The sequence below is a fragment of the Dryobates pubescens genome, chromosome 4, assembly GCF_014839835.1.
Source record: "Dryobates pubescens isolate bDryPub1 chromosome 4, bDryPub1.pri, whole genome shotgun sequence".
NCBI lineage: Eukaryota > Metazoa > Chordata > Aves > Piciformes > Picidae > Dryobates > Dryobates pubescens.
Genome location: NC_071615.1, coordinates 41,340,886 through 41,412,974, shown reverse-complemented (window position 1 = coordinate 41,412,974; position 72,089 = coordinate 41,340,886). Strand labels below are relative to the sequence as shown.

General features: G+C 41.5%; 1 protein-coding gene across 1 annotated transcript; it reads right to left on the bottom strand.

Moving 5' to 3' along the window:
• Nucleotides 1-27,667: 27,667 nt before the first annotated feature.
• Nucleotides 27,668-53,150, bottom strand: SP4 (Sp4 transcription factor). The gene is made up of 6 exons (XM_054161173.1): nucleotides 52,644-53,150; nucleotides 51,872-51,972; nucleotides 49,823-51,380; nucleotides 30,674-30,902; nucleotides 30,077-30,276; nucleotides 27,668-29,030 (listed from the first exon to the last, which is right to left on the bottom strand). The coding sequence occupies exons 1-6, from the start codon at nucleotides 52,648-52,650 to the stop codon at nucleotides 28,786-28,788; spliced, it is 2,340 nt and encodes a 779-aa protein (XP_054017148.1). The 5' UTR covers nucleotides 52,651-53,150; the 3' UTR covers nucleotides 27,668-28,785.
• Between the last annotated feature and the right edge of the window lie 18,939 nt (nucleotides 53,151-72,089).

Here is a 72,089-nt window from a genome sequence, read left to right as displayed (position 1 = left end):
TCACAGAGTGCTAAAGGTTGGAAGGGACCTCTAGAGATCATTCAGTCCAAGCCCCCTGCCAAAGCAGGATCACCTAGGGCATAGGAACACATGCAGATGGGTTTTGAAAGAAGAGAGTCTCCTCCAGAGAAGGAGACTCCACAATCTCTCTGGGTAGCCTGTTCCAATGCTCTATCACCCTCACCATAAAGAAGTGTCTGCTCATGTTGAAGTGGAACCTCCTGTGTTCTAGCTTGTACCTGTTGTTCCTTGTACTATCACTGTGCACTGCTGACAAGAGACTGGCACCTTCATCTTGATATCCACTTCTCAGGTATTTATCAGTGTGGATAACATCCCCTCTCAGCTTTCTCTTCTCAAAAGAAAACAGCCCCTGCTCACAGTCTTTCTTTGTAAGAGATGTGTTCAAGTCCCACAAATCTTACATTAATATAAATAAACACTCTTATCCCAAACTTTCTTGAGCAATCCTACTTCCTTTTGACATTGTTTGATTTGCTTGTAGTCTGGAACAGCCAATTCAAGTAGTTTTTCTGATTCCTGCTTTAGTACCATTTATTTTTTTCCAGCCTCTCAAGCTCTTATTTACCTTGAAGAGGAAAAGAGCACTCCAAGTACATTTATGGAGCATGCTGAGCTTACCTAAACCTGGCAGTAGAAAAGCCACATAGAAATGAGTTAATTTCTACTCTTGTAATAAATCTTTTAACATATTAAATCACTTCTCATATTTGTATAAATGTTTACAAAGTCCCCTCAGGATGTTTTTGAAAGATCCATTAAATAGTCCACTGTAGACTACTGTATTCAAAGCACATAATGCTAAACTTTCAGAAAGAACATCAATAAGCAATATGAGCAAGTGTTCTGACTTTGGTGTTCTAAGCAGTGAGCACATGCAACATTGAGAGATGATAATTCAAACATTGGTGTTTGAATTATTTCTTGGGGGGGGGGTGGGGGAGGGAAGCACACCAACAACCAAACCAAGCCAAAACCACACCAAAACCAAGCAAACCACAAACCCAAAATAAAACAAAGAAGAAACACCACCACAAAAAAACCCCAAAAGAAAACACTAAAACCCCCGAAATAATTAAAAACAACCCAACTCAAAAATCCCCCAAAACTCCCAACCCACAAGTTACAAATATTTTAATAGGTACTTTGGAATATCATTCAGCTTAGTGCCTGGTTAACAATCTAGGTTATTTTTTTAAAGGAACAGTGTGAGATCTTGCATTGGTACACATGCTTACAGATCAATACACATCCATAGCAGTGACACAGATATCCAAGGAAAGAAACTTACTGCAGCATTTTGCTGGGGAAGCTTGGTAAGAGGGACAGCCATCTCTGCCAATTACTATTACTTCTCACTTTTATGTTGTTTCATCCTGGTAACCTTCCTATTAAAGAACATCTCAACAAGTTTTTGCAAGCACAAATTATCTCTGCATGTTTTCATTAAGTAGGATATTATGAGCATCAAGCCAGCTGCTCAAATACTTGAAGTCAACTCACTAAGTAAACTATCTTTTGGCTCCCGTTGTTACATTTAATTAGATTATCTTGAGGATCTGCAACTACCACATGTATAAGGCAACAGAAAACCCTTCATTTGCTGTAGTACAGCTGTGTTTTTTTTAATACTCAAGGTAATAAGCTATGTTCACAGAGGAGGACTTCTAGAAAGATAATACTAGAGCAGGAAATACAGATGCACATTAACGTATGTTCGTGCTGGCCCTAAAGGGAGAGCTCCAGCACCTTCTTAAGAGCAGTGTGGCCAGCAGGAGCAGGGAGGTCATTCTGCCCCTGTATGCTGCACTGGTTAGGCCGCACCTCGAGTACTGTGTCCAGTTCTGGGCTCCTCAGTTTAGGAAGGATGTTGCTTGAACGAGTCCAGAGAAGGGCAACGAAGTTGGTGAGGGGTTTGGAACACAAGCGCTACGACGAGGGAGCTGGGGTTGATTAGCCTGGAGAAGAGGAGACTCAGGGGTGACCTTATTGCTCTCTACAACTACCTGAAGGGGGGTTGTAGACAGGCGGATGTTGGTCTCTTCTCCCAGGCAGCCAGTACCGGAACAAGAGGACATAGTCTCAGGCTGCGCCAGGGGAGGTTCAGGTTGGATGTTAGGAAGAAGTTCTATACAGAGAGAGTGATTGACCATTGGAATGGGCTGCCCGGGGAGGTGGTGGAGTCACCATCATTGGAGGTGTTTAAGAGGGGACTGGATGAGGTGCTTGGTGCCATGGTTTAGTTGATTAGGTGGTGTTGGGTTGGTTGATGGGTTGGACGCGATGATCTTGAAGGTCTCTTCCAACCTGGTTTATTCTATGTATTCTGTGTATTCTGCGTTGTCCTGTTAGCAAACCAAAAGGGAACAGGCAGAGGTAAAGCTGCTTGTCCTTGTGTTAAATATGTTTAACGTGGATCACCTCTGAGAAAACACACTGTTTTTTTGGAGGGACTTTTGGGATGGTTTTCTTCCTTTGTTTTTTGTTTGTTTGGGGAGATTTTTTTAATTTTAATGGGGGGTTTTTTGTGTGTTGGCTGGTTGAGTTTCTACAGCTTGGCTGCATCTCTTTTCTGTGGCATGCCACTTGAAGAATGAAATTTAAAACAAACGTCAAAAGCAGCAGTAGCCAAGGGGTACATTTAAATAAACCCCTGCACCTTTGGAAAGGCATACCAAATTCACTTGTTTATTTAAAGATCTTCCTTTATAACCCTTTCTCCCCTGCAGCTAATTTCAAATATTCAAAGACTGCATGGGGTTGGAAGGGACAGTATCACAGTATCACAATGCTGTCATCTTGTCCAACCCTGCCTGTAGTCAGCAGGGACAATTCCCATTAGATCAGGCTGCCCAGGGTCACATTGAGTCTGATCTTGAATGTCTCCGAGGGACTGGACCTTAACCACATCCCTGGGCAACCTGTGCCAACATTTTACCACTCTCATTGTAAAGACTTCTTCCTTATGTCCAACCTAGATCTACCCTGCTCCAGTTTCAAACCATTCCCCCTTGTCCTATCTCTGCAAGCTCTTCTAAACAGTCCTTACCCAGCCTTCTTGTAGGTCCCCTTCAGATACTGAAATGTAGTTATGTAGAGAGATCTTAATGTCCCCTGAGTCTTCTTTTCTCCAGGCTGAACAGTCCAAATTCTTTCAGCTTGTCTTCATAGGAAGGGTTCTCCAGATCTCTGATCATCTTTTTTGCCCTTCTCTGGACCCATCCCAGCAGGCCCATAGTCTCTTTTGTGTTGGGGGACCCAGAAGTGGACACAGTACTCCAGGTGAAGTCTCACCAGAGCAGAGCGGCAGAACGTGGGGGTGTTAGTTTGGGGTTTGGCTTTGTTTTGTTATGTTTAAAAGCACTGCACAAGCCCACACATAGATATCCAAAACACACAATGGGATGACCTACAGGCACTTCTCCATAGAAAATTAAAAAATCAGAATTAGTTCTGTGACTGCAAATATTTAACACACCAAGAATACATTTAAGACAAGCAGTCTGAGAAGCCCACACTTGTGCCCTGAAACCTAAGCACCCTCTGGTCATCTTCAGGTCTAGGCCTCCCAGTCACACCACAAACCAGGACACTGTACTGGTCTGAATTTTGGGCAATGTCATCATCCACATATTAACCAAACACATACCACATGTTGCCTTTTTAGAAGCACATAAGACAACTTCTTGGAAATATGTGGGGACACTTCATACATCACACACCTTGACACTTCTGTATTAGATACGAGACGACAGCTATTGTTTGATAAAGCTCAGGATTAGTACTGTCAAACCCAAAGGCAAGCAGTTTCTGAAGAACCTGGGGGAAAAAAAAAATATTTGAGTGATGACAATAAAAACAGCACAGTAATTGGTGCTTGGTATTCCACTTGTACTTCTGTCAACACCGAGCCTGCACACATAAGTAAGAGTGGCTCAGACTTGAAAAGTAATACTCACTGACTAAGTTTTACTTGGCAATAAGCTGAAAAGTCAACAAACTTACAACGCAGGATGAGGGTTCAGAAGCGTGCTAAAAAGGGCTGCTTTTGTTGTAAGTCAGTCCAAGTCACTATGGAAGGGATGACTGCCTCAGAGATGGATCAGCTCAAGCCATCTCACAATCCACCTCTGACCAAATATTGATGTACTTTACTGAACAGCTTAAAAGGGTTATTCAAGTGCCTTGACACCACTTTACATGTGTATACTGAGTATGCAGAGAATCCTCCACAGGGTAAGGGCAAGACCAGGAAAACCATACAGGCCTGAAAACAGGCATCTGGAAACCACATCTCTTTCAGACAGGGCCACTTCAGAGCATCCTACTGCCTCAGAAGGAAGGAAAAAAAGGTAAATAAAAATCAGCAATAGGTCTCTGCTGCCACTCACTTCTTTCTGAGGCGGCTTTGTGCAAGGATTTAGAATTAATGGTACAGGGCTTTATCAGGAGTGATGAAATTTGGAAGCACAGTATAGTGAGTCCTGACCTTATGACACGGGAAGCTTTGTTGTGGATTTTAAAGCAGTACCAGGATTTTACCCCAAAGACATTAAAGACTTTTGAGCCTTCTGCATGAATTAAACCTATGCTGTCCCTTCATTTCAAATCTAGTTTTCGACCCCTCCTTTGGGCTTTTAGTTACTTAGCTTGAGCCACATATTTGCAAGAGAAATCTGTGTGCATAGATGGAAAATACACTTCCTACCACATCTAATGGAGCAGTGAATTTCTATAATCTTCTAACAATTCCATTATTAGTAGCATACATTATTTTAATTACAACAGCTTTAAGATTTGGGTCTATTTCAGGAAATGTGCCTGTTCAAATAACACCTTGCCCAAAATACATGTTCCTTGCACATGCAGTTTTCTCTCTCCTCAATGCACTGCCAAAATTACCACACTGCAGGTCCAAGCGTTCAAAGGGCAGCAAAACTTACACCCACAAGGAGGCTGAGCCCTCCCAGCCCTCCTCATTGTCTGCATCTGTGCAGATCCATTAGAGCTTGTGGGTAGACAAGTGTCAGGAGCATGGACAAATGGCAGGGGCATAGCTAGGAGAATCAGCTGGCCTGAGGATTTTTTAGGGGGAATGGGTGGCTGCAAGTGTGAAATAAATAAAACCAAAAAAATACAAAATCCAACCCCAAAATGAATTAGTCATCTGATAGAGGAGAAATATCATTTACATGAACTTCAGTCAGCAACCAGATTAGATAAAGCATGGGTTTAATGTAGATTGTTTAGGGTGATTGAATTCTACTTGTGATGGTGAGCAGCAGAGAAGAGTCATCACGGAGCACCCATTAAATCTGCAGCTGGGGCTGCCTTACTTCCCCTAGCTGGGGCACACAGCTGTGAGGGGGTGGACCTGGGTTTGCCCAGAGAAATTTCAAGAGAAATTCAATACCCTCCCACTCCCAAAGACTGCATCCTGCTACACAAAGCTGCAAGGAAAATAGAAGGAAAAAGAGAGGGAATTTGGTGGCTGTTTCGCCATTGGTGTCAGGTGGAGCAGCCCAGCAGCTCTGCTCTTTGCCCTATGTGGGGCTGCCCAGTGCACACCTAAAAACATTCTGTGTACTGGGACCAGAGCCCACTCTGAAGGCAGCCAGCTCTAGCCAGCAAATGGCACAGATAGCCCTATAGCACAATAGGGTACTTCTTTATTTGAATTTCTGTTAAAAGTGAATTAAATCATTCAGAAAACCCCATTTTCTGAGTTTATGGATACTTAGAGCCATGAATTAACACAAAAGTCTTGAAAATTACCCCAAAAGAGAACATCTATGAGAAGAACAGTAATAAAATTATGTCTGTTTTATCAGATACATTGATCAGATGATTATTTCTGGTTTATTGGATATACATGACTGCTAGTGGGCATAGTGTCAGGAATTACTTCAGCTATTAGTGCAAGATGTTGCTGGATGAATCATAGAATCATAGAATCGTTAGGGTTGGAAGAGACCTCAAGGATCATCTAGTTGCAACCTCCCTGCCATGGGCAGGGACCCCTCTAGATCAGGCTGCTCAGAGCCACATCCAGTCTGGCCTTAAAAACCTCCAGGGATGAGGCTTCCACCACCTCCCTGGGCAGCCTGTTCCAGTGTCTCACCACCCTCGTGGTGAAGAACTTCTTCCTAAACTTTGCCAACATTTTAAAAGCTTTCTCTATCTTTCAAGTAGAATCAGGTAGATTTTTTTCTTTACACCAGAAATGCATATAAATAATACCCTAACACTTGGGGAAAAGAAAAGAAAACAAAACAAAGGCTTAAGGAACTGACTGTCAGCTCTGTGTATTGTATGTCAGTAATTAACTCCTCACTGTTTTCTATGTTGGGCAATGTTGGTGAGAGGTTTTGTTTCGCTTTATCCAAACTTACTTTATTCGCTCAAATTCTTTGGTGAAAGCAATCTCAATGCTTCTCCCCATGTGGCACTTGTAAATAATTCATTCATGTGATCAGCAAAAAACCCATCCAGAAATCTATTCTCAGGAAAGTGAATTCTTGGTTGAAAGAAGACGTGGCAGACGCTGAACCCAGCCTTGTCAGAAGCTTGTCTCATGCTTAGTTCCATTCAGCACCGTAAAATCCCCAGTTTCACAACCTCCAAGTTCACAGATATTTTTAAATACAGAAGGAAATAGCAGCACAGATGCCTGTGTGCAGGGTGCATTATTCCTCCGTTACTGTGACCTGAGGGATCGTATGTTCTCCCTCTGAAAACTTCACAGCTTTCCAGAAGCCGTTCATTCATGCTGCAGACCTGCTCACTTAAAATATCCTCTTGACTCCACCAAACTCCAGCTTTTTCAGCTTTTGAATTCCCAACATGTTAATGATAATTTCCTAGATCAAATGAATAAAAATTAATTAACAGTATGCCTCTACATAAAACCAAACACACACACCCAAAAAAACCCCACCCCAAACCCAACTAATAACAAAGCTGATGTTTGAGATGGTTTTGGCCTCATTTGACCTTCTCTCTTCCAGCCTAGCAGAATGAGAAGTTGAAATTTGTGTCATCTTAAATAATTACTAAGGGGGAAAAAAAAGTGGAGGAGCAACAGGTAATTCCAACAAGGCTTTATCCTGGTTGAGTCACCTACAGGATTAAAATACAATGGAGAATGGGTGTCCTGTAGAACATAGCTCCATTTTAATTTGATCAGATTAAGTTTAAGAAAGCCTAGTAAAAAAAAATAAAATTATAAGAACAAGTGCTACTACACCTGAGGGAGCTGGGATGGTTTAGCCTGGAGAAGAGGAGGCTCAAGGGAGACCTCTTTGCTGTCTACAGCTACCTGGAGGGTGGTTGTAGCCAGGAGGGGGTTGGTCTCTTCTCCCAGGCAATCAGCACCAGAACAAGAGGACACAGTCTCAAGCTGCACCAGGGGAAGTTTAGGCTTGAGGTGAGGAGAAAGTTCTTCACTGAGAGAGCTGTTAGCCGTTGGAATGGGCTGCCCAGGGAGGTGGTGGAGTCATCATCCCTGGAGGTGTTAAAGAGGGGATTGGACGTGGCATTTGGTGCCATGGTCTGGTAGTCATGAGGTCTGTGGTGACAGGTTGGACTTGATGATTTTTGAGGTCTTTTCCAACCTTGTTGATTCTATGATTCTACACACATACTTTTGCATATAAACACACGGTTTTTGTAGTTTAGGGTTGGTTTTCTTTTGTTTTATTTTTAACATGAATGTTTTCTAACAAGGGTCATCATGTTGCCTGTTATGCCCCACCCAAGCCTTCCTTCCCTACACAATCCTCAAAAATTGGAATTTAATCTCATGCTCATCAAATATCTACAACCTTACACTAGAATGAACATTCAAGCAAAATCTTACTTCAAGCACCCTGAAGCAATGGCTTCAAACTAGGGAAGAGTAGATTCAGATTGGATGCTAGGAACAAGATCTTTACCATAACACAAACTATTGCTAGGAAAAATGAATCATAAATTTCTGTCAGAGGAGTAAGACTGAATTCACTTTGATCTCTTATGTAACATGTGCCAAATTAATTTCTATAGTCTCTGATTTCACTTGAGGGAAGAATTGTTTTCTGCCCCAAAGGGATGAAAACAACTTGCTCCTTGCCTGTTTAGAAATGTGCAACACCTATTCTCTTTAGGAGACCAGTCTAAAGTTACCCTAGCACTCTCCTGGTGGACTACAGACCCCTAGGTTCAATATGATGATCTACCAAGATCTCACTCAGCTGTCCCAGTTACCCTGAAGGGACCTGCTCATACAAGCAGGGTTCTGTGAGGGTCCACTTGACTGGCAGCAACCAAGACTGTCAGCAAGAGCTAGTTCCTGTGCTGTGGCTGTGCGTGATGCCTCTGATGGGTGGGAGCAGCCATGTTTGTAAAACTACTGGCACAGGATGCTGTTCCTAAGCACCTGCAAATAGCCCCATACAGAGCACTTCGACCCACCTGTCTGCCAACAGCTGCCAAAAGCCAATGCCTTCACCTCAAATCCCTTTCAGAGGTCACTCTGGTAGGCCCTGCCAGACATCATATAAAGAGATTTTTAACTCTTTGGTAGTATTTTTAAAGGGTGGGATGCAAAGGCACATTGAATACATAATTGCAAAGCTGAAGTACATAATTCTCCAGCTCAGATACCGAAAGTGAAAATCCCACTTCCCAGAAACTTTTAATGGGGACTTTCAACTGTGAACGAAATAGGCAAGTGCAGGCTGTTTGCAGAGCTAGCATCCCCTAAACTGACTGAAATTATAGAAGCTGGCATTTCTATTACATTCCATTAAATTTTCATTTCAGATACAAAGTAGTATATTAGCACAATGTTTCTTTATTGCTGTCTTATTCAATTTCTTTCAGCAGAATTTATCTATCAGATTTACTGCAGCGAAAGAATAAAAAATGCTGCTGCAAAATGCATACACTAATTGATTTTGTAACTGCTCTGTCTCCCACCTATCTTTATGACAGGGAAATAACCACATAAAGTTGGGTTGTTGTTTTTTTTTAAATCCCAACAGGTAATGATCCATCTCAGCACACAAAAGAGCTTGATTTAAATGTGTATGCCCCTGTAGCCCTGGTACATCTCACCATCATAACTTAAACTCTCATATCAAGACAAATTATAGATTATTGTGTAACACGCACACACAAACTCAGACAAAACATACACCTCATTCACCCTCCCTTTACCATCTTCTAATCTCTTGAAAATATCCTGAGAAGCAGGACAATAGCTGCTCTCTTTGGCTTTTAAGACCTTAATCACTTTTTGAACCACAGGACTCTGAGGCTATAATTTAACAAAGGAGAAAGCAAGCAATTAATGATGATGGTTACCTGTCAAAAGAATAGAAAGAGTAGAAGGGAGAAGTCAAGCAACTTACAATTGCAATCAAAGAATTAATGAATAATAAGTGTTAAGTCTACCAGTAGGTAAAGGCTGATCCATGCCAGCTAAAATACATGGAAAGGGCCCACGAGCTTTCAGTGGGGAATGAACTGAGCTATTCATAATGTTCACTTACCTGCACGGAAGAACCAGAAGATCAAACACAGCACTCAACAACATTTAATAACTGGAAAGTGAATAACCTTGCACATCTTTTTCTATTGAAAAGAGCTGGTTCAATTGTAACAAGCTATAATTATTATCATTAAGCAATAGTGTTAGTCTCAGCCAAATCTGACAACAGTTCCCTGAATTTGAACTTTCTTCTCTACCTTGTTTTCTCCTGAGTTTGGGAAATGTTATGGGAAGAAATTCAGAGAAGATAAAGAACGACACAACTCTTTACAGTACATAGCCTTTCATCACTGGCTTTCATTGTACTCTAATGTTTAACTCTGGTTTTCTTTGATAATTTATACAATGTCTGATTACTTTGGGAAACCACTAGAAGGTATTTGCAAAAATAGAACAATGAAAAATCATCTTGGTGTCTCCTTTTGCGCAGTGCATGGGGACAGGCAAAGCAAAACAAAGTTCACTTTGGTGTTTACAATAATACCTGAAATTACTTGCTTGCTTATTATATGTAAAAGATTATCCTTGCTTGCTTTCCAGAAATTCAGCTCAGTTTGGGGGTCTGGATGGAGGCTATGCAGAAGAGCCTCAGCAGAATCCCTATTCACATACCTGATGTGACCACCTAATAACCACTTGATAACATGTAGTACTGCAATGGAATTAGGCTCTGGTCTTGGGGGGACAGGGGGGAAAGCCCCTGAATTTCAAAGCAAGTACTGCACTGTAACAGTACAGAGCTCTTCTCACCTCACTTCCCTTTAAACTGAAGGGGTTTTTTGTAGTTCTGTAAAAGCAAAATCATAAGAAAAAAATCCTGAAGACAGAGCTAAAAGGCTGTTTGTGAAGACACAGATCACACTTCCAGATGTATTTACTAATACCATGGCCAAAACATCCTCCCAGAAATTATTGGAGGCAGATCCTTGGACCAGTTGCTTGCAATTATTCTGGATGTGAAAAATCTGCATTTTGCTGCTTTATTTTCTAACATGCAAGTTGGTGTTTGAATGCATGCTGACACCTAATGTAAATATTAAATATATTTGATTTAATAGATGTTATTACACTTTCTCAGTGTATACCAAAAAAACAAATAAGAAAGGAACTAACAGTGCAAAGTATTTTAATAGAATGTAAATAAAACATTAACATTAATGAAACATTCTCCCTTCCACACTCTACTGCCCCCACCCCAGTCTCTTCATTTAACCTAAATCATCTGTTCTGCCTCAGTTTTAGCTCTAGGCTTACTTATACTATCCTGCCTGGCACGTTTGCTTCAGTGTCATACCATACAGCAAGGACCTTACCTTGACCAGGGCATTCAGAATCTATTATTAACAGGATTATCAATCTTCCCTTACCCCAAAACTGACTGTTAATCATCGCTGTACACAGTGAGTCTTAAACCTTTGGTTTATTTAAACTGTGAGCTCTCCAGGATGTAGCTCATCTTATTGCAGTTTCTACAGGTAAAAAATGCACAACCCCCTGTTCCTTTTTGATGCCATTCTTGAATATTAATATCAAGCTCCATGAAAACAGTAAGATGCCTTTTATGATTAGTCCAGTTCACATTAAACACTCAAGGCAACAGAGACTTGTAATCTAATGGAAAACCATTTGAAAGGTAAGTCAACAGAATAACCTTGTTGTGTACTATGGAAGCCCAGGTTCATGAGATTCCAAATTCTAGTGACTCTACAGACAGCTTAAGTCTTGCCTTTGAAATTAATAAGCCTGAAATATGAATTCTTGGGTATTCATGTTTTCACGTAACAGAGCAATTATAGTGTTTAAAATCTATTAAATGCAAAGAAAAGGCTTTAAAACACCCTTTAATGATTTTTAAAAATGGAATAATAAAATAATTATGTTTGGAACAGTAAGCATGTAATTACTTTTTCATTAATGCAATTTATTACCAGCTTATATCTAAGACTATAAATTACCCAGAGCAGCATGCATTTCTTACCCCCTTGCTCCACATGTTTTTTCCCCCGGTGTGACACAGGTCACACAATAATCTTTCCTTACTTATTTTCAGCATATATTTGATGCAAGTCAGTCTTTGCTACAGCTGTGGGAATAGGAGGATGAGTCCTTCCCACCATTAGTTCTTTCATACTTTGTGTTTTCTTTCCCATGATTTCCACATGATGCTGCTCCATATCTTGGGAAATGCAACCTGGACAGCATTTATGATTGTCCTTATTGATAGTGACAGGACAAGGGTCAATGGTTTCAAACTAAACTGTAGATTCAGACAAGTGCTTTACCATGAGGGTGGTGGTGCACTGGAACAGGTTGCCCCGGGGAGGTGGTTCAGGCCCCATCCCTGGAGGTATTAAAGGTGAGGCTTGGCAGGGCTCTGGGCAACTTGATCTGGTGGAGGATGTCCATGTTTACTGCAGAGCAGCTTAGACTAGATGACCTTCAGAGGTCCCTTCCAACCCAAACCATTCTATGATTCTATGATTATGACAGAACAGGCACTAACACCTGGAGGCAAAGGGGGAGCAGTAACATTAGAAATCAGTAATAATAGTAAATTGGCTATTGGTCACATTCTGCAAGCTGCATCTTTAAATCTGAGAACAAGCTAACACTCCTTAAATTCATGACTATATGCATCAAAATCATCTTTACATTTTCTTTTTCTATCAACACAGAAGATACTTTTTTACTGTGGTGCAAATGTATAATGCTGACTATTGATATTTCTCCAGTTCAGCTATTGATTTTAAATTCTTCATCTTAAAGAATCATAAAACTGTTTTGGTTGGAAAAGACCTCTAAGATCATTGAGTCCAACCGTCGACCTAACAACACCATGACCATTAAACCACATCCTGAAGAGTCAAGTCCATATATTTCTTGAACACCTCAAGGGATGGTGACTCCAACACATCCCTGCACAGCCTGTTTCTGGTGCTTGGTCACTCTTTCTGTAAATATTTTTTTTTTCCTAATATCCAATCTAAACCTCCCCTGGTACAATTTCAGGCCATTTCCTCTCATCCTATCTTCTTTCGCTGCATCAGTGTTACCTAAATTCTCTCCACATTGTTTCTTTTAAACCGCATAAGTACAAAGTTCTCGGGAAAGCATGTAGGAACTTGAGGTGTGTTACTATTTGTCATGACACTTAAAATTAAGCACGTGCTCAAATTAAAGTACTGTGGTGAATCAGGTCCAAGCCATAGGTGGATTAATTAAAAGTTCAGACCAGCATCCCAAGTGAGCTTCTTGGAGGAATGTCTTCATCAATGTATAGCCTTTAGTCACTTCAGGCCCTCATAATGCTCAAAGTGTTTTATTATCAAACATCAAAATCCACAAGTAATCTTTGAGTTGCATAAGTTAGGGAGATGGATCCTTGCTATGAACGCAGCCTAGTGTAGCCAAAGATAAGCTGCCACATCCATACCATGTCCCATTTACTCCTCTCTGTGCCAGAGTGATTTACATGCAAGAAACTGAGAAATAACTGAAAAGGAAGCAAAAAGGAAAGTAGTGGTGCAAGTCTTTTCTTGAATGACTAGTTACAACCTGAGAGTTCATTTTTAGAGTTCAGTTTTGCTTGTTTGGACAGTGAAGACATCAATAGCAGAAGAGCAGGCTCATCGTACCTGTTGCCTTGTAATTATTACTCAGCTGTGAGCAGGCAAAAAACAGAAGCTAGAGAAGCTAAGAGCAGCAGCACAGTCCTGCTGTTTATCTCTTTTAACTATCATTCCCCTCCAAGGAGCTAAGCTATTAGGCCCTGATAGAGTAACACACGGTTTCTTTAGGATTTTGAAACTCACATCCTATCCAAGCCTCCAACCCGAGTTCCATCAGCTGCTTCAGAGCAGTGGTGCCCTGCTCCCGTGGCACCCCATCCTCCCCTCCTCAAAGTCTTCCTGAGATCTGTCACTCTGGACAGTTCCCATCTCATCCATGTTGAGTGCATGCCTTACACTGAGTCTGTGTTCTCAAGAGACTCATAAGGCAGACAAATTTATTGAGACTGTTTGTAGCTTTATGAAAGTTATGCTCCCTTAATGTAATAAACCCCTTCAGCTTCCTGAATTTCATCAATCTGATAGTTTGGGTTTGCTCCAGTATGGAAATGGGAAACAAAACTGACATTTTGGAGGGTTGTTCTGTTTGCTTTAACACCGAAATCAGAGTATGAGATAGCACTGGAGTTTATAGACTGGGTTTAAATGCCAAGACATTTCTTGTGTATATATTAAGCAAGCACTAAATTCACATCAAAACCTATAAACTTTTATTTGTTATGTGTTCTCTTTTCAATAAGTTTTATAATACTTTTAAGCACTTCTTTTCTCTTTACCTTTTTATTCCTTTAATAACACAGAGAAGCAGCACAGGACACTGTACAAGATACTTATGTTAAAACTTTAGTATGTGCTAATACATCTTGGCTTCTCTCTACTGAATAAACTATGTAAGTAAACTGCTACAACTGTGCTACAGACACTGTTTGCCAACCAAATCTTAGATCTTTGCTGCCATAACATCAAACCAAAGAAGAAATAATCCCATTCTCATGTTAAGCAGACATACCTAACCCAGCTGAATATTTACACCAGCTTTCACAAAAATCAGCTTCCTCAATAAACACAGATTTAGCAGCTGTGAACTTAGTTGTTAACTTCCTCTTCTCTTTTCTTTATGGTAGTCATGATTTGCTCTCATTCTTTCTCTTCCTAACATAAAAAGAAACACAAAACAAACCCAAACCACAAAAACAATTCACCTTTCCAGGCTACCCAAGGATGGATTTCAGATGCGTTCAGGTTGTTGAGCTTGAAATCCTTCTCCTTTGAAGCTGATGGGAGTTTTGTCATGGGCTTCAATCAGGAAGAGATTTCCTTCTCGGCAGGAGAGCAGCAGTTCCATCCCTGCCCCTATTCATAACCACTGCCTCTCAAGATCAAACCACCGAGCTAATGACCAGCCTGAAATCTGAATGCTGCTAACAAAGTACTGAGAGTCAGGAAAGTGAAAAGTGTTCTTTTTGTCATTGCCATCATACGTATACACACTATCCAGAATATTGTGACATAAGCAGCACACATTTATTTGCCTCCTGAGACCTCAAATTTTCATAGAAATGCAGGAATAACAACTAAAACTGTTCTGTGAAACCTGCCTGGTTAATCCTGCTCTTAAATCAGATTTTCCCGAACCCCTGCTATGGTCTCTTCCTCCATCCAAAATTTGGTCTTGTATCTATAAATTTACTCAGAACTAGAATACTTACATTGAAGAAAATGCCATTTTGGGAAAGAGACCGAGATAATCAGGGTCAGGACTAAAGGCATGACTCAGGACCTGGAGAGAAGAGTACAGCACCTTTACATCCATGAGGTTGCCTTTTTGTACCAAGTGTAGATCCACTATTGGTTTAAAGCAGAGCTTCAAATGCAATTTTAAGGACATTTCATTGCAAAAGTAGGTGTGTGATCTGGATTACAGTCTTTCTGCTTTTTCTTTAAGATACTCACACAGCCTCAGCTACACTTCAGAATTAAATCATTCATATGATTCCCAGAACTTTTACAAGACAAAAACAAACAAACAAACAAAACCCCACCCCAACAACCTCCGAATGTTTCATATCCAGCCCTAATTCTGAGCATCTACTACACAGTGTTGTTAATACAACAACTTTCTATGCCATTTTAAGACACCTGCACCAAAAACATTTGGACAAATATGATTTAAAATACTTATGCCTTGTTATTTCCCAGTATCTCTTACAAGGCAAGTTTTTGACATGTATACAAATCTCTTATGATTTATATTTCAGAAGCAGTGTGATTTGGGGAAAACTGGTGGAAAAATAAATACATTTTTCCCTGTTTCTTACTACCTCTTTAAAGCAGCTCCTTTAAAGGATCTTTTCTCCTTTATGAGCTGTAAAAGCCTTTAATGATGTGACTTAATAAACTGGTTTTATACCATACAGTCAGCAGAGAGCTGAAGAGGTAATGATTCCCTGTGAGCCTAATTGTGGTAGCTTCACCATGTCATTGCTCCCAAAGGAGAGGCGGTTAGTCATCATTGCCCACAAGGGAAGTGACTCATCCCTCATCTTTCACAATGACAGAGACTGGACATGAAGCACACCACCTACCACTGCATAGAGCATGGCTCTGGAGACATGAGCACAGGGAAGAATATATATTTTATGCTGTAAACAATTCAGATGACAGCAGTTACATCCATTGTACAAAACAGAACCCAATGAAAACAAGAGTAACACACTACACAGAACTGAGCCTCCAGCAACAAGTCATCTCTGATGAGTTGATAGTGAAGCAGTTACTTTTCTTAGAGACACTTTTTTTCCCTTTCAGAAGAGTTACTTTGCATCAGTTGCCTCTGATGCCAGCTCAGATCTCATCCTTGGTTTTGCTGCCTTATGACAAGCATTTGTCTATAAATATACCTCTTCTATGAAAGCTACTGTATGCTGGAGCAGTATTTCAGGCAGTTCCTCAAATGGAAAGCCCTTTTTGTTCTCAATTCCAAAGCATTCTGTGGTTTTCCTCCTAGCACAGACAGCATTTTGCACCACCTCGCGTGGCACTTGAAGCAAGTAGGATGCAGGCTATTGGTTTGACACTGTCACTGTTGCACTACTGTTTAGAATAAACAAGATGAAGAGACCCTCAGCTACCCATAAGCTCTTCAACAACTGATATATCATAAGAGTAAAAAGTCATGTCAGCACATTTTGGGGGGACTGAGTGGAGAAAGCTTTATATGCAAATAGGCAAGTTGCAAATCCCAATAATGTTTTCCAGAAGACCTATACTATATATATGTATATATATATATGCCTTGGTCTCCTTCCTAAACTTGCTTTTCCAGTTTCCCTATGAATGTAGATTGACCTTTTCCAAGCCTCTGGGCTTGGAAGCCTGACCATGCAAAACGTCTTTTGAAAACCATCCCCGGATACTCCACACCACCTTTCATCAGTGCCATATTTCAATATACATAATTGGATTTAATCATCTATACTCTGTTCTGCCAAGCAGCCATCCGCTCTCATCTTCCAGTGAGCCTGCTTTGTAGTTAACAGATACAACATGGGGGCACACCTTCAGATACCAGAGAGGTTGCATTTTAGGGCATGAGAAGATATAGCTACAAACCTGACTCAGTTCAACTCCATACACATGACTCCTCAAATTAGTGGGAATCAAAGGAATACTTCTAACAGCATAACCTCATGGTGAATTGTGTATTCATGCCCCAAAATACACAAAGTCTTCCAAATCTTATTTACCAGGGCTATTTCATGGCTTAGCAGCTATGCAAGTTACTGTGAATTTCACTGCTTGCTCAGAAATACAGAATCTTAACTTTCACTGAAGCAAAATACTTTTACCTTACCTGAAAAAGTTAAAAGCCCTAACTGAGTACAGGCAGAACTCTGTGTGGCCTGGGATCATGGCAACAAGATATCATTTCACTCCCTCACACAAACAAGCCCGTGTAGCAATGTTAAGCGACCCTTATGGTTAGGCTGTAGCCCATTAAATGGACCGGCAGAGGGCTAATAGGGACCGAAGCAGCTCTTCAGCAGAGGAATAATCCCCTCAAAGAAGGTCAGCATGCTTCTGGCATAAACCAGCAACTAGAGGTAAGAAACATCAAGAGTCCTGGCCACAGTACAACCATGGGTGGAGAAGGGGATCTCTGCTGTGCACAATTACAGTTTCACAGATTTTTCCAGTTGCACACTACATTAAGGAGAACAACATGCTTGCCACAAAGCATTTCACTTGGGATCAAGCTTTACACAGTTCTCACATTTCTAGTTCTCCACAAGGATGCCACAGAGCTAGTGCAGTGGAGGAGAAATCCATGACCTTTATCAAAGTAAGTCGCACAGATCTTCAAAATGGCTCGGTTTCAGGAGAGGATGAGGAAGGAGAGGCCAGGAGAAAGACTGCCACTGTAAAGCACCAGCATTTCTATCAGAGTTGAATTATTCTTAAAATGTGCTGAGCTAATTTGAGAAGAGATGTAAGTGCAGCCTCACAGTGATGCAAAGAAGAGCTACATGAACAGTTAATTATTTGGAAAGAGCCTGAGCTTTTGTCTGTTACCTACCTCCTCCAAACCCAAAACAACAACAGAAAATAAAATAAAAACAAAACCACAACTTTTTTTTTGTTTGGGGTTGTAACTAAATTTCAGTTGCGAGTCGGCGTTTTCCCTGTCTCCGCTGCTGGTCGCTCTTCCAAAATCACACAGCCCTCGGGAGTGAAAAGCGAGAAACGCAAACCCGCCCCGCAGCGGGGGAGCCAGAGACCCCTAAATTCCCTCGGACAAGCTCACCAAGAGCCTCCGCGATGCCCCGAGGGGGAAGGTGGCTACCAGCGCTGTCCGCGGGACAAGTGGTGCCGAGGAACGTTCCGCCGCACGGCCTCACCCACGTCCTGCGCCCGGGACCGCCTGAAGGAGCAGCACCCAGAGCGCCGAAGGCTGCTCCGCTGCCTCCGCCACGGAGATTCCCCCCTTGCCACCCCGAACCCCCACTCCGTAGCTACCACTCACCGCGCCCCGCTCTCCCTGGGTATGGATCGAGACTCAGTCTCCGCCCGCTGTCGCCACCTGCTCCGTCGAGGGTGGGCGCCGAACCGGGGGGACCACGCTGCTCCGCTACCTCCGCCGGGTGCCCGGGGGCGGCCCGGCCGCCCGCCGCCTGCAGCAATCCCCCGCGGGAGAGGGCGGGAGAGGAAGAAACCCGCGGCCGGATTTGAAGGAATTCTTGATGGTTTCCCTCACCGAATCCTGATGGAGCAACACACACCACCCACCCCCGCCCCCTGCCCGCCCGCCGCCAGCATGTGAGAAATACGGATCCCTGCCGCAGCATCCCCCTCGCAAGTGTTTACAAAACTGCCGTAAATTAACTGCCTGCAGCCTGCTCAGACTTGCTCCCCAGCATGTCCTAGAGATGCCAGGACAGCCCGTCGCACAGCATCCCTTAGAAACGAAACAGACCGCCCGTGTCCTGCGCCTACCAGGGGCCCAGCGCCACCGAGTCCACTGACACACGTCCCGCCGGTGCAGGGACATGCAGGGACGCAGGCTCAGAGGGGAGCATTGTGGCTTTTCATTAAACTTTAGGTCACGAGAAATGTAACCGCCTCTTACACAGTGATGTGAAGACAGCTGCTGTCTGTAGCACCACTGCAATTTAAAGCTGCACCTCGGTTTGATTTTTCAGAAGTCATTAGTGTTTGCCTTCCCAACTTGACAAAAAATACATGCACAAATCCAGGCCGGGTGCAGAGGGGGTTGAGAGTAGCCCTGGAGAAAGAGACCTGGGTGTATTGACCGATGAGAAGCTCAACATGACCCAGCAGTGTCCTCATGCAGTCCAGAAGGCAAATTGTATCCTGGGCTGCATTGATTGTGGCCAGCAGGTCAAGAGAGCCGATTCTTTGCCTTTACACTACTCTTGTGAGATCCCACCTCAAATACTGTGTCCAGTTTTGCTGTTCTCATCATAAGAAGGACAACAAGAGCTGCTGGAGCAAGTACAGGGGAGTGCCACAAAGGTGATCCAAGGGCTGGAACATCTCTGCTATGAGGATAGGCTGAGGGAGCTGGTGTTGTTCAGCCTAGAGAAGACTCTGAGGGGACCTTAGAGCTGCCTTTCAATACCTGAAGGGATTTTACCAGAAGGCTAGAGAGGGACTTTTCATAAGGGTGTCTAAAAATAGGACAAGGGGGAATCACTTTAAACTGAGGGAAAGTAGGTTCAGACTGGAAAGAATGGGGAAAACGGACAGGACTACATTTATCATTTTTGCAGATAGTGCCTCTTTATAAATTGGCTTGTTGCATACTCCATTGCTGTCCAGCTCTCTACTCTTCACATGCATGCTACTGCCTATTAATTAGATGACAATCTTATATAGACTAGAGTTCTTAAAGGATTAAGAAATGTTATTGTAACAGTGTGGTAAGCAGAATGCTGTGCTAAACCAAACAGAAGATAGGGGCTACTGGACAATCATAACTAAAGGAAGAACAAAGGCATAATCATTTATTATTACTGGCCACATAGCAACAGTAAATAGCAGAGTGGCTTCTAGGTGACCCACAATGGCAAAATAGTTTGGAAAGCCCAAAGGGGAAAAAGAGAAGGCTGCTCAAATGTTTCAGCATTAGTTTCAAAGAGGTATTTAGTTCAACAGAAGTTTGATATAGAAGTGCGGATAGTGTTTAATGTGAAAGCCATATTGACCAGAATACCTCTGAATTGCCTAATTTGAACTCTTTTCAGTAAGTTGATGCAGGAAGACAGTGAAATCAGTTCTGCTTCTATTTAAGAGGAAGATGTCTTAAGATCTTATCATTTAAACCAGAATATTTTTATTCTGGCATGGTTATTGACTTGATTTCTGCATAGTTTCATGCTGCTGTAAAAGAAGGGAAAACAGATGAGGGGAATTGAATTTCTTTCTATGTAAATAGAAAATTCTTCGTGTTTTATGACAGCCTGTGAAAATGGATTGCTTGTCTTAATGTAAATAGATGGTAACAAATCCAGGATGACCGACATTTACTGTGTCTGTGCACAGCTGCCAGGGCACTCTACTTTTAACATATTCCTCTGTGCCTGCAAATCTAGCAGTTCAGAAGAACAGACACTAACAAAGATTACACTTTTAAAGAGCTTTTAGAAGTGAGTACTCAGTGACTTCTGCTGTCAAGATAGAAAGAATCTGCCTGTATCATGTGCATGACCAGAGTTGTTCCAGAAGTCAAAAACATACACACACACACACACACACAAAGTTTATTTGCAAAAGAACAATCCTACCTATTCTGCACTTCCTTCTACCTCAAAATGGGAACTGTGACTTTTCATACTGTTCTGTTGTAATTTTAGGATCATAGGATCACAGAATGGCTTAGGTTGGAAGGGACCTTAAAGATCATCTACTCCAACATCCCTGCTATACACAAGGGACACCTCTCAACTAGACTCAGCTGCTCAAGGCCTCATCCAATCTGGCTTTGAGTACTCCCCTTCCGCAACCTCCCTGGGCAACCTATTCCAGAGTTGCTCCACTCTCATACTGAGATATTTCTTCCCAAGGTTTGGTCTAAGCCTACTCTCCCTCAGCTCTCTCTTACGCTGTTGCTAGACACTCTTATGAAAAGTCCCTCTGCAGCCTTCTTGTAGGATCCCTGCAGATATTGGAAGGTAGTTCTAAGGTCCTCCTGGAGTCTTCTCTTTGCTGAACAACCCCAGCTCCCTTTCATGTATTATTTCCTTAGATTTTAGTTCCCATTCAGGTTTGTTCCTGTTCTTTAGTATCCTGTTTTGTAATGCACCTTTACATCACCTTTTTTCCCCCTGCTAATTATTTTATCATGCCTCTCATTCCATTCTCAAGTAATTCTATAATTGTGACTTCTTTTCTCTTTGCAGCAGCAGTAAGCTTTAGTGACAGCTGTCAATAAAAACTAAGACTTGAGGGGGAAAAGGTACACCAACCAGAAGCCTGCTCCTCTACCTATGTCATTTCTTTTACCTCAATGCTCCTTCCATATCTAGTTATGGAAGTTTCCTGTTAGGAGCTGATGAAGATGATGGAAAGCTGGCATGCCAAAATAGAAATTATAGCAGGATAGAAGCAAACTATATGCCTAGAAAATGTCAATTCACTTGGTTTTGCTTTCACTTTTTTTGGCTTTGCTCCACCTATCCATGTAATTTCATATATTAATTCCTTACATTTCTGAAACTGTAAGCAGGGGATGTCTATTTGCAAGACTGAAGTGGAACTGACTAAAAGGAGTTAGAAAGAGGATTATGTTTTATGTTTTTGTTAATGGACAAACTCAAACAATCTTTCAAATAACTCCTGAAAGATGCATGTGTCACCAGACACACAACTTATCTATCAAGGGGACAAGGGGCACTGGATGTAAACTACAGCACAGGAGTTCCACCTCAACATGAAGAAGAACTTCTTTACTGTAAGGGTCATGGAGCACTGGAACAGGCTCCCCAGAGAGCTTGTGGAGTTTCAAGACCCATCTGGATGCATTTCTGTGTGACCTGCACTAGATTCTATGGTCCAGCTCTGGCAGGGGGGTTGGACATGATGATTTCCAGAGGTCCCTTCCAACCCCTAACATCCTGTGATCCTGTGATCAGCAGTAGTTAAGTTAGTAAATTGAACTGTAAAGGTAAATCTATACCTCATACCATTAATTTACATTTTGAAATTAACTGACATTTTAAAACATGCTTAGGTCTAGAGAGAGCTTGCTTCTTTTAACGCTTGCTTTCAGTTGTTTTAAAAAATCTCCCCAAACTTTGACAGACATGTCAACACTGAAAGGTAAGCCAGCTTTGAGACTGGCTTCTTCCTGGAGTTTGTCTCAAGATTTTCCTTTAAAATACAGACAAGTGACACAAAGCTATGCACTGAACTTAAAATGGCTTCAAAATTACCACTGAGCCAAATTTCAGAACAGCAGTACCAGTATTTTTGTGAGACCCCCCACCTTACCCTGCAAATTTATCCTCCCTTTTGAACTCTACCTTGGACTATACTTCCATTTATATGTAGGGATGGAACAGAGACTTCATTCAACTTAAATACTTTCCAAAATAATTTTCCAAGATAAATATTTGAGATAAGAGTACTTCTTTTGTCTAGTCTATCTGGTTTTTTTCCAATGGTTTTAGCAAGAAGTAGATTGTTAAGATATGAAGCTATAGAATATGAGGATGCAGTAAGTGAAGTCTTAACAGAAAGCTTAGGCTAGGATGCAGCAGAGAAGAACAGAATAGCATGGAATGGAATGGAATGGAATGGAATACATAGAATAAACCAGGTTGGAAGAGACCTTCAAGATCATTGCGTTCAACCCATCAACCAATCCAACCCACCTAAACAACTAACCCACGGCACCGAGCACCCCATCAAGTCTCCTCCTGACCTCCAATGATGGTGACTCCACCACCTCCCCGGGCAGCCCATTCCAATGGGCAATCACTCTGTCTGTATAGAACTTCTTCCTAACATCCAACCTAAACCTTCCCTGGCACAGCCTGAGACTGTGGAGGGGACACAGGAAAGAAAAATCTAGAACTGCTGTAAAATGGACTTGTGGTAAAGAAACCTCTGAATATTTATGGTCGTCAGTACACTTAATTTTAGAACATTAAGGGTTTCTTCCTAGAGGAAAATCTAAAGGATGACAAAATGTATTTTGTTTAGTTTAGTTTGTTTTTTTTGGTTTGTTTCTGTTGTGTTTGGGTTTTTTTTGTGTTTGCATTTAGGCTTTTTGCTTGGTTGTTTTGTCTGTGTGTATGTGTGTGTATTTTGTTGCTGTTGTTTTGTTTTATAAAGATTTGTGCTAAAAAAAAATGAAGAAATTATTAAATGGCTCAAGGCTAGGCATATAAATGATAGGCAAAGATGGGAATCTGCATATTGGGAATCCTACATTGCACACTGCTGCCCATGTAAGCTAAGGAAATGCCTATGTTCCTTGATCTGGCAATTTAGAAGTAGGTAATTTTCAATCCTTGCTAAAAAAAAAACATACACTCAACAAACTAAAATAAACTGAACAGAAAAATACCTCAGCAATGCTAGCAGAATGACTTAAAGAAACATTTCACCTGAACGATTCCAAAATATCAGAGCCTGTTAAAATTCTTTTGCAAGCTACAAATCTTTTCTCCTAAACTCTTTGGGAGACAGACAAATGCAAGGCAAAATGAGGAAATAATTCATTAACCTTTCTGGTAATGGTGTCTTGCATGACTGAACAAGCACATGGAGCCAAATTCCCCACAATGGTTTTTACTGCCCAACTTGGTTGAGGAAAGTGCCTCTGGTGGCATTTACATCAGTGGATTATATCACCGTACTAGCTGCTGGTGATAGCATGTAACCTGTAGAGGGAAGCAGGTCCGCTATTATTCTCCCTATAAAACTTATTCTAGCAAGCAAGGATAGTGTATGCAAACTCTTGGCTCCCACAGGGTTTCCAGGTACACTGATGAGTCTCAGGACATCAGGAAAGGCAAGCAGCTTTGGGGAAAAGGATTGTGAAGCAGGGACATGGGAAGTATACTGAAGAAGACAGCAAGAAATTCAATATTAATGAAATATGATTACATACAGGAAAAAAACACACCCTGGTATTCACTACCTAGCTGAATATAAAATTAAGATAATGAAATAAATATAAAACATAATTTCAAAGAATTATAGCACTGGTAGTGAAACTAAAGCTGCAGAAGGAATTACTCAATTTGGTCTCATGCTTTATGTTTTACAGAGCAGAATGATCACATTTAAGGGGTAAAATGCAACATGCATACACATCCTTAATGTCCTTATGTTAGATCTTATATTTTCTGTTACTGTACCACTGTGGCTCTGTATGTAGAGGAGTGCTGTCTTATCAATAATCAAGAAATTGCTTCCAAATCCCATCTATATATTAATAATCAAAATTCCAGTGTCACAACACTAAAGAATTGGACAGTAACAATGTATTAGCTGGTTGTATGCAGTTACTTTGAATTATAACATAGTTGGACTTCAGTTAATAAGTTTGTCTAATACCAGAGTCAGTGCAATCAAAGAGAGGTTAATGAGACTTTAAGCAGGTATTTCATTGAACATACAATAAAGATAATTCAAGTTTAGGTGTCAATTAGGAAAGATGATTCTGTGTTGCAGTGCAAGGCTAGAAGCCACAGATTTTAAATTCCATCCTTTTTTTGGAGGATGGAACAAGCAAGTGGTCTTACATGCAAATTGTGGCACTTGAGGACATGGCTTTGTGGTGGACTTGGCAATGGTAGGTTTACCGTTGGACTCAATTATCTGAAGAGCCTTTTCAACCTAAATGATTCTGTAATTCTATATTTCTTTGTGAAATGCCACTGTTTGTTAATTTCAATAGGATTGTAGGGTTTAACACAAAAATTCTTCCAGTATTACAAAATAATTTAAAACAATTTTAGTATACCATTGTAATTAGCAACTTAGTCTATCATCAAGGTTATTTTAATGGAACACAATGCAGGAGCTCATTTACATTTCACTAACAGCTCAACGTATCTTCTATGGAGTGAGTCAATACTTCGAGGTTTTCATTTATTTGTTCTATTCATTCCCTGTCTGCAATACATTCAATGACACTTCTATTATTTATCTCTCAAACAGAATTATCTTGGCTGGGGTTTTTTGTTTGCTTGTTTGGTTGTTTTTTTTGGTTAAGATATTTATTTGAGTGTGTGTGTCTGTGTACCTACTTACCTTAGGAAACCTTTTCCTTTGACTATGCTTTTGGTATGTTCAGGAACAACCGTAACTTCCATTTGCAAGAGCTGAACAAACCCCACAGAATTCATGCTGAGCTAGAATCTGCTGGTTTAATTCCCTGCTGGGAGTCTGCCAGTTGGGAAACGCTGACCAGCAAGTACAGGTCTTAATTACACAGATCCAGAAGCTGCTGCCAACCTTTCCCCATTGAGAAGCGTTTGCTTTCTAGTGTTCTTCTTGATGAACAGATTATCACTCAAACATAATTTATTGTTGCTTTACATTGTAAGTAATTAAATGAAGAAACCTTTTGAACTCAAGGGAATTTTAATAGGTTACTTGCAAAATGTTATTGCAGGCAACAACTTGTACATGATTTTAGTTCCAAACCCACCAAAAAAAAAAAAAAATTATACAAATCAGCATTGTAAAAGTGTCAAATTAATGCCTCACAGGCTCTGCTGGCAGAATTAATTTCTAAATCCTAGATGTTGGGGGTGGGGAGGGGGGGAAATGTTACTCTCATTTTTTTCCTTCTCCATTTTTTTTTTTTTTTTTAGAAAAATTTACAAGTGAAATATTACTACAAAACTTTTTTTTTTTTTGTTCTTTTTATAAGGAATTTTTGCAAAACATTTACATTTTTGTAACCATCAACTGTTTGTTTGTTTTTTTGTTTTTTCTTGGTTTTTTTTTTGTTTTTTTCCTTTTTCTGTTTCAAAACCGTTATGTAGATTTAACACCCCTATGCTGCACATCAATTCTTGCGGGATGACAATTCAGTGACATGCATTCCAACAAAAAAAAAAAAAAACCAACCCCAACAACCCAACCAAAAAAAAAAAAAACCCCCCAAAAAAACCCCAACCCCAAAACACCACAAGGCATTAAAATGGAGACTTAAATACAAATATCGTTGCAATAAAACAGTTATAAAATTGAAAAATAGGACCTAAACATCATGCTTACTTAACTCTGACAAATTAACTTCTTTTTTTTTTTTTCTCTTTTTTTTTGACTTTTTTTTTTTGTTTTTTTTTTTTTTAATCTCCTAGATTACACACTTTTATTACTGCTCTCGTGAAAAGAATGTGATAAATAATGACTTTAACACCAACCGCTAATGTAATCGGCAACACATACACGAACCTAACCAAAGAAAGTATACTGGTAAGAAAGAAACTATCCTAACACTGGAGTCCTACCATGGTAAATACACTTTGCACTGGTAATTACAATAAAGCAAAATTTTTAACGGTGGCAAAGGGAATGAACAGTGAAATGTCATTAAACAGGATACTACTGCACATCTGTGCCCTATTACTTACAACAGCTATATCCCACTGAGTCAAATAAAGGACATTGAAATTTACGATCCTTTTAAGACAGAAAAGTGGATTCAGAATGGTATGCAGAACAGACCGTCAAAATGTTTCTAATTCCAGCGGTAAAATGTGCACCTGCTAACACAAGTTAATGTACTCGAGATGCTACGAAGCCAACCAGATTGGGATTTTGATACATCTATGACAGGGATTCATTGCAGATTAAAAATGACTTCGGCTTCCTATCCGCACACGTTAAGTACGCGTGAAAAAAATCGTCTACGAAATGGTTGCGCAGAATGCTCGTAACTTCGGTTTACAAAAACTGGTAACTTCTAGGAAACATGGTATTAACATTAGGAAAGTTCTTCTTTGCATAAAGAAATTTGTAGCGCTGATTGTGAAGCGTAATGATAAAATATATATTTGACATTTCATTTCCTATGTAATAAAATTAACAGTTAATACTACCTAATGTTCATCTGTATTAAATGTAACATCTAATTGATCCTGATGTTTTAAATCCAGGTAACATCAGTTAAGAGTACTTTAAATAAAATATACAAAATAATGTACAAAACCCAACTAAAATTTAAAGACTTTGTTACAAGTCTACAAAAGCTTTAAGAAACTTGAAATTTATAACCACAGTGTAAAATTGTTTTCTTTTAATCTCAAAGCTTCTTATGCAAACTGAAAGTATAAAATACTTTCAGCTTAGTATTTTGCTACAAAGGGCTGGCCTAAAGTGTACACAGTGTAAACAATGATTGGTATTTCTCTTGCTTCAAAAATACAGAAGACACCACAACATTGATAAAGTATTCAGATGAGAAGTATGTTTTCCGAGGGAATGCACAAGGTACCTGCTATGTCTCTCAAACCAACAGCTACCAAACACATTCTTCCTTCTGTAATTTGCAGGGGAAGGGGAAAAAAAGAGAAATCTTATCCTTCTTGCACTGCACTTCCTTTAGTTACAGCAAAAATATTTTGGTATATAAATTATTACAAAACTGGTCATGAGAAGTATTACTAAATGACTGTATGTGTAAAAGGTTACATTTATGCCTGTGGGAAGTAATTAAAAATCCTGAGTATGAAATATTTGGCCATCTTTCCTCCTTGTCCTTATTGGAGTTTTCACATTTAAAAAACATGCAGATTGCTTTTGCTGTTTTTCATTTCCTCTGTATTCCTATGTTAAGCTGGCACATCTGGAAACGTAACCAAACCTTTGAAATCAAAAGCCACGTGGTAAAAATGTAACTATCTTCTTGTTTCCCCACTTTGTTTTGCGGTTGGAGGCTCAACGTAAGATTTGATAGGCAACAGATAATTATTAGCAGCTCACATACTATTCTTGAGGAGAAAATAAAGACATTAACATATAGGGGAAAAGAGAGAAAACATTTCTTTTAGATACCTCTTTTTTGTTTGTTTGCTTGTTAAAATGTGATAACTAATTCTTTTCTTTGGCTATTAAGTCAAAGCATAAAGAACTCAGCACATTAACCACAATTAAATAAACTAGTATTTACAGAGAAAAGATGCTGGAGAATGAGCTACACCACTCACTTGTCTGATTAATTTCCATGAATTCTAACAAAAATAAGCCATTTAAATACTTAAAATTGAGTTACAGTTCATGTAAGCTATGAGTTAGAAATGGACCTGGGATGTTTGAAAACATACTTAAATTAAATACCAAAAAAATGAGACAAAAGTTGCCATATTCATTTTTCTTCCTATACACAGACACCATTGCTTTTGTAGAATCTTATGTGTAATATCCTTCCTACTGCATACACTAATTCTACATAACCTTAGCTCTCCAAACAAAGAGAGGAATTAGAACTCACTGATTGTCATTTATACACACTACTATAATGTAGTGGCCAAAATTCATCTGAGGTTCACCTCAGAACCGACTTTGCGGCGTGCATCGTCATCCAGCTGCTGTTTGAGCCATTCCAAAATTGAGAAAAGATGGCCAAAAATCAACTGCCATGTTCTGTGGACTGAGCAAAACCCTAAAATATTCCTACTGTCGCTCAGTCTGTGTTCAGTTTCCTTGTGAGGGAAAAGGTGTTCTCATGAAAATATCACAAATTTGTTTTAGAAACACAGTACCTTCATCAAATGATATTAACCCTAGTCAACGCCCACCCTGGTTTACACTGGTATTATCTGCTTTTATAAACACATCAACACACAATGCTAAAATAGGGGGTGGGTGGGGGGAGTTCATTTAAAACCATTAAATGATATACAGACGTACAACTAAAAAAGTACAGTATGGAAATAACATTCCCCCAGCTGCTTATCCAGTACATCAATTTGCGCGGCTTGTATTTTTGAGAGTTTTTGTCTTGTTGCACCGGTGTACACTTCCCGTGCTGACCCTCCAACCTGGAACACTTAGAGAAGTCATGGAGACTGAAAACATGTTTTTCCTGCTCTGTAATCCACTTTACCAGCCCGTTTCCATATCCTGAAAGGTATGTAAACTTAAGTGCAGCACTAGGCGTCCATACAAATGATCCTTTCAGAATTCTTCCATATTTGTTGAAACGTTAGGGGTTGCTGGGTTTGAATCTTGAGAAATGGCAGCAACAGTGACAATTCTTGGAGAACCAAGAACCTCAGTAACTGAAGAGTCCAGTTCTGAGGTAACAATAGCAAGGGCTGTTCCACCACCCTTCTTGTTCTGGTGAGTTTTGACATGTTTTGAGAGATGGTCACTTCGCATGAACCTTTTAGAACATTCTGGGCACTCAAATCTCTTTTCACCTTTTTTAAAAGAAGAAAAAACATCAAAATGTTACAGAAAGACAGCACTGAGCCCTGCTTGATCATTTGAATCTGACCCTTTTCTATTCAACAGGACAGAAAGTGTCTTTATGAAGCATCTTTAAAAGGATACAATGCTTTCTTCTCTACCTGTCTGGCTTCCAGGTGTGTTCTGTTCAGTCACAGGCAATCTACTCTTCACTACTAAAATGTTCTCAGCAAATGTTTGCTATGCTGCCACTTTCTGATGAGAAGTTTGAATTTCAGGTCACCAAACTTCCATAAACCTGACAGAGTAGGACATGTAAAAGACCTGAAAGAATGACTTGATAGCGTTTTTAAAGTACACTTTTGTTATTTAGACTAGAGTGATGAGAAGGGAATTTGGGAACAGGAATACCAAAGCTCCATGAGGATATATGACATCTATGTCAAGAGAGATAAATTCTACATACTAGGAAGTCCTGTCACTGTTCAAATTTAACCAGCTCTTAGACTTCAAGTGCTGCCTTCTGATGCTTTAAGTTGGTGGGGTGAGGGGATGGGGAGGCACACCTTCTTGAGGCTAGAAATATGAAAGCTGATAAAATTTCCAGTTCTTAAAATATCCAACTTTCCAATTTGAACTGTTAAGAGAACTTGCTTTTCAAGCTCTCATTTGAAATGTCAAGAAACTTCCCCAGAAGACCAAATCTGATATATGACTAGGTTAACAAATGTCTTAAGGACTGAGCTAGTCCAAGTGAGAATACCACGACCCTGGTCCATTGCCAGTCCTACAAGTCTAATGTGTCAAATTCAGATCAAGCATCCCTAATGTACATCAGCTATACATCTGTAGGTAGAGAAAGCCAGTTTGGACTGCTCTCATTGTATTGATTCGATCTCACAGCCACCTTGAACTGATGAAAACTCAAATCTACTATCTCCTCTGTTTTAAAGTTACTATATTTACATTTTAAAGCGATAACTTTAATATCACTGTTGAACCATGGCCATTATGATTCAGACTTCCTGTACTATGGATACAGAGAGGGCTGACCAACCTGTGTGGGTTCTTCTGTGCCTTTGTAACTCATCACTCCTGGTAAATCGCTTGCCACAAAAAATCCAGTTGCATACAAATGGTCTTTCACCGGTATGCCAGCGCAGATGTGCTCGGAGATGAGATGTCTTGCCATACACTTTTCCACATCCTTCAATATGGCAGATGTGTTGTTTCTTTTTTCCTGGCTCATTGGTGCCTCTAAAAAGACAAAATTTAAAGAGGTTGTTAAGCATTGGAATGTGCTGCCCAGAGAGGTGGTGGAGTCATCGTCCCTGGAGGTGTGCAAGAAGGGATTGGACGTGGCACTTGGTGCCATGGTCTAGTAGTCACGAGGTGTTGGGTGACAGGTTGGACTTGATGATCTTTGAGGTCTTTTCCAACCTTATTGATTCTATTATTCTATAATTCTATGATTATATTCTACAATCTTATTAGCTACTAGGGAAAATGTTTCAGGATAATAGCAACAACTATAATCCCCTGTTTAGGAAGAAAGGTCCAAACATACTTTCTAATAGAAAACATTCAAATACAGGCACTATGAGGCAAGCTGGGATAAGATGTCTAAATATGTACTGATAAAATTTACATTTACCTTCCTTCTCCTTCTCTGCAATTAGGACATGAGCAGGCAACTCTTCTCAACCTCTTGCCAGGTTGCACTTCCTGATCAGAGGCTTGTTGAGCTTGTTGCAGCTGCACTTGTGTTATCTGATCAGGACTAACAGCACCAATTGCTGCATTAGCAATGCCACCTACTGCTACAGTAACCGGAGCTATTGTGGCTTGCTGTACTTTTACTCCATCCTGTCCTTGCTGTTGACCTGTAAAACATGTAAGTGTTTGTATCTTTTATTAGTCATTTCAGTAAGCAAAATGCACAAATAAACTTCACATGCTTTATAGAACAAAAATGCACCTCGAGTGCAGGGAAGCCACAAAACAAACAATAAATCCAGCCATTCTCCTGAAGCATTACCATGGTATTTACCTGCTAGCTTCGGCAGCCCTGTGTAATGCAATTTGTTACTTGAACAGTACAAGACTGCAAATTACTGACTGACACTAAGAAATGTGAATGAGTTTAATAAGGCTTTTCTTTTTCTCAGAAGCTGAGAAACCATTAAACAAAACCTTACACAGAAGTACTGTTAAATCCATTGCAAATTAACATCTCAATCTCCGAAAACACAACTGCAATCAGAAGATTACAATTAGCTACTTCTTAAAAGTTGCTTTATGATACATTGTCACTTCTCCTACAGCCTATCCTGACAGCATTGAGCCACCAAGAAACTTTCATAAAGGAAAAGAAATGTTGTAGGACCAGACTTGAACAAACTAGCATACCAGAGCTTTGTTGGGTTGGTATTTTTTTCAGGATTCTCCATCAGGGATGGGGTAGTGTTGCTTATACACACAAACTAAGGGAGAACAAGTTGGAGAGCAGCCCTGCAGAAAAATATCTGGAGGTCTGAATTGATGGCAAGATGCATAGGAGTCAACAGCGTGCCCTAGAATCCAAAAGCACCAGCTGTCTTCTGAGGTGCATCAAGCACAGCACAACTAGCTGCTCAAGGCAGGTGACCACCCCACACTACATACTTGTGTGGCCCCACCTCCAGTACTGGGTGCAGTTTTCTGCACTTCATCATAAGAAGGATGTCAAAATATTAAGAGTGTGACCAGGATGGTGAAAGGCCTTGAGGGCAAGACTAAAATGAGTATCTGAGGTCACTTGGTTTGCTCATCTCAGAGAAGAGAAGGCTGAGGAGTGACCTCATCACAGTCTTCAACTTCCTCACAATGGGGAGAAGCAGAAGGGAATGTGCTGATTTTCTCCCTCTGGTGACCAGCAACAGGACATGTGGGAATGGTATGAAGCTGCATCAGGGGAAGTTCAGACTGGACATCAAGTAAAGCTTCTTTGGTTGGCTGGTCATTGGAATAGGCTTCTCAGGGAAGTGTCAGAGTTCAAGGAGTTTCTGGATGATGCTCTTAGTTTTAGGTAGTAAGGAGCAGGGAGTTGGACTCTATGATCCTTTAGGCCCCTTCTAACTTCAGTTATTCCATGCTTTTATTTTGCAGAAGGGAGAATGTTTCCAAGAAGACTGGAAAAGCAGCCTGACTGAATCAAACAGAATTCTAAGACTGACTTGATGAAATAAGAATTCAGTGTCATTACAAATTCATTGATCTCACTGGCTTTCTTGATCAAAGGGCATCAGGATTATTGCCAGATATTAAAGCAAAGACAATTCCAACCTAGGTAAGAAGTGCAGTTTCTTGAGAAGCAGAGTAGTATTATGTTTGCTTAAATAGTTAGTACTATATGGTCTAAGAAAATAATGTGACAAACTAAATCTAACACAGAGATAAGACTTCCAGCCACAGACTGACAGCACTGCATGGCAGTCCTGCCAGGAACAGGAAGGGGACAAAGTATCATTAGATGCTGTGATTTTAAAACAGTTCATAGTAAGAGGAAATACCAGCTAGTTACTGAGAGTGTAATGACCAGCATTGCTTAGAATAGACTGTGATATTTTAAGGCATGAAAGCCTTCAGTACTGAAGCATTAATTTAAACCTTAGAAATCCCTTGGAGGTAGTATGTTTCAGAGAAATCAAATGAGGTTCAAACTTCTCAAGCCTCTATGACAGACACCATCAATGGGGATAAGACTTCTAAGAACACTCTGAAGTGTAAACTGCCTAGCTACCAAGCGAGTTCATATAGAGCACTGCAAGGGATAATGACTACTCCCTTCCTGTGGCAGCTGAGGAGCAATATATGCTTGGCTATCTTAAAGAACACAGCCACAAATGAAATCCAACACACCACCTACCACCACCACATACATGCTGACAGATTAGGACTAAAGAACATAATGTACAGAGGACCTCCCAAAGTGAGTTGACTGTCCGCTAACAGGCCACTATAGGCTACAGGAAATAGAATAAATCTCTCATGTGCCTAAGTCAGTACCAGGCTATTTTCACCAGAAGAACTAACCAAATTTTCCAATTTACCACTCTTGATTTCCATCTGGACCTTGTACCTGATCTGCCCAGATATGAAAAAACATTAATTCCTTGTTTTATTAAGCAGGCCACAAGTATTGACAGATGCTGAATACTTTCAGATCTCTGAAAAGGCCAAAATCAGATGAGGTACCTTTGAGTTCCACTTGCTGTTGGACAGATAAAGAGAAAAATAAAACAACAACAACAACAACAGAATCATTATAAAGCCTGGTATTTGCAACAGAGGAATCACAGAAAAAGAATTACAGACTTAATCTTGAGTGCAGAATCTCCAGATGCAAAGACAGAGTCTTTATCTTCAGAATAGCAATGTACTGGAAATAAATTTATTTCCCATATTCAAATGGGAAAGAAAAAGAGTCAAAGGGATCCTTGAAGGAGAACAGCATAAGGAGAATATTTGGATAAAAATGCAAATATTAGTGGATTTGGTATAAAAATATTTGTTATAAATACAAATAGGTTTTAACAGTGGTAGAAGAAGATAGAAGAGCTTCCAGAGAAAGTGCTAGTCCAGAGGCAACTCCTTGTCAAGCTGTCAAGCTGCTGAAGTACTGAGTGCCACCAACAGCCAGCCAGTCAAAAAAGCTTGATGATTTTTGTTATATCTCATGCTCATCTTAACATGATAACATGACTGCTTGTGGTGAAAACCAACTGCAGGTTTTGGTTAGCCAAAGGTAGATGAATTAACAGGAAGAACTTCCTCAGCCTGTAGTCTTTCACAGAGCACGAATCACTCTCTGTCTTTTAAAAAAACCCAAGATGCAAACTCAGTTAATTCACAGAGCAGCACAATAAATGATGAACCTAGGAACGGTCACTGCAAAAGATAAAGATGTAACAGACATTATGGCCACACCTACTGCAGCCTCTTATGCTAATTTCACTATCAGTTATGTTTTCAAGTACATTAATAAAAATTAGCCTTTGCCATTTGTGTGTTAGAGGGATGACTCCATCCATGCCACAAAGCCCTAATACCTAACCACTCTGTGATCAGAACACAGCTGAACAGCACAGTTTTCTCTCAATTTTCCCTTTTTTCTCTCATTTTCTTGAATAGATAAAGTTTCATTCCAACTTCCCTCCAGCTGTCAGACCAAGGCTTTCCAAGGAAGATGTAAATTGATGCACATTGAATAGGACAACTCCTATTTTGACTCCATGGCTAGTGCCAGTGATAAACATCCAATACAGCTCTTGCTGGATCTGATCAACCAATGCTTATGGGGGAGTCTGTTCAGCACTTCTAAAAATCCAGTCTGTTGTGCTGGTTAGATAGAAACCAACTTTCAGTCTCTAACTCAAGAAACAACCAACCACACAAGAATCTTCTAATACTTCTTCAGAACATCAAGTACCATTGCTGCCACATACTTCTACCTGCTCTGAACTTTGCCTCCCCTACCCATGTGAGGATCACACTTATCAAGGATTCTATGGCATCACTACTGGGCTACCACTTTAATATATTTATTAAACATAGTGATATATTTGAGTGGAAATTTTCACAACAACTGGAAAGCTGCCAATAAAAAATACAGAAGAGAAAATGTCAAAAGTAAGGCTGCTTGGGCAGTCAATTACGTTATCCACATAGTTTCAGTTAAAGAGTAATTAAACGACTGTTCTTTAGATACCATTAACAAAGTTATTACCTTTTCTAATGTGAATGTTGATTTTCTTCTTTAAATTAATATCATAAAGTTATTTTAAACTCCCTTCCCTTAGATTACACTTACTAAATTCAGAGCAAAACGTTCTGAAAATATCACACAAATAGTCTTATTTAAAGATCCAGGCCACAATATTCAAATAAGCAAATGTCTATGTTTTGAGTTAAGAGAGTTACTGCAGGAAGCAGTCTTAGCTGATAAATAAATCTTTGCAAGAGATGTACATAAATGTCAGAAAACACTGGAAGTTCCAAAATGTAATTCCTGGACTTAATTTTTGTTTTGAACTCCTGGAAGTGCATCCTGACAAGCTAACACACTAGTAATATATGGAATATATACAGAATAGAGAGAAATGCATCTATTCTAATTTTAAAGTTATTAAACATTAAATGCTTTATTCTTATTGAAAGCTTTATTCTTGTTGAATGCTTTATTCTTGTTGGACCTGTTGTCAAATCTTTGCTTTTGAAGAAAAACTCAGAAAATGTTCATGAAAAAACTGAGCAAACATGCCCTGGCTACATCTCAACCAGAGCCTGCTCTAGTCTTGAGTTGCATGAGAATTTGATTTTTTTTTAACTACATCACAATCCATAGTGGATTCTAGTAAGGGCTTTAACTTTTACATAATTTTATACTCATGAAGGGAAGATAAAGGAGTTTCATTATTTCTCAAACCAGCTTTACTCTAGATATAAATTGGATTTTTATTTGAAATAAACCCTGCCTATTCCAAAAACAGGTGGCTGAGACAATGCTACTCATACAGGAAGAGAATGATCTCCTGACACTTTCTAGATGGACAAAAAAGACCTATTAAAAATAATCCATACAACTTTTTACTAGGGGCATTAGAACACCATTTAAAGTGTTCCAGAAATTCTGCTACAATTGTGAGAGCACTTGACATTGCTTCTTCCTGACACATTCCAAACCACAAGGCTTGGTATCACTACACTTCACCATCTGCAATCAAATGTTCCAGTAGAAAGAGTACATGTTTCAATACAGATTTGAGAGAGGGGTCTAAACAAACCATTACATGAGAGAATAAAGTCACACTTCACATCATCTAAGTTACTGCAAGAGACTTGTAAAAGCAGTCACCACATATTTACATTTAGAAGATAAAAGGTTTTTCTCAGGTTCCCAAAATTTCCTCAGTAGTGATTTCCTGAGACTGTGAAAGTCTTGATTAACAAAATAATCACTGAACTTGTACATGACTTAACATTATCGTACATGCAGTCCAGTTACAGCTGTGAGTTACAATAAAATGCTAGTGTAAAAACTGATACCAACTACTCCACTGCATTTCATTTTCTGTCAGGTCTGAGTTCTCAGTACTGCAAAATCTGAGGCACCTGTCTACAACCAGAGTGGCTAATGTTGGAAAAAAGATAAATCAATTTGTTCAACTGCATATTCTACAAATGAAAGAGAAGGTTGCAACTGACATTCATAATTTAATGTGCATTACTACAGAACAGCTAAGTAAAGTTAATGACACTCTGCAGAATTCCAAAGCTCTACAATCATCACAGCTAATACAGCAATTCAGCCACTCAACAACTTACTGATGCAAAGCAATGGGAGAAAAGAGGTTTCTCATCTACCCTTCCCCTGTGTGCACGAAGTGCAGTCAGCTTGCAAACAGTATTCTTTCCACACAATGACATACAGGCAGTTTTTAATGGGATATTTTTATACATTTACAGTATTTAAATATTTAAAATATTAACAAAACTTTATAATTATATTTATGTAGCATGCAGAAATACAGAATGCTTTAAGATGTAGCCAGGATTTTAAAATGTAAACAAAAGCCTGTGGTGCTAATTTAGTTGGAGACAATTATTTTTCCAAACAAAATCAATTAAGAAGGAGGTTTCTTGCTGAAGAATGAATTGCAAATTGTTCTTTAAAATTAAATATATGTGAAAATACCACCTTTCAGACTTTACATAGAAGACAATGTGATTCACTGCCATTTGAATTGTATGCAAACAGTTCTGCCCTGTATCCTACCCTGAAGCGGTGGTTTATGAAGAAACAAACATGTGACCAAGGGAAAATTCCCCAGAACAGAAAGTGTACAAAGGGCTGATGCCAGGGAGCCACATCTGCAGAGAAGATCAGTTTGGAACAGAGAGAGGAATTGGATCCTTTCAACTAGAACAGGACACTACAGTCATCATAGCACAGCATTGTGTCCAAATGCTACTACAAGAGGAAAGTTTCCAGGGCAAACTGCATTATCAACTAGACCTTTGTCTTTTCTACCTCTAGAGGGGCACTGCAGCAAGAATCTATCTTTTGACTGTTGCTGATTTTGACAAGATTGGTACAAACTTATTCTCTCCCCCAAAAGCCTCCTGTATCAAACATCTCAATGTGTTCAAAACTAATGAACAGCATCATCATTAGCTTCTGTGAAAAATACTACACTTTTAAGCATGAGACTTAAAGCCATAAAAAGTATGGCTGACAGTTTGAAACATCTTCAAAAACCTGAAGACTTCTTCCTTTTGTGCAAGAATCCTAATGGCAACACAAAGACAAAACAATGCCCCTAAAGTTTCTCAAAAGTTACTTTAATGACTTCTCAAAACCATAAAGATTTACTCAAGTGCTTTAGGATAACCTGAAGCCACTTCAGTACTCTGAGATGGAAAAGTTTTCCAGAGGCAGTATCTTTCTGAACTCCAGTTTTCTTTTTTTTTGCTTTATTAAACATAGGACAGAGCTACCACAAATACAACACAGAAAGAACTATACAGAAATGGCATGAAAATCAACCACAGTTTCACAAAATTTAGTTCTGTACAACCAAGCAAAAATTTCAGTCAATGCAAGGCAATGCCTCTGATGGTTCTGGATGCTGTGGCTTTGGATGGAAAGAAAATATGATCAATTAGGTAATCTAAAGCAGGAGTTGGAATCAGAAAAATAACTTACACTACTGCTAAGGTGAGAGACCATTAAAAAAAACACCCTGATTTTCATCATCATTGAAAAAAACAGCCAAAAAATGAAGCACTTTTAGGATGAGTGTTCAAGTGCCCTGTAGATGAACACTGACTCCTTAGAGCAAGTAGACAACTGAAAAGCCAAGCACCAACTGTGCTCCAGGACATTAGATGCACTGTATAGAAACTAGTAACAGATCTAAGAAATAGAGGAATTTAAGTTTACTTTCATGAAATATCTTCCTCTACCCCATCACCCTGTCCCAAACCTCAGGTTATTCTACATCTTATAGCCACAACAGAACATGGCCCTGTTCTTTTTTTTCAGCTCTTCCCCTTATTCTCAAATTGGGACAGGACAAGAAGGAAACTTGTTGACTGTTGGTCCTTACACAGCCTGACTAGAGGAGCTCAAGACCTGATAAACTAACAAACCCCCCTACATGCTTATCTTACACACTTTGGCCATATGGAAACTGAAATACTGTTTGCAGGAAATTTGGTTTTGGGATCTCAGTCCAATTTCTGTGTATTACTCTGGAAATAGCAATAGCCTAATCTTGGAAGGACAGAAGGAGGCTGACATGAAAAAATTGAAGCTAAACTTTCTGTACTTGTTTTGGTTTTATGGAGGGTAGGAGTGGGGGATGTGGGCTTGGCTGTGTTTTGGTGTGTTTTTTTACTACTGTTTAGCTAGGTTACATATTTCACACTTGACTAGAAGGTTAACAAATGTCCTTGAAGTAAACATTCTGGCTACATGAAATGCTATCTTCATATTGATCAAGATGAAAATAAATATGGCTCTATGCACAGGAGGGATTAGTTAACAGGTACACACCTTCCAACAGAAAGGAAGACAGCTAACTTTAAAACTGGGTTAAGTTGTATAGCACTTGAGAATTCATTCAGAATCAATCACTGGCAAGGTGATTAAAAGTTATTATGAGGAAAAACTATTCATAAAGCATTTAAAAATGCTTTTTAGAGTAGGGCTAAATGTGCCTTGGTTTTGTATCAGCCTATGGGTAGATAGGGTAACCAATACAAAGACTGCTTTATAAAGATGTGAAAACTGTAACTTTGTTGGTTCTTGCCTGCTGAAGACTGTAGCAAAGTAACACATTGTAGAATCACAAAAGAAGGACCATGTAAATCTCTAAGATCCAAACTCTGCCATCCTCTTCTGTAATATTATTATCCCTTTAAAACCATATGCTTAAGCTTCCTTTCTGGTTCAGAAAAAAAATAATATAAAAATGAAGAGGTTGATCTTTTCACCAGTTATTCCCAAATGACCAAAGAAACCACAAAAATCAAGGTCCATCTTTTTTGAAGTTCAGTATTTCGCTGAACAGGGTAAAGTGGTCACATCATCACTTTAAACTGCTCTATAATTAAGGACAAGTCAGACTTGTACCCAACATGTATACATGTATTTCAAGTTTCCTTTTGTGTTTGTTTGGCTGCTGCTGTTGTTTTTCTGGTGGTGAGGAGCAGAAGGATATTAGTTGATCAACAAAACTACACTAGTCTGCCTAAATATGCACGTTGGGATAGCATGGCTTACCATGACCACCCGATTGAGGTATATGACTTTTACCCACTAGCAGCAGTATTAAACATTCTGAAGATGGATACAGAAGTCCACAGAACTATTTAACTATACCCTGAACTATGGTAAACTTGAATTTGGGCCAAAGGAAGTGTATGTTGGGTATTAGGAAATTTTTTTTTCCACAGAAAGAGTTGTAAAGCATTGGAACAGGCTGCCCAGGAAGTGGTGGAGTCATCCCTAGAGGTATTTAAAAGAACTGTAGGAGTGATGCTTAGTTTAGTGGTGACTTAGCAGTGCTAGTTTAATGGTTAGATTTGATGATCTTAAAATTATCTTCCAACCAAAACAATTCTGATTTCTCAAGAGACTGCAGATGTCCAGAGATGTTGTTTTGCTGAAAGTGTCATGATAAGAGCAAAATATTTATTCTAAAAAAATTACATGGTTATGCAGCTCTGATTACTTCCAAAGCCACTATACTACAATTTACAAATAAAACAACTTTTATTAGCCAAATTATTCACTTTAATCACTGAAAAACAGTGTTTTGGTAACAATATTGTTTATAATTGAAATTAACATTCTCCTTAGAACAAAGGGCAACAAAGTTGGTGAGGGGCTTGGAACACAAGCCCTATGAGGAGAGACTGAGGGAGCTGGAGGGAGCTGGGGTTGCTTAGCCTGGAGAAGAGGAGACTCAGGGGTGACCTTATTGCTCTCTACAACTATCTTAAGGGAGGTTGTAGACAGGCAGAGGTTGGTCTCTTCTCCCAGGCAACCAGCACCAGAACAAGAGAACACAGTCTCAGGCTGCACTAGGGGAGGTTTAGGCTGGAGGTTAGGAAGAAGTTTTACACAGAGAGAGTGATTGCCCATTGGAATGGGCTGTCCGAGGAGGTGGTGGAGTCACCATCACTGGAGGTGTTCAGGAGGAGACTTGATAGGGTGCTTGGTTGCATGGTTTAGTTGATTAGGTGGTGTTGGATGATAGGTGGGACACAATGATCTTGAAGGTCTCTTCCAACCTGGTTTATTCTATTCTATCCTACTTTATTCTAACACGACATCCCATTCCATACATAGTTAGACTTTTCAATAATCACCATTGCCATGCAACTTTATTAAAACAGCAAGAACTGATGCATCTTATCTACCAGTAACAAGATCACACAAAGCTAAGTTACACCGAGGAAGCTGTTGAAATCAGATTTGGAACAAGCTTCTTGCTGCCATGACCTCCCCAGAAGGTAATGGAAGAACCAACATTTGCTGATCTAAGCACCCTTAAAAAACTAAACAAAAACCCCCAACAAAACCCCAAACCAAACCAAAACCAACAAAAGAACCAACCAAACACCACCACCACAAAAAAAACCCCTACCAAAAAAAAACCAACAAAAAGAAAACCCAAATGAAAAAGACCCCCATAGTAACAGGCTGAGAAAGAAGTAGAGTATGACTCAGTTTGCTTAACATTTTCTGAACAAGAAGGTTCAGCCAATTCATGTTCTGCTCCATACGCGGTTTCCTTACAACAGAGAATGAGGGGGGCAGATGGCAAAACCTGATATTCTCAGACTGCACCTGTACTGATGGAACATTTTTATAAGACCACACACCCTACTAGGGAAATACAGTTTTACTAACATTCTTCTTTGAAGACTTAAGAGGTCACTTTTAATTCTTGAAGTTAACAGCGCAGAAACAGCTCATTAGAAGTGCATTTCACCTGGCAATCATGAACAAAGCTGGTACTTGAAATGCTTCCCCTACACACTTTATCCAGAAGTAATGATGAAGTCATACCTTGCCACTCAGAGGTCAGGCTCAAAGGGCTTGTTTTACTGAGGAATTTTTACCAGGTTATTCTCCATAGGCAATTTAGCTGTAAAAGTAGATTGCCCATTCCTTATGCATCAAGTTGAGGAACACTATATTAATAGTTCATTTTCAAGCTACCCTCACAAAGGCAAATGTTTGGTTTTCACCAGCATAGTTTGTTGTTGAGCTATTTCTGCCACTATTTTGAATTTCAGTTTAAGAAAACCCCACAACCAAAGCAATTTTGTCATTAGCAGACTAAATGCTTCTCCTATCGTTACTCTGAAGCATTTGAGAAGGACGGCAGTGCTATAATATTTAGAGCATTTTGGTTCTGCAACAATCCTCAGCTCAAGGCAACCTGAGAACAGTTGTTAAGTGACCTTTCATGACTTTGGACAAAAGTATGCCAAGTTTCTCTACTCCTCCCAACTACACCCTCAGAGTACTAAGCAGCACACTGCACAGATTTTTGTTTGCTTCTGAGAAAAATAGCTTAATTCTTTGTACATAATCTTTTTATGCAGATTCCATAGCCTGCAGCTTGCTTGAAAAGAACATCCAGAGACACACCCAATGTGTTAGATAATTAAATCAAAAATAACTCCTGCAACCATCATCCTTCAGCTCATTGGACTTCCACCCTTTGTATATATATATTTGCCACTTTGCTTGTATATACTGCAGTTATTTTCAAACCCTTTTCACCTTGTAACCACCTACAGGAATCCCTCCTTTCTTAGCTACACAAGCCACTAAGTTCTGCTTCTGGACATACTATTATATTAACACAAGCAAGGAGACCCACAGGTCTCCTGCTGTGGTGAAAATGTGTTTTCTTTCATTGAATAACACAAGGGCCATAGTTTTAGGACTTCAGACTAAATACCTTCCCCTTCCTCAATAACTAGCATATGCAATAGAGATAATAGAAGACTGTGAGTGGTATAAAGGTGAATCAGCTTATTTTTTTCACAACACAGGAGTTCAAGAACATTGAATAAAAATGTGTCTTATACAAAAATTACAACAGTTATTGCAGGTAAGTACTGAACATGTGGAAAAACTTACATGGCCAAAAAGGGACAAATTCAGAGAAGAAAATAAATCCACCAAGGATTCTTAAATATAAAAAAAAAAAAAAATATCATTTCTTGCTCCCAAAAACCTGAGCTGCAAGTGACTGAACGGTGGCAAGTGTATCTCAGCATATTCTTGTATGTATCACATTCAGTTGCCATCACACAAAGCCAGAAACCTTTGACTTTTACATTCACAAGGCCAGTTTGGGTCATAAGGGACCTTAAAGATTGACTAGTTCCAACACCCTTGCTATGGAAAGGGATACCTACTAGATCAGATTGCTAAAAGCCCCTTCCAACCTAGTCTTGAACACTTCCAGGGAGGGGGCACCCACAACTTCTCCAGGCAACCTGTTCTAGCAACTAATCACTTTCATAGCAAATGCTTTCTTCCTTATGTGCACTCTAAACCTTCTCTTTTTCAGTTTAAACTGCTGCCCCTTGTCCTGTGACTACAGGCAAGCCTTGGTGAAAAGTCCTTTTCAGACTTTCCTATAAGTTCCCTCTGTATAATGGAAGAGCTGCAATGAAGTCTCCCCAGAGCCTTCTCCAGTGTGAATAACCCCAACTCTCTCAGCCTTTTCTCACCAGAGAGGTGTTCCAGCCCTCTGGTTATCTTGACAGCCCTACTCTAGACCCACTGTAAGAGGCCTACATCTGTCTTCTACCAGGGACCCCAGAACTGGACACAGGACTACAGATGGGATCTCACAAGAGCAGAAGGGCAGAATCACCTCCTGCGACTTGCTGGCCTTGCTTCTTTTTATGCAGCCCAGGATTCAATTGACTTTCTGGGCTGCAAGTGCACATTGTCAGTTCATGTCCAATTTTTCATCTACCAATATCCCCAAGCCTTTCTCTGCAGGGCTGCTCACAATCCATTCATCAGTTTGTATCAATATTGGAGATTGCCCCAACACAGGTGCAGGACCTTGTCCTTGACCCTGTTGAATTTCATGAGTTTCGCACTGACACACTTCTCAGGCTTGTCCAAGGCCCTCTGGATGACATCCCTTCCCTCAAGCACAGAAACTGCAACACTCAGCTTGGTGTCATTTGCAAACGTGCTGAAGGTGTGGTCAATCCCACTCTGTCATTAATAAAGATGCTGAACAGCACTGGTTCCAGTACAGACTCCTGAGGAACACCACGGACTACTGACCTTCATTTGGAGATTGAGCCAAACCGATGGCAACTCTTTGAACGGATCCATCCAGTCAACTTGTCCATCAGATAGTTAATGTATAAATCCCATATCTCTCCAAGGCTATGGTGTGAGATCATGCCAATGGCCTTACATTAGTCACGGTAGATGATAATCAGCTACTCTTCCCTTACCTTACCTACCAGCATGGTCACTATGCTGGAGAAGGCCACCAGATTAGTCAGGCATGATTCCCCTTTGTGAAGCCATGTTGGCTGTCTCTAATCACCTTTGTCACCCATATGCCGTGACATGGCTTCTAGAGGGATCTGTTCTGTGATTGTAGCAGGCACAGAGCTGAGGCTGACTTCTTAGTAGTTCTCAGGGTCCTCCTTTTACCCTCTCTAAAAATGTATGCAATGTTTTTCTCTTCCCAGTAACTATTCCTGAGTTACATGCATAGTATTCCTGATGAAAGAATTTCATAGAATGTTTCAAACTCCTCTGCAAAGTCTGAACCATGATGATAGCAATACCTAAACAGTGTCTTCCATCTTTGAACAGCAAGTCATAAAACTAGTGGCTGTCACACAGGAAGAGTTAATAAAAAAAGGAAAGCCTTAAAGACAGGTTGAAGTTGGATGCAGACAAATGAGAAAAGGCACAAGACAGCAGGAGGAGACCTGAAGGTACTGAACAATTGCATAACTACTAATAGTACAATGAAAGTAGCTGCTCAGAGGCAAGAATACCTTACTAACTGACATTTCTAGAGAGTATGAAACAGAAGGGTAAGGTTCATTACATTTTCAAAGTGCCCCAATAATAACACTCAGTATTGGCCTTCATTGTCATTGATAACTGTTCTAGAGTCCACAGCACATCCCTGCAGAAGACTTAAATCTCTTCAGTTCCAGTATTGCCAGGCAACAGACAGTTCCACTGAGTAAGTCATTCCTCCAGTTTATTTTGGTGGATGGATTAAAAATTCCCCATAATTCAGACCACATCACCACTTATCTTAAACAAGATGGCTTGAACTTGAGTTGCAAGGTGATGGAGCCTGGTGACTGTTGCCTAATTCGAGTAACAAAGCTTGAACTGAGTATACATAAAACACAGTATTTTTCACTATTTTTAAAACAAATGTCTCATACACTTTTACATGGGACAAAAATCTTCATCGTCATGTAACAGAATTACTTCAAGATGTACAATTAATGTAGAAACAAGTCTGAGGTATTACTTGGGTGGTTGGGTTTTTTTTTCCCGTAAGGGCAGGTATCATTACCACCACCACCACTAGATTCCCACTGTGAGCAAAAAACAGGAAGTTCAGAAAAAGCTCAAGAACTCTTCTGAAGGCTCCAGTGAAAGAAATCTTACAGGCAGAATACAAAACATTTACAGGGAAATCCATTAGTACTCAGCATTTCATTATGGTTTAACTGGGCTGTTTTAGCTCACCTCATATTCTTCTGCATCCACAACTGTTCATATTCCATGCTATTCCTAAAACGAATATACTCCAAGTTCAATGGGCTGAGGGACAAAAAACAACTTAGCCCACCAAAAGGAAACAACTTACAAACTATTTATTTTTCTTAGAATCATCAGGTATTAAACCAGGTTCCATCCACATAATAACTTATGTTGTCAATTAACATATCTAGACAAATAAAAAGGCCTGAAAATGAGCTTTAAAAAAGGCAGAAGGTATTTTAAGAAGGGGGGGAGGAGCTATGGGGACAGGAATCCTTTGAACTTCCATCTACAGCTATCACAGCAGAAGCCTTGAAAAAAGGCAAGAGAACTATGCAGTACCTGCTTCTCCCAAGCTCGTACATGCTAAATTCAGGAAGTCACCACCTATTAACATTAAAGGTTATCTTGTTCCACAGGGAATCATGTGCAAAACAACAATTCACACAGCACATAAGAAATACAGTTCACTTTGTACAGAACTAGCTTACTTGAAGACCATGCCAGGTACTGATCTCATAGCAAGGCAGGTATTTGTAGATCCTTGCATGCTGAAGTAAACAGTTGCTTTTATGTGGTCCACTGTTTGATTAGTTCTTATTTAAATGTTTAAAAAATATGGTTTTAAGGCTCAAATACTTTTTTTATCTTCCCATCTAGCTTTCTTCTGACATATTTAATGACTCCTTTGACTGACAGTATATTCTCAGTAAAATTTCACAGCATCAAATCGGAGTAGACTGGAAAGGACCCCTGAAGGTCATCTACTCCAAACGCTACAGAAGGCTGTGCAGGACTGCATCCAGACCACTTTTGAGTTATCTCCAAAGATGGAGTCCACAACCTCTCTGGGTAACTTGTATCAATGCTCAGACACTGTCCCAGTGAAAAAGGCAATTTTTCTGTATGATTGATATGTAATGAGTTTTCCCTCGGGCCAGAAAGTGAAAAAGATGTGAGAACTCATCTTTGCCCTGATTTTTGACCACACAAAACATATAGCTCAAAATGTGATACTTACCATGGATGACATTTGAACTCTTAAGTGATAAAGGCAACAAAAACCTCCAAACATACTTACTCAGCTTGCTGGCCTTGAGAGCAGAGACTTTGAATAACAAAAGTTATAAAAAGCATACTAAAATATAATATTTATTTGAAGATTTCCATACTTTTCTCCCCAATATGCAATTTGTCTCTCTTGCAATTCAGAGCTCATCTGACACATTAAAAAAAAAAAAAAAAAAGATATCCCCAAAACAGTTCTACATAACCTCTCCATAATTTTAAGCCAAGACATTTTTGTTCATTGCAGGCAATGATTTAGAATTCTAATGCTCTACTATTTTAGTATTGAAGAAAAAAAAAGATGGTACCTAAATTACCCCACTGTAGAGACAATTAGGAAAAAACAAGCAAACAAAAATGTGTTCAGAGCTACAACACAAAGAAAAGAAGAGTTACTTCAGACAAATACTTACTGTGATTTCTTTTTCTCCCCTGCAACTTAGCTAGCTTGATCAGTTTGGCTTGGAGGCCAACATAATTTTTTTTTTCCCCCTAACAAAGTTAGAGCACCTGAATCAATGCATGGCACGAGTCCTTCACTCAGTCTTCTCCCTCACACTTTCTGGACATCCTCCATATGGCTCATTTCTAACACCTACTACTGCTCGTTTGTAGCAAATGATCCACTTCCGGAGAATTCGACTTGTGTGCAAGAATTCACACTGACAAGCTTAGGTACTGCAGAAAAAGAATGGAATGACCAGTCTGCTGATGTTGAGGTAATCTAGTGGGCTATCTTTTTTTTTAAAAAAGGTTTCCTGTAACAGTAATAGCAACAACCATTTTGAATATAAACCAGTAAATCTGAGGACGTTAATGATCAAGACAGCTTATTCCTTGTAAGTGACAAGCAAATGCTTAACTTTAGCATGCTTGTAATTTTCCATCTCATAACCCTTCTTTCCTTGAATACTTCACAGTATCACAGTATCACAGTAACTAAGGTTGGAAGAGACCCCAAGGATCATCAAGTCCAACCTGTTCCAACAGACCTCACAACTAGATCATAGCACCAAGCACCACGTCCAATCTCCCCTTGAACACCTCCAGGGACGGCGACTCCACCACCTCCCTGGGCAGCACATTCAAATGACGAACGACTCGCTCAGTGAAGAACTTTTTCCTCACCTCGAGTCTAAACCTCCCTTGGCACAGCTTGAGACTGTGTCCCCTTGTTCTGGTGCTGGTTGCCTGGGAGAAGAGACCAACCCCCTCCTGTCTACAACCACCTTTCAGGTAGTTGTAGAGGGCAATGAGGTCACCCCTGATCCTTCTCTTCTCCAGGCTAAACAATCCCAACTCCCTCAGCCTCTCCTCATAGGGCTTGTACTCAAGGCCTCTCCCCAGCCTTGTTGCCCTTCTCTGGACACGTTCAAGTGTCTCGATGTCCTTCTTAAACTGAGGGGCCCAGAACTGGACACAGTACTCAAGGTGTGGCCTAACCAATGCAGAGTACAGGGGCACAATGACCTCCCTGCTCCTGCTGGCCACACTATTCCTAATACAGGCCAGGATGCCATTGGCCCTCTTGGCCACCTGGGCACACTGCTGGCTCATGTTTAGGCGGGTGTCAATCAGCACCCCCAGGTCCCTCTCTGTTTGGCAGCTCTTCAGCCACTCTGACCCCAGCCTGTAGCTCTGCATGGGGTTGCCGTGGCCAAAGTGCAGCTACTTGATACAGCCTTAAGGACTGCACTCTTCACTCCTTCCCATGATACCATGTCTCCCATTCCCAGAGGGTAGCATCAGAAGTTTTACAGGAGAGTAGATATTTCTTTCTGTTATTTCCTTCTCTTATTTAGAAGCAACCTCTCACATTCTCAAATTTTGTTCACTCTTCGTAGCCTCAAAACCTTGGGGAACAGAAAGCATATCTTATATATGAAGAAATGGGGAAAAGGGTACTGCTCTGCTAGTAGCAGTGAAAAGTGCGGTGGAAACAACCAAAAGGCCTATCTCAGTGAGGCAAAACACCCCTCCAAGAATGATCCAACAAAAAAAAATGGAGAAAGATGAAGGAAAAAGAAAAAAATTTAAAAGGTGGAAGGAATTCAGTGGTCACAAAGTTTACTTTTAATTTCAAGTGAAACTTGGCTTCTCTGAGACCGTATTTGTGACTCATTCCCCTTCTTTGATCCTCAGTTACAAACCTCAATCCCTTGTTTTCCCAGAAGGCACTAAATGTAATCAGAGGAGCAGGAAAGATAACTGAGCAAGATGATATTCAAAATCTTTTGTTCCAGTACTTAGTAGTGCATACTAAACAGCTGTACATCATCAGTAAGCAGGAAAAAACCTGCATGCAGAAAAGTTCTTCCTGTACCCCTAAATCTAGGCTGTTCCCAAAGCATGCTTCCTAAGAAAGAGTTCCCACTTAGGTAGGGAACTCAATAGCAGTAGTAAAGCAGCACCTTCCCATCAAGAAAAAAATGTTTCCAAGGCAAATTGGTTCACAAAATATTATAGCAGCTGATCAGCTCCAGAAAACTGAAACTTCTTTTTGAACAATTTCAAACATAAGATCAGGATTTTAATTCTGATTACCCAGATTAATGTCACTGTAACACTTCCTAAGTAAGTCAGGTTTAGTGCATCCAAGCTGGCTCTCAGTATTTCAACATGCCATCAAGTGCCAAAGAGTACCATAGCATATGAAATTCTCCCAATGGCCCATGTCCTATTATCAGACTATGTTTAGTCTCATAAGTGTTTCAATTAAAAGGAACAATACTTTGCCCAGTTAAACACTTCTCATCTTAGCATATGACTATGAAAACCAGGCTGAGTCAATATGATAATAACATTTATTTATGCAGACTAGACATTAAACATGATTTTTTTTTCTCACAGTTTTATACTTAAAAACTATCTACAGTCAGGTGGTGTTGAGACAAGAGTTTATTAGAGCTACTACAACAGGAGCCTTTTACTTGTATGAAATAAAACCAAGCTTATGTAAGAGGTTATCAAATAGGCAGAGTCCCTAAATTAAGTTTTTATCTGAAATGCTAAAAGTTTGCAAGTTTTGCACAGAGTTGCCCTTGGGAGGCACTGCAGAGACCTTGCACAGGATTTACTCCAGAATTAAGCTCTGTTATCTAGCCTAGAGCCTTTTAATAGCTCCTTTCCCAACTATTAGACCAGCATAACCAAATAGACATTCATAATACATACCAAAAGTTCATCAGCAAGTACTGAAGTACCGTTACCACTACTTTTATTCTTTAAGAAAGTCACAGAAAACTATGCTCTGTATAGCACACCTTCTCCACTCAATCTCTTTGCACAACTCAAACTTGTAAGGGAACAAGTTTGGGAGCTAGTGCAGAATATAATGGATAGCTCCACACAAATGCCTACCATGACAAGACAGTCAAGTTCATATACTGTCACCATTCTCACCCTACATCCTCTATGCAGAGTCAGGAACCATACTGACTGGTTGGGAAAAGCTTGTTGGATTTTAAATATAACAAAGCTCTAACAGTCAAATCTCACGTTCATGACCAAAGTCTACAAGTCTTAAATGAGATGGAGAATGAGATCAGTTAAGAATAGTTTTTCAAATGTAAACAGTTCCATTTCAATTGACACAACCAGTAATAGTAGCTCAACATTTAGGAGAGGTGTCAGCTTCTAATATAAATGTAAATTCTAAATTTTAGTGATAAGGCATTTCTGCATAGTTAAGGGCTTGATGATTAGTAGAGAAAATCCTGAGAAAGGTATTAAAACTGTCTGCTACTCTTAAAACAGTCAAAAAAAAACCCCCACCACAAAACAACAACAAAAAAAGAAAACCAAAAACCAACCAACCAAAAAAAAAACCCAAACCCAAAAACCAACCAAACAAAAAAAAAATCCAAACCCAAACTTTGTCAGGCCACTCACCTGCAACGCTGGTAATGGTAACAGGAACTCCTTGAACTTGCACGCCTGCAGCACTCAGGTTGGCAACGCTTACTGTTTGAAGATTAGGTACTGAAGCAAGCTGGGCGGCATTCAGAGTGATGGGGGTACCAGCAACAGCCACTGGTGCAATCTGCGCAATAGTTGTGCCACCACTTGAAGATACAGGGGTAATGGTTAGCTGTTGGGGTAACCCAGCATTTTGAACTTGAAGATTTGAAAGGCTTTGCAGATTCTGAACCTGTACAGTTTGCCAGCTGATCTGCCCTGATGGTGTTAAAGTTGGAGCCCTGATGAGCACCTGAGTTGGACTCACTGCCTGCAGCTGAACGTTCTGCAAAGGCTGCTGCTGGATGGTCTGTATAGTCTGCCCTGACTGGAGCTGAAATGACTGTGGAGGAATGGCCTGAATAATCTGCTGTTGAGGTTGCTGGATCTGTATCTGCTGCAGAATCGGTTGACCTACAATTTGGACCTGTTGAAGGGAACCTGGCTGATCCTGAACATTCTGTAGTCCATTGGACTGAAGCTGACTGGAGCTTTGCGCTTCGGAGTCTGTAGCAGTTGTTTGAGGTTCTTCAGTCGTTTGCTCTGAGCTGCTGCCTGCTGTACTCGTGTATTGGCCTGTTTCTGCAGAGCTTACCAGTGTGTCACTGCTAGTTAGAGACGTAGAGGCAGTGGTCGTAGGGGTGGAAGATGAAGAAGGAGACTCTGGCATTGTAGTAGCAGAGGCAGAAGTGGCAGGCGTAGATGCTAGCTGATTTCCATTGGAAACTCCACTCTCAGTAGATTGGCCAACTTGACCTGAACTTCCTCCAGCTGCTACACTGTTTATCACAGGCAATGCTAGGGTTACCCCACCAATGTTTATAGGTAATGTAGTAACAACTTGTGCCTGCGTACCCGGAATAGTTTGCAGTTGCAGTGGTATGGAAACGCCAGGCCTGATCTGGACTGGAACTGTCTGATTTGCTAGATTTTGAGCAATAACGTTCCCCGAAGTGGTCCTATTTGCAGTTGTGAGGATAGCTTGATTATTCCCTGCAGGAATAAGCTGAATTTGACCCTGTATGTCCTGTAAACCAGTAGCATTAGATGGATTGATTTGCAGCTGCTGACCTTCCGTTGTCTGAATCTGTGGGATCACTTGGTATTGGACACTGCCACTTGGATTCTGTACTTGAATGACTTGGAATTGTCCAGGGGTTGTTGAAGAAGAATTGCCTGATTTGGTTTTCGAAGGAGATGTACTTCCATTATTACTGTTGGTGGGACTCGCTGCATTCGAAGCACCAGAAGATCCTTGTTGAGCAACATTATTCTCTTTTGAAGCAGAAGGAGCAGTGGCAACAAGCTGCCAAGCATTGCCAGCAAGCTGAGTTGTTACCAATTCTAACTGTTGTGGCTGATTCTGAAGCTGCACTAAACCTTGATTTGGATCTATAATAATCTGCTGCTGGCCAGTTCCTTGATTCTCACCAGGAGTTCCTATTTTGCTGCAAGTGGCTGCTAGCAAAGCAAGAGGTGAAGGCTGAGAATCCTATCCATAAAGAGAGAAAACAGAACAAATTCAGAAGAGCAGCAGTACGAACCATTAGAAGTAAGCATTAAGGTTTACACAGGAAGCAGGAATCAAAAAAAAAAGTGCTTCTGCATAGAGAGCAATGGTCTAGCTCTGAATAAGGAAGTATGTATTTCTGTAAGTAATTTTTACATTCAAAGCCCTCAATTATCAATTTATATGTGACAGCCAGGACCTCAACCACATCCTCAATACAGTAATACAGTCCTTTTTTTTTTTTTTTTAACCCCTATAAGTAAAGAAAAATGTAAAAAGCAGCTAATAACTGCAAAATATAAACAAACACCTCATCCCGCTCCAAGTCCAGGCAGTAAAAACGTTGCACCCAACCAACTATGCTTCATCCAACCTAAAGAAAGATGCCCTGAGCAGGAAAGGCTGTTAGCTGCACATTTCATTTTAAATGCTAATAGTTTGGGCACTTCCCTATTCGGGTGTGTGTGCTTTACCTGTGAGCCTCCAGTTTTCCCTTTTTTATTATTATTGTTGTTATTCTCTGCCTCGGGAGATTTTTCTCCCTCTGTGGGCATAGTTTCCTCCTTCTTTTGATCTGCAAAAATATCAAGTGTAACAGGTTAATTATTCACCTTCACTTGTACAGTAACAAAACCTACGAGCATATCCTTTTTGGTTCCCAGCTTGTCGCATTTACCTCTTCATAAAAACAACAGCGCAAATCATTATTACAAAAGAACGACTCCTAAGAAAACGTGGTTTGAAACCCAACCCATGGGGGCTGGAGAGTTAACACCCAGAAAGGGGAGGTTTGGTTTCCTCTCCCAGAGACAGCAGGAAAAAACCACCCACAACCCTCCTCCTCCTCCTGCCCCCTAAAGCATCGACGGCCACTCAGTGGCCGTCGATGCTTTAGGGGGCAGGAGGAGGGTTGTGCATGGGAGGGAAAGAGGGAGGAAAAGAGGAATGAAGGAGGGAGGGATGTGCACAAGAGGGAGGGTTAGCGAAGAAAGGGGGAATGGAGGAGGGAGGTAAGGAGGCAAGTCGGAGGGGCTGGCAGGGGAGGAAGAGAAGAAAGGGGGCATAAGAGGAAGCAGCACAGATGGGTGGAGGGGCAGCAAGAGAAGATCGGGGTAAGAAGGGGGAGAAACAGAGAAGAAAAGGGGTAACCCGGGAGGGCGGGATAGAGGGGGGATGAAGGGTGGAGGGAGGAGCAGAGGGAGGGAGGGGTGTGCACAGGAGGGAGAGAGGGAGGGGGTTACATACCGCTCATCCCGCATTAATGCCCCGCTGAGGCGCCGCTCTAGGGGGGAGGAGAAGGAGGAGGAGGAGGCGGAGGGTGGGGTGGGGGTAGCGGGGAGAAGGCCGGTCGCAGCCCGAGCTGGGAGGAGCGGGACGGCCTATTTTTCCACGAATGGCCGCCGCTGGGCTGTGGCGTAGCTGACTCTCTCTCCGCCCGCCGCCGCCGCCGGCCTCAGCCCGCCGTCTTGAGTGACAGCTCCGGGCCGGCCAGGCTGCGAGGCGGAGGGAGGGCGAGTGGCGGCGGGGGCGGGGCCCGCCGGGGCCCGGCTGACGCCCACTGAGCAGGAAACCGAGCCCAGCCGCCAGCCTCTCCGCCGCCCCTCTCCGCCTCAGCCTGGCTCCCCACGCCGGAGGCAGAGGGGGCGGGGCGGGGGCGGGACGCGGCGCCCTGCGAGCCCGGCCCCGGCAGGCAGCGGGGCAGGCGGCAGCCTTCGTGGTCCTCCTCCTCCTGCTGCCGCTTCTGCTCCTCCTCGTCTTCTGGCCACCCGCGCCGCGCGCCGGGCGAGAGGGGGCGTGGCCACCGGGGCGCGCGCTTTGAGGCGGGGGCGGAGGGCCGTGGCTGCCCCCGGCGCGGGCGGGCGGCCCTGGCTCCCGCGCTCGTGCCGCTCTTGACAGCGCGAAGGGAGGGCAGGCGAAGGGCGGGGCTCGGCTGCCGCGGGGCGGGGCCCGGCTAAGCCGTGGCCCTGGGGCTGCCCCGCGGCCCGCCGCGGCTCGGTCGCTGATTGACAGCGCGCGCTCTCCGGCCTCCAGCAAATCCGGCAAGGGGCGGGCGGGGCCGCGCGCAGCGCTGGCCAACCCGGTGACAGCTGCCCGCCTCGCGCGCTCATAACTGACAGCGCGCGGGAAGCCGCGCCGCAGCTTCCCCTGAGGCGCAGCTACCCTCATCGCTCCGCGCAGTAGCCTGCTGGCGCGCTACTCGTTGGTTTTCTCAGCCCGGCCGGCTGGAGAGGGAGGGAAGAGTCGAGACCGCTATGGTTTTCATGTGGAAGCCAGGGCCTACTCCCTTACTTTTGCCCCGCTCCGCTATTTTGTAACAGCTTTGCGAGCCAGCCCTCCTGCCTGGGCACCCAGCTTGGAGCGAGGCAGGGACAGGGCGGCCCAGGGATTTCTGGCACACCTGCTGGGGATATTTCCCGCAGCCGGGGGCGAGAGGGCGGGAACTGGCTTCTGCTCTGCCCATTGGCTCGGCAGCGGCGGCAGGCGCACACAGCACGCCGGGATGTGTAGTTCTGGGTGGCTCCGTGTAGCTGGTACAGGTCGCGCAGAGCGGCAGCCACGCATGCGCAGAGAGGGCGGCTGGAGGCGGAGGCTTGTAGGGGGTTGCTGGCGGCAGGTGCTGTTGGGCGCCGTCAGCTGCTGGCCCGAGTTGCCGTGGCCGCGTAAGCTGAGGGCGGGAGCCGGGCCGGGTCGGGTCAGGTCAGCGCTTTGCTTAGCCTCGCTGCAGATTTACAGAGCGGCAGTCTGCTGCTGGCAGCCTGTGGTGGGCTAGTCTGGTTGTCGTTGCAATAAAATCAGATAAACTATTGTTACGCTGCCGGTTGCCTCCAGTTCGCATACTGCCCGTTACCTGTCGGGTCAGGGCCCGTGCAAGCTGGCTGGTGGCGTTTCCCACTCAGCCACACTGGTTTGAAAAGACAGAAAAGTAAGCTAAAACTGGCTGTAGTGTGATGGAAGAAATGACAAAAGCTAGCGGCATGACAAAGCCTGTTTGCCCTGTTTCAGTTCAGAAGAAATTTGATTACAGTGGTACACATGTGCAGCTCTTGTCAGTTTAAATTTTCTATACTACATGCCCAAATTCTTTGTCAAGTAATACAGGTCAGTGTGCCTACCACAGGTCGGTGACAGAAGCGCCAAAGAATTTCTTTACCAGCTGTTCAACAGTTTCATCCCTCAAAGGAATGAGGATGCCCTCCATCTCCAACACAGGCCTCCAGCATGCCCTCTGAAAACAGGAAATGCAGAAATTCCAAGCTAGTCCATCACAGTAAGAAAATTATTCAGAAGTGAGCATGCTGCAGGCTGTCCACCAGGCCACTGATACAGTCAGAGCACACAGAGTTATTTGCCATTGGAATGGGCTGCCCAGGGTGGTGGTGGAGTCACCATCACTGAAGGTGTTTTAAGAAGAGACTTGGTGCCATGGTTTAGTTGATTAGATGGTGTTGGGTGATGGGTTGGACTTGATGATCTCGAAGGTGTCTTCCTACCTGGTTAATTCTATTCTATTCTAGATGTACCAGAAAAACACCTTAAAAATGCAAAACAAACTGTGTTCAGATAAGCAAATGTTAATACCTCATAGCTTACAGCTCAGACAAATCTCAGTGACTTCTAGGCTGTGCTGGGGAGCAGGAAGAGCAGGGCTGCCCTGGGAGACAGCCAGCTGCTGAGGTGAGGCCAGTTTGGCAGGGCAGTGCCTTCAAAGTCAGGGTGCTGTCCCCTACAACCAGTAGGGCTGATGTGGTGTATTAGCAAGGCCACTCTGGTTTGGTTGGGGTTTTTTTGCCTATGGAAGCTTTTAAACTTCCACTGGGTTCCCATCTGAGGCTGTATGTATGGTGCTTTTGAAATTTTGGTTCTAGGGGACAAAGAGTAAAAACTGTCTCAACTCAGTCATTCAAGTGGCAGATAAAAGATGGTGGTGGTGTAAGTGGTTTCAGTGGGGGCATCATGATTTTTATGTATTTTTACCATCTCTAGTTACTCCTATACCACTTACTCTTTCCCAAATTCCAAATGTCACTCTTTCTCAAATTCTTTCTGCCAACTTAAGCTTTCTCAGCCTCTTTCAGCATCATTCCTGTATGAACCTATGCACCCTGCCATTGGCTGCTGTTCTCTGCAGGCTCAGAAGTCTCTCAGGCTCTGCAGTCAACAGAAGTCACTTGTTGAGTTACAAGGAAGCAAGATTAGGTCTGAGGATCTGTATTTGTTGGCACAGAAGTCCAAGCTGATACTGGAATGGAAAGAACAAAAAGAAATGTGGAAAGATTAAGCACAAAGTTTTCATTACTGCTTTCTGTCAAACTCAGTACTTTAAAAGTGTGTTGACATCCAGAAGGGGAGCACAGCATGGAAACTGAGATGAGAGGTTCCTGGCAAGATGTATCTCAGGTGTAGTATCAAGAGAGGGTGGATGGGTTGCTCAACATCCCAAACTAAGAAAATTCACTTAGTGTTGAGTCTGTTGCTTGGCATCTCTCACAGTGGAGATATATTTTACTTAATCACAAACTGTTTCACTTCTTTTTAATATTTTTGTTGTCCTTTCTACATTTCATTTCTTGTTCAATAATCTTTTGATGACATTCCTTAGTACCCTGGTTAGTTCTTCCCTTTATTTTGTCCTGGTTCTTGCTTTCCCCATTTTTATGTTCTGTGTTGCTATTTTCCTGGTTCTAATACTTTTTGCTTCACCTCAAAAAATATTTTCACCTTTTTTTTTTTTGAGGGGGGAACTGCATATTCTTTTTATTTTTACCCCTTTTCCCCCCTTGTTAAGCTCCCAAATGATCTTGTCTCTTCTTTTATGTTACTTCTGCCTTGTTCTCTGAATCATCTATAGCATTCTTTTTCACCTAACACACCGACTGATGTTTTGGAACTTACTGAGGCATTCCTCTCCACAGCACAGTGAGACTTGCAACGCTGAACAGAGCAACACCTAAATATCTTTTAAAAGGAGAAAGGAAAAAACAGAAGAAAAAAAATAGAGAGGGGCGTGAAAGGGGAGGGAGAGGCAGCTGGCTGCGTGCTCCAGTTTCATTGGTTAGCCTCACTGCTATCTGCTAGCGTTTGCATAGGCTGAGTTTGGATAGAGAGGGGAGAGGCTAGCAGCTGTAAACAGCCCAGACAGTAATGAGATGGTGTCTTTGCAAAACTGTAAATCCAGTTGTAGGGTGGTTAACATGAGATTAAAAATGCTGCAGCCCTTAGACACAAGAGGTTGAACCACACTGTTTCAGCAGAGGTGAGAATATTAAACAAATGAGCAATTTTTTTATCTGGCAATATTATACAGGATCAAGTATCAGATAATTCCTCAGTGAACTTTCTTCACCAGCCCAAGGGCTCTTTTGCCAATTATTTTGTGCCTCCTCTCTGCTCTTGATGGTGCTTTGTTATGGAACCCAAATTATTCTGACCATATATATATATATACACACACATATATATATGGAGATAGATATACATACATACATATATATATAAACACACATACATATATGGATAGATAGGTAGGTAGGTAGATGCAGGTTTGGGTGCATGTTTTTCCTCTTTTATCTGGGGCCTTGCCAGAATCTGGTGTTTTGTTGTAAACTGTCTCAGCTCCAGCAACAGCAGCTTTGAAGAATTTAGTGATGGCATTGTATTACTGACCAAAAAGACTCTGGAGCAGAGCCACAGACTACTTGGCACACAGGCACCGTAGGCATTCTTCCACATGATCCTAAGTGGGCCAAGTCAGAGGTACTTGACCTGCTTGGATTCTGTGGAAAATGTCAATCAGCAATACCATATATTCTTTGTTTGCAAGTGTGTCACCCTGGGGGATCTGAAACAGAGCAACTCTGGGTTAAGAATACTGCCTCCAGAAGTCCAGTGGTAAAAAGTGAATGCTTCATTTCTGTCTTCCATGGCCCTAACTTGTCCAAGCCCAAAACACAGAGCTCCCTTTCCCTTCTACTGCCTCTATACTCATTGCACCTGCTTCTCACTTGTCTGATGTTCTCCTAAGTGTTTCTTGTGTCATAACTATATGGCAGTAACTGAGAAAAAGATGTGTCTCAGGCTCTGGACCTAGCCCTTATTTATTCAGAACAGAATTTATGCAATAATGTGACCCTAGACATGGACCATCCACTCCCCACTGTTACCATGTCAACTCTGACTGCTGGATGACATTGTAAAAGCGAGCTTTTAGCTCAGGATAGAGAAGTGGGATCCACTTGATATTACTCAAGATATCAGACTTTATACCTTGTCACTTTGACAGGCTCAGCATGTACAAAGACACAGCAGGGACATCACCTTCAGGATATTCATTGATGGGCTTTCCCTGGCTTAGTCAAAGATGTGCTGCTTCTCTGCTCAGAATCACATCGCCCAGCATGAAGGGTGTATGCTTTAAGGGAGTGATCTTCTGTACACTTTTCTATGCCTGATGTAATGCAGGATTGAAAACTGAAATAAAGTCTTGCCCAAAATCTGTTTGAACACAAGCTCCATGACTCATTATGAACTGTCTTTGGCTACTCTCCTCCCATCCCTAACTTCTGACAGATCTGACTCTGCAAACATCTTGCATTCTGTTTTCTCCCAAGCCAGAGCCCACACTGACCTCTATATGTATGCGACGTAAACTACCCTCATCAGTGCTAAATTGAAAAGGGAAGTTAAAACTTCGGGGTGCACATCCTCGCAGTCAGGAGGTGGATACTCTTAAATATGTAAAGTAATTGGAGGAAAGCTAAGAGTGGAATCAAGTGTGACAGAAGATCAGCTTTGAGCTGAACAAGCACACACATCCACCTACAATTTGACAACAACTTAAGCAGTAATTGAAAATGTCTCGGTGGAGATTGCTCGTGGATGAGATTGTGTGTGTTTGGTGCAGGCACAGCAGTAACCAGAGCCTTGATGGGTTGGTCTGTTATTCTCAATGTGATGGAAACTTGGATGTTCTGCTTCTGTCAGCATGGCCAGGAGAGAGCTGTGGGACATCCAGACATCATGCACTTTGCTAAGTCACTAGACACTGGCTTAGTTTTCCATGATTATCCACAACAGCTTGCCACACAGTTACTTCTTCCTTTTGATCTAGAGCATGGAGACCTGAATGTGTGGAAAGGATTCCTTAACCCCCACCCCCCTTCAGTAACCTTGATGCAGCTGAAAAAGTATCCAAGAAAAGTCTATTAGCACTTCTTATCCAAATGGTTTCATTTTCTAAATGGCCTTCCTTGTTGTTGATTTTCCAATCCAAACATAATTCCAGAGCATTGATATAGTGGAACTATACTTTGGGTCCCCACATGACTGATTATGCTCTTCTGCTTGCTCAACAACATTTATAAAAGTCATTATCTCATCAAATAAGGGCAGAACTCATCACAAATCTACCATTAATAGTGTACTTCCCATTCTAGGAATCTGTTTTTGCTGCTGAGGTGCCTCGCTTGTGTTTCCAGAACTCTTCTCACAGAGCCAGACATGACACTGAAAGGGTTCCTGTCTTTGTCATCAGTGCCAATTATCTGACTCTACAGAAAGTTGTGCCTTGATGTAACTCCTACTTTGCAGTCTTGTATGTCTCACTGTGCACAGGAAGTTTGCATGCATCTGTGCTGCCACTGAAAGCACTGCTGCCCTGCCCAGATATGTGCTTCCTGCTCAGTTCATCTTGCAAAAATGATGTCACCACACACACCCCCCCACTGTGGGTGTGGAGACAGGTTTGTGGCATTTTATATGAGGGTTTTTTTCTTAAATTACTGGGTACTTCAAAGACAGAAGCATGATCCCTCTTCCTTATTCCCTGCATTGAGACTGGGCTGGCAGCTTATGAGGCACCAGAGGATGGGAAAGTAGGATGCCCCTCAAGCTAGGATGCTAGGATACAGCTAGGATACTGCATCATTTGCAGTTTGTGACCAAATTATGTATATGCTACCAGTGACCCAGTTCTGCACAAATCTTGTAGTAATAAATGTTAAAAATGCTGCATGAGAGATGTGTCAGAGGGAAATCAATGAGTACACCTGGAAATCCAAGTCTGCAGCAGCTGGACTGTAAAATGTAGCTGCCAAACAGAGAGGGACCTGGGGGTGCTGATTGACACCCGCCTAAACATGAGCCAGCAGTGTGCCCAGGTGGCCAAGAGGGCCAATGGCATCCTGGCCTGCATTAGGAATAGTGTGGCCAGCAGGAGCAGCGAGGTCATTGTGCCCCTGTACTCTGCATTGGTTAGGCCACACCTTGAGTCCTGTGTCCAGTTCTGGGCCCCTCAGTTTAAGAAGGACATTGAAACACTTGAACGTGTCCAGAGAAGGGCAACAAGGCTGGGGAGAGGCCTTGAGCACAGCCCTATGAGGAGAGGCTGAGGGAGCTGGGATTGTTTAGCCTGGAGAAGAGAAGGATCAGGGGTGACCTCATTGCCCTCTACAACTACCTGAAAGGTGGTTGTAGACAGGAAGGGGTTGGTCTCTTCTCCCAGGCAACCAGCACCAGAACAAGGGGACACAGTCTCAAGCTGTGCCAAGGGAGGTTTAGACTCGAGGTGAGGAAAAAGTTCTTTACTGAGCGAGTCGTTCGTCATTGGAATGTGCTGCCCAGGGTGGTGGTGGAGTCGCCATCCCTGGAGGTGTTCAAGGGGAGATTGGATGTGGCACTTGGTGCCGTGGTCTAGTTGTGAGGTCTGTTGGGCTTGATGATCCTTGGAATCTCTTCCAACCTTAGTTAAACTGTGATACTGTGATACTGTGATGTAAGGTAGAATTTTAACCCTAAGAGAAAGCAAAACTGACAAGCACATTCCATAGTCTCAAATATGTTTTCTAATCTCAGCTCTTTGGTATGATAACTTTAATGAAGTTTCTGAGGTGAGAGAACTGAGAACATGAACCACAGATTCTATTTTTATCTAGATCCAAGTCTCAGTACATTTTGTGGCAGAAGAAGGACTCCAGTGAAAGAAGTGCAGAAAGAAGGGTACCAGTGGAAGTAAAGTAGTAGGAATAGATCAAGTACTCAGGATTAGTGCCTCAAATGCCACTGAAGGATGTAGCTAAGAGTAGCAAATTCCTGTTGCCACAAATGACTGCTTTAAGCAGTAGGTAGCATTTGCTGGTGCACAAGAGATTTAGTCCTAAGTAACAAATGAGATCTGATTTAAGAAGTAATTACAGCTGAATCTCTCCGTAGCAGTAGCTGCAAGATCGTGAAGATTAGTAGAGTGATCTGAACTGCTGTGTCCAAAGGAACAGAACCATGAAACCAAAGGCAAAATATTTAAGAGAATACAATCCATAGAATTAACTTGGTAAGTATTTCAACTCACCACAGTAAAATGTTAAAACCAACAAATTTATTGCATTAGATATTAGAAAATTTGTGTAAGAAAGAAGTCTACCAATAATGAATAACATATCCCGTGATGCCAGGAGCAAGCATCATGAGAAGTGACAGCTAAATTCTACAGCTGATATATGTATCAGAGTGACTCTGTAATGAAACATAAGATTCACATGCTGAGAAGTAAATCAAAATGGAATTAAAGGTCTGCAAGCATCAAGAGGTGCATTCAGCTGTCTTAAGGGAACAGGTAAGTAGCAGCAGATCTAACCTTCTGCGGATGTTGCTACTTACAAGGAGCAGACCATAAGTGCAGAAGGTGACATGAAAATATTTAGTATTAAGATGAAGCATCTAATTTAAGTTACAAATTTCTATTCATTTGATACTGTATCAACAGAAGCTGGAGTGAAAACTGCAGAGCTCAAACTGTTTGCCTCTTGCTCCATAGAACAGGGAATCTCTGATGAGTATTTTACTAACACCTTAGAAAGATGAAATAAAATAAAATACAGTAAAAGATTATACCACGTCTTTAGGTGACGTATTTCTACCTGTAGATATCCTCAGAGGTAGAAGTTTTTCCCATCTTAGCCTAAACCTTTCCTCTTGCAATTGAAGCCAGTTAGATTTTGTCCTGTCCTCAGTGTCATGATGACCAGTCAATGAGATCTGTGTTTTTGAGAACCTTCTACATATTGGAAGGTTGTTATCATATCACCTCCACACCTGCCATCACAGAGTAGATATGTCCTTTTCCTTTTTCAACACTCTTCATATTTTAGAACTTTAAAAAAACCCAAACCCCTCCAAAACCCCACCTTCTTTTTGTACTATTCTTTTATACGACACCAAATTCAGACTTGAAATTACCCCCAAAATAAAATTGCCAGATCAGCTCAGCTGGAAGCCAATGAAGCAAACTAAAATCTAGAAATATGAAATGAGATGAATATGTACAAAATATACAATAGTTACAATTTCTAAGCAACACAAGGACCCCCCTGGACAAAACCAGGGTGTTGCCAATAGCTTCCTCCTCTCTTCCCCCTTCCCCCTCCCATACAAGGGAAAAGAGAAAGAGAAAGAGAGTAGATTGTTAGTACTTAGCCACAACAAGAACGTAGCCAAGGTCAGCAACAGCCAAGCAAAAGCTGCCAGCTACTATCAGCTAGAGTGAAGAAGCAGAGAAAGAAAGTTAGTGTATACAACTAACTTCATGTTAGTTATCAGTCCAATAGGATTATTTAGACCTTATCACTATTTTTCTTTTGCATCCAGTGGTAATTAATTTACATTCTACCGCTTTCTACTCAAGATCTGTGGAAAATTTCCTAGGCATCAGTCTAAAACTGCCACAGAGAGTTAAGCAAAACAATTACTAACCCTGTCTGGCATATGAGACATCTATTAAAATGTCCCAAGATGAGGTTTACTATTTTTGCATCAGCATCATATTGTTGACTCATACTCAGTATGCGGCTTGCTGAAACACCCAGATCTCTTTCTACAGTGCTGTCACTATTCTTCATTTGGTGTTTATGCATTTGATTTTTTTTTCTTGCCTCAGTATATTACTTGGTACTTGTGCTTGCTGAGTTTCATCTTATTGATTACAGACCACTTCTTCCATTTGTCAAAGTAATTTTGAATTCTAATCCTTCAGTTCCCTTGGAATCCCTCCTGGGTTGGCATCATGTAAGTGTACTCTCCAATCCATCCTCCAAGCCACAAATGAAAATGGTGCATTGTGTCACATCTTGGAGAGACTCCAGCAGAATTCTATGGTATATATACTTCTTGTTTGAAAACACAATATTGATAATTCTTGGAGTGTTTTCTGCAATCTGTCTATCTGCTGTGTAGCAATTTAGCCTAGAACAAAATATTGCTCTACCCTGTGAGAATTTTCTTTATCAAAACAGCATTTTCATGAAGTGCTGGTTGCCCAGTTGTGTACTTGAAAGTTGACTGGCAATAAGGCAGCGGGCAAAAGGAGTTAAAAAAGCAAACAAAATGATAGGTTACAGGTAGTGATATACAGAAATACTGAAACACAGTATTTACACAACCAACCCATTTTATCCCTTTACCCCTCAATTTTCCCACTTTTGGTTCTCCTCAAGTCACCTAAACCTCTCAGTTTTCCTGCCTTTGATATCTCCTCTAAACTTCCCATAGTAAGTCCTGTACTACCCAAACTGATTGTCTTCTGCATCCCATGATGCATCCCACTCCTGGGTAGCAACTCCCCTTGGTCTGAAAGATGATTGAGAGAGCTCACAGCACCTCATTGTGATGTGTTTTTTTAGCATGACAACAGTGCAGTTGAGGCTCTGCTGGGATAGCCTGGGGAGAGGCCTGGACAACGTGTTTGTTCCTCAGTGGTCCTTGGTCCCTTCCTACCATTCTATATGCCTGTGCTCTTCTGAGCTTGTGGAGGTGTGCCTTCAGTGAGTTGATGGCCCTGTTGTGGGCCTGAGGATAGCCTGGCAGGATATCATTTGGATTTCCCCTCTTGCGACTGTCTCTCTGAGCATCTTTGTGGGTGTGCAGGTGAGTTTTGTTGCACAGTGGTGAACTTTGTCACACACCCAAGCACAGAGTAGTTCCTCTGCCAGAGATGGGACTCTAGACAATAAAACCCAAACAAACCCATAAAAAACCCCAACACAACCAACCAAAAGAACACACACAACCTCCCCCAACCAATCAACCAACAAACAAACCAAAACAAACCCCATCACCCTAAAAAAACCACAATTGGAGCCTTTCAAATGTAACTGAACTTTGTTAGAGAAATTTAAACCTCTCTATAAACACCCATTTGCTTTTGGCCTTGAAAGAAAAGCTATCTCTAGTTGATGTTCCGGGTTGTGGAAACTTCAATGATTTCTTGGGTGGGTTTTTTTCTGTTTTCTAAAGAGCTTCATGCAGATTGTCAAGATTCACCTCCAAAGTGTTAAAATTCACATTCTAAATCATAATAAAAGTCTTCACTTTTCATCAAGTTTTAGCTAATATGTGAGAGGGGGAAAAAAAAGGGATTGCTTTTGGATGCTCCTTGGAATGATATGATGCTGTAAGAAGCTGTTGCTAAGAAAGAGGAGATTTCAAGGTTTTTTTCCTTTTTTTCCTTGGCAAAAGAATGCAGTCATGAACAGCTCTGTGTCTGACTTAGAAGAGCACCTTCATTTATAGCTGTATGTTTAACTTTTTACTTTAGAGCACACACACATACTTGCCTGCATCAAGGGCAGCTTTCCCAGGTTTCAAATTTGTTGTACTTCTCTGTCTCCATAGCTGCATGACAAGCAGCTCACTGAAGTGGACGAAACCAATTTGACACTGTGTAGCCCATTCACAGCAGTGTTCAGATGAAGAGCAGCTAAAGAGTTTTAATGTCAGAGTTGTATCTCTTGTAACACCAGATAACAACTCTGAACTACCTAAATGCATCAATAGCCTTCTGCTACTCCCTAAGCTGAACAGGAAATCTAATTTATCTCATGTGGTTTCCTGCTGAAATACATATTTGCAATGACAAATGTATGAGCACTGGAAAATTCAGTTACTAGATCGTGAAAGATTATTTCAAATGTTGGCATTTTTTTCCTGCAATTAAGCATTAAGCTTGCCAAACAAGTGACCAAGCTCAATGGATAATATGGAGATAGTTTCTCTCTTTACCTACTTGAAGAATAGATTATGTTTTATGTCTATTTTACAAATTAAAAAATGGAAGATATCATAGCATCACAGAATGGTGTGGGTTGCAAGGGATCTCCAAAGGTCACCTAGTCCAACCCCCTCTGCAGTAAGCAGAGGCATCCTCAACTGGATCAGGCTGCCCAGAGCCCTGTCAAGCATCACCTTGAATATCTCCAGGGATGGGGCCCCAACCACCTCCCTGGGCAACCCATTGCAGTGTTTCCCCACCCTCATAATAAAGAACCTGCTCCTAATATCCAATCCAAATCTGCTCTTTTCTAGTTTGAAGCCATTGCCCCTCATCCTGTTACTGCAGGCTTCTACAAACAGCCTTTCTCCATCTTTTTTGTAGGCCTCCTTCAGATATGGGAAGGCTGCTATTAGGTCTTCCCAGACCCTTCTCTTTTCCAGGCTGAACAATCCAAGCTCCCTCAGCCTGTCCTTATAGCAGAAGAGCTCCAACCCCCAGATCATTTTCTTGGCCCTCCTCTGGACCTGCTCCATCAGGTCCATGCCCTTCCTTGTATTGAGGGCTCCAGACCTGGATGCAGTACTCCAAGGGAGGTCTCAACAGAGCAAAGTGGCAGAATCACCTCTCTGGGCCTGCTGGCCATGCTTCTTTTGATGCAGCCCAGGATGCCATTGGCCTTCTGGGCTGCAAGCTCACACTGCCTGCTCATGTCCAGCTTCTCATCCTTCAGCACCCCAAAGTCCTTTTCCACAGGGCTGTTTCCTATCACCTCATCCCTCAACCTGTATCAATAGCAAGGATTGTTCTGGCCCAGGTGCAGAACCCTGCATTTGCTCTTCTTGAACCTCATGAGCTTCACCTGGGCCCACCTCTCCAGCTTGTCCAGGTCCCTCTGGATGCCATCCTGTTCCTCTGGTCTATCAACAGCTCAGTGGCATCTGCAAACTTGCTGATGGTGCCCTGAATCCCACTGTCTATAGCACTGGTAAAAATATTAAACAGCACAGGTTCCACTATGGACCCCTGAGGGACACTACTTGTCACTGCTCTTCATCTGGACTTCAAGCCATTGAGCACCACCCTCTGGGATGTGACCATCCAGCCAAGTCCTTATCCACTGAACAGTCCACCCATCAAATCCATATCTCTCCAACTTGGCCAGCAGGATGTTGTGGGGGACTGTGTCAAAGGCCTTGCAGAAGTCCAGAGAGATCACATCCATATGTTGTCCCTTATCTACTGTCATAGTCACTTTATCATAGAAAGCCACTAGGTTGGTCAGGCAGGATTTGTCCCTAGTAAAGCCATGCTGGCTGTCTTGAATCACCTGAGCTGAAGTCTGCTCTGAAGCTTCACAAGGGCACCTCACAGCTCTGGAGTAAGCACTGCTCTGCTGCCTTGGTGAGATGACTAGAGAGCATGCATGGGGAGCCAAACTGTTTGGGTGCCATGAGGTCCCCTTCTGTGGGAATGTATGCATGCAGTCACTGGGGGAAGGTAAGGGCAGAAAACAGCAGGGCAGTGGCTGCCATAATCATATGGTGTTGCAGATGGAAGATGGGACCCTGAGCAGCTAAACTATTCTGTCAGTTTGCCAACAAATTATGGTGAGGGTAGAATTCCCTGGTCCCCATCCCTACACTGACACTACCTTTTTTTCCTGCTTTGAACAGAGAGTGATAAGGGGAACAGCAGGGATGACCAAAGTCAAACCTGACACCTTCTGTTTCATGTGACCAGCATATGCTTTTTGCAAAGGCCCTGCAGAGCCTCTCTGTAAAGTTGAGATGGCCAACTGTGAACACAGCAAAGCAGGAAGAATCTCTAGAAGCAGAAAACCAGCACACTGCAGCTTCTGACAGTTTGATCCCTTCTGCTATCCTGTATCAGAAAACTTATAGGGGATTCCTTAGTTTCAACTCTTATTTAAATATTTGTCTTGCTTTTCCAGAGTTTATAATCTCCCATTGTGAGTAACAGAAACATTTAACATTTATGTTTTCTCTCACTTTCCTTGTTCATGGCAATTCTCTCAGATCTTGCAAATCATAGTGATCTATACTAATCTCACTGCGCACTGCAACCTTAGTCCTTAGCAACTGCAGCGCCACATTAACAATAGTCTGGTTAAAGTCTTCTGGGTTCAGCACTTAGTTTTATTTGCTGGTTCACTGCCACAGACTTGCTCACAGCAGGTTCATATTCAGTTGTGTAGTTCCACAGCTGTCTTTAGCCAATTTGAGGTGTTTTTCCAAAACAAACGATTCTCCTTGCCCGAGCAGGGTGTGTCTCCACTGACTCCCTTGTGGTAGTAATGGTGCCTGTGTGGCCGTGCAGTCACTCAGACAAGCTCACTTAACCCAGCTGGAAAAACCAGTCACAAAAAAGGTATTTTCTCAGCTAGGTCAGCAAGATGTTTCCATTGGCTGTGCTGATGAAGCAGCACAGCCTCAACACAAAAGAAAGGTGAGAAGATGTGGCCAGGCAGAGACTGAAATTGCACCATTCAGCAGCAGTGGAGATCAGCTGCAAGAGGCGTGAAACCAGTCCTTCACTGTGGGGTTAGTAGAATACCTCTGCACCAATTTTTCTTGCTGTTGTGAGGTCTTTTCTTGTCTCCCTCCTTCATAATGGGCTCAGCCACACTGTGAGACTGTGCTTGCAGCATATCTGAAGAGAGAGACAGGCTGCATTTGGATCCTTGAGCTGCCTTTGCTGGCAGCGTGGCCCCTGAGTACCTGATGGCTGTTACTTCAGCTTCAGTTTCAAGCCCAGACTCCTCTTTTATCCAAACTCCTTTTCACTTCGGCTTGTGCGCAAGGACAAGTTAACTGACGTGCTAGGAGGGGAAACTCAAGTGTGGACAGGAGAAATTAGTCTGATCTTCTTAGGCCACTTGGGTTTGAGTTCTGCTGTTTTCGTGACTGAAACTTGCTCCCAGAAATACCTCGCTAGCTCTAAACCAGGCACGCTGTAAGCAGCAGGAGTGAGTGATTAGCACTGGGGCAGAAAGGAAGGGTGGGAAGGGTAGGGAGCAGGGTGTACATCAGCTCTGGTAGGGGGTCATTTCGGCTTGCTAGAGCTGTGAAACTATTCCTCTGTTTTGTGAGCAAAGGCAATGAAAGTAAATATCAGTAATGGTCTATAAACTGTTATCAGTAATGGTCTATAAACTGTGGTCAACAGTGTTGCTACAATTACTAATGTGGGCAAAAAATGGAAGCTGATGTTATTCAAGTCACCTTTTCCTGCATGTGTACCATTGATAATAGAGCAATATACAGTTGAAACAGAACTGGAACACTGAGGAAAGCTTAAGCTATTTATAGTATTTAATAGTTAATTTAATAGTAAAAAGTGAAGTGATTTAATTAGTACTTCTAATTTTTAATTAATAATGTGATAGTTTATCTTTGTACAGGACTTCCCCTCCCATCCCCCCTGGTAATTCCCATTTTGCATCAAAATATCAAAATTTCATCAGGATCTTTCTGCTGTTCATAACAAATACACACATACCTACATCACAGAATCATAGAATCAGCTGGGTTGGAAAAGACCTCAGAGATCATCAAGTCCAACCTATTACCTAGTACCTAACACCTCATGACAACTAAACCATAGCTTCTTTTTTTGAACACCTCCAGGGATAGGGACTCCACCACCTCCCTGGGCAACCCATTCCAATGGCAAATTACTCCTTCTGTGAAGAACTTTCTCCTCACCTCGAGCCTAAACCTCCCCTGGTGCAGCTTGAGACTGTGTCCTCTTGTTCTGTCACTGGTTGCCTGGGAGAAGAGACTAACCCCCACCTGTCAACAGCCTCCCTTCAGGTAGTTGTAGACAGCAATAAGGTCTCCCCTGAGCCTCCTCTTCTCCAGGCTAAACCACCCCAGCTCCCTCGGCCTCTCCTCATAGGGCTTGTGCTCAAGACCTCGCACCAGCCACACATATGTGCATGCTGAACAGTTACTGGAGACTTTACACATTGCATCTACCAGAGCCCCACAAGACCCCTAAAGGAAGTTTTGCTTATTCTAGGATGTGTGAGACACCTCTAATTTTTGACATTCTCATATTCTCATATTCATAGCACTCTGGTAAAATCAAGGAGTTTTATTATCCACAGTACAGCTGGGGTATCAAAGCACAGAGATCTTAAAGTCTGTGTTCAAAAAAGATATTCAGGTGCATGGATCCCACTAGCTGATTTGCCTAGGTGGTAGGAAAAGTAGAACAGGTGCTGGTCTTAAACCTACCAAATCCAACAGGATCTTTCTTAGAACTGGACTTTGTTGTCTCACTGAGACTGCAACAAAGAGTTCATTTAAAGCTGGATTTAGAGGGGAGAGTGCAGAAAGATTTTCATGCAAAGAGAGGTTTTGGATGTGGGTCATGGGAAGGCAGAAAGGCTATAAAATAGCTGCTGATGCACATGATGCCTTTTATGAAAGGAAAACAAAAGCTGTAATGTTTTGGGAAAAGAAATATAATATCAATGACTTCAAAAATAAGCTTCAATTCAGCAACCCTGAATTCAGGTTATGCTGAAGCCCTGAAGGACTGAAGTCAAGGAAGCAAAAGCATTCCTCTGAAAAAGGAGGTGGTAGGTAATCCATAGGATTACCTTAACACTGCTTTAGAACAAATTGTTGTTCTCACTCAGAAAGCTGGTGTGGTGACAACCTGTGCATCTATTCGGAGTGTATCACGTGAAAAAAACACACCCCAGAACAAACAAACACCACCACCACCAAACTAAATTGAAAAATAAAATCTAAGGTTCAGCCTAAACTGTGAAAAATAGGATTTTGTGGGCTTACTTCACTTTATCAATGTTAAAATACTTCTCAGTATCTCAGCCCATTTATGAATATAAATGTGACTCTTAATTTCATTGCATGATTTTATATGACATCACTTTGGTGGAGACATATACAGGGGCTTGGATGTATTATTTTGTTGTGGCCAAGGTAGATAATTTAAAGTGGAAGTGCATAAAACATGGAAGAAAGGAATTTTCTCTGCCATGAAAGGAATTCTTGACAGGACTTCTAATTTCCTATGATTGCTGCAGGAGACTAGCCTAAAAGACCAGAAACATTAAATTCCTAACAGATGACATACAAAAAATGCACTGGGTAGAATACTCTGTATTCTGATGTGCCTTGTTTTGGGAGTTTTAAATCTCACTGGCAACAGATCAAAACTTTGGAGCTCTACATGGTCTTTTCCAGACCCATCTGTGATGTGCAGACACATGTACCCATTTTTTTACGTAGCCTCTGGAGAATGGTCCTAAGGCTGACCTCAGGGTCCACTCTTGGGATGCTCAGAAGTGCTGCCCGTTGCCAGGCCTTGGAAGTCATCAGGCTTTGCATGAACTGCTTCATGCACAGCAAGGTAGAAAGAGGTGAAGAACACCACACTTAGAGCCTGCTGGAAGCCACTTTCAGTCTGGTATGACAGGTGGTGACCTTGTGAATCTTCGAAGGCTTGTAATCATTTGTTACTATTTTTATCTAAGCATTACATTTATTAAAGGTGCACAAACAGACAATACACACTGGTCTTACATTACAGAATATAGTTTAGCTCAGTAAATCTGTTTGCATTTTCAGAATGTCATGATTGGGGTTTTTTTTTGTTTTATTTGGTATTATAAATTTTCAGCAATAAAACTGCCTTCAGGAAATGCAGGGTGTATCGAAAAGCCCTATTTAAGTGTTGCTGTTTTACTAGTCCTATATTTAATGTATTTCCTATTCACAATGTTGTGGTTTCATTTGATGGTGCAGCAAGAGATTATTCTTTTCAGGATGTACACAGTACTTGGTTTAATGAGTGAAATGCCAGAATCGGAAAACAAAGAGTTTTAAGTAACCTTGAAACAGCAACGACAACAAAAAGTAATATTAAACACGTTAAACTCACCAGAAAGAAGCCATTTTATTAAAAAAGGAAAGAAAAAACAAGACAAAACCAACCAAACAAAAACCAAACAAAACCCCCCATGTGCTGAACATATGCAGTGGGGATTTTTGTTCCTATAGCTGTCCGGGTTAACTCTGTTCCACCGATTTTACAACGGCAATCTGTTTTCACTGTGTTTTGCCCTTTTTGCTTTCCCTTAGCATTAGCAACAGTCACACAAGTAAACGCTGACATGGTGCAAAAACCTGAGGATTATTTATTCCAGGGTATGTTTCCATAAGGCTTTTCTAACTTCTCACTGCCTCCTGAGAATGTGAGGTCTTGCTCTTCCTATGCTCAGAGGTCCTCCTTGCAAGTCTTTCTTCTATGAACAGCTGGCCACTACACAATCCTTTCTCCTCTTCTTGCTCTAATACTTGTGAGTTCCCTCCCCAAGCACACTGGATTCACTGTTCAAACAGAACTTGCTTTGCTCTTTTTCCCTCTTTTTCTGGGCTTGTGTGCCAGGTTACTGAGCTGCACGGGTCAAAGAGAGGTCCCCAGTGCTACCTGTGTGGTAGGAGCAGGTGCTGGGAAACACAGAGGAGAGAAAAGACAGTGGTTTCCTTTTTGGGTAGTGAGGAGTGGTTTCAGCAGCTCACCCTGTCTAATGTAACTTCACCCTCCAAGCAAGTATAATGAAAAAAAGAATGGACTTTTTTTCAGCTTGGTCAATTAAAGGGAAGACAGAGATATAGGGGAGCTGCTGGTGAGATTGTAGACTGTGTGACTCAGGAGAATACTGACTGATCAGAGTCATGAATGTATTGTGTTGATATGACATTTAATATTGTACTGCATTAACCAATAAAATGTTTCAGAAATTGTTTGATCAGCTCTATCCTGAAATAATTGAGCATATTCTGCCTTTGGGCTCTCCAGCTGTGCTTTTGTTGCCAGTGTAAGGAAAGGAAACCTAAACCCACCTCTTTAAGTACCCAGAACCAGGACAGACATCCCTTTGAGAGGGTATGCCCTATAATTTCCATCTGTTTCAGAGTGAAAACAGCTATTTCCTGCAGGAACTTCCAGGCAGATGAGAAAAGGAGATTGAAGACAGGCAATCAATGGAGTATTCTCCTTTCACCATGTGGTAGCATAGAAATACCAGAAAATATTTGGAATTTCCATGGCCACAGGCACCATGTAGATAACTCCTTTCCAACCAAATTTTACAAGAACATTATCTCAGCTGGAAAAAACGGAGCTATTAAACTGATGGCAAAATGGGAATCGTTTGATCTATGTCAATATATCACTCTAGCATGGGTGGATCCCAGAAAACGGGATGACACAAGCAGATAATGTGCATGTGAAAGACGACAGGACTCCAAACATTTGTTTGCCTCTGCAGAAACTCTCTCATCAATTTCTATATTTTTCATGTGTGTCAGCAGCATCACCACTGCAAGAGTTTAGTTCCAAAATTATTAGAATTATGGTTATGATGGATCTCAGTTTGACAGTCCACCACAGCTACCACAGCAGAAACTTCACTAGGTTTTATTTACATTTTTGCTTTTTTTACCTCTCTATGCAAAATAAGTTTTCCTTTTTTTTTTTTTTTTCAGATAAGAGAAAGACTGTTGTGGTGGTGTTTTTTGTGGGTTTCTCTTCTCTTCTCTTCTCTTCTCTTCTCTTCTCTTCTCTTCTCTTCTCTTCTCTTCTCTTCTCTTCTC

Bases quoted from the DNA above. Each gene is read 5' to 3' on its own strand.
- SP4 (XM_054161173.1), bottom strand. The intron at 30,903-49,822 runs GTGAGTGGCCTG...CATGTTTTACAG, and splicing joins TACCATTACCAGCGTTGCAG to GTCAACAGCAAGGACAGGAT. The intron at 29,031-30,076 runs GTTGGTCAGCCC...CTTTTAAAAAAG, and splicing joins GCACAGAAGAACCCACACAG to GTGAAAAGAGATTTGAGTGC.